Source organism: Ranitomeya imitator, chromosome 1 (assembly GCF_032444005.1).
Source record: "Ranitomeya imitator isolate aRanImi1 chromosome 1, aRanImi1.pri, whole genome shotgun sequence".
Lineage (NCBI taxonomy): Eukaryota > Metazoa > Chordata > Amphibia > Anura > Dendrobatidae > Ranitomeya > Ranitomeya imitator.
This window is the reverse complement of record NC_091282.1, coordinates 674,850,763-674,922,851: the sequence shown is the minus strand read 5'-3', so window position 1 is coordinate 674,922,851 and position 72,089 is coordinate 674,850,763.

Sequence of the window (72,089 nt, the reverse complement as noted above, 5' to 3'; positions counted from 1 at the left end):
TCTTTTATGTGCACTAATATGCCAAGCAGCCAACCCCTCCATTAGTTTGGTAGGTTGTGAGTGGTTGCCTCATCGGTAATCCTGATAAAGGGTGTTGTTACGTAAACTAAGACAGGCGGAGAAGAATGGACAGATAACGGACGTACACGAGGGAGTGTCGTGTTATACTGTGTACTGACCTTGAAGTTTGGACGGATAACACGATTTTGTTTAAGACCTGATGAACGATACATCTAGAGTCAGTGTACCTTAGTTTAACGTTTAGTTTTCCTAGGGTGCTAAGTAGCTGCGAGGGTTGTATGTTTCTCTTTTGAATTGTGGAAAACTGGTAGGGGTGTCTGTATAGGAAACAGAGGCAATTGACTAGGATCAAACTATAAGAAAATTGCATTCATTTTGTGGGGTTCAGGAGAATTGAGGCATTAGCTAACTACTGGGCAGCTCAAGAAAGGTTAACAGGGGGAGGTCACCCTGAAGTAAAAGTATAAAGAATGAGTGAGTTTAGGGGGAATGGGAAGCATCAAATAAGGATGTTCATTAACTGCACTGGGAGATCTCCCAGAGCGTATTGTTTCTTTTGTCCCATTTTAGGTATCTATGTAGAATAGCACCTATCACTCCAGAGAAGAAGTCTTGACATTTGCCCAGATGCCCCTGAGAGACTCCAGAACACCCCTCTTACATTTGGTGCCGAGCTGAAACATCTCCTCTCAGATTTCAGCCATGAGGAGGAGACTGTAATAAAACCCAAGGCCACTTCGTCTTGTCATTTTCCTCCTGGTCATTATTTTATATATATTGGACTGTTTATGATCTGCAGGAGGACCAAAAGACTGGGCACCCAACTGCACGGAAGTCAGGCTGAGCACCATTAACTCAGCCGGTGAAAGGGGTTAAGGACATAAGAAAAATCCAGTCCTTTACCTCGAATCCAATATATATATATACTGTATATATATTGTATATACTAATGATGATGTTATATTTATTGTCTTGTTACTGTGTAGTAATTTCATATGTGTGCATATAGACACTTTAGGTGTAAGTCCAGGACAACCTGTACATTGACATACTCAGTAAGTGTGTTCATGTGAAGGTGTTCATGCATTTACAGCCAGTAGATTACTCCAACTGTACGCAGATCAATGATCTTCATGTGCATTATGGATCAGTGATAAAGTTAGCGTGCACTCGGTCAGGGATGCGAGGTGCTGGTGTAATGGATCAAATATTGAGATATATAGCGGATAGTGTAGAAATCCCACAGTGCCCAGATAAGGCTACAAGGAATAGCATCATGATTAATATATATGCCAAACTCTCTATGTCAAGGAGGAAAAGAGTGATAGGGTAATAATATACCTATGGCTGTAGCGCTGCTCATATATTGTATGTAGGTGGTAGCCCAGCAGTTATATGGTAGCCTGTGAAGAGATGGAGACCCTTATGGAGATGTATGTATAGGAGTTTTATATGGCATTACTAGAGGGGTGGCGCTAATGGTGCCCAGATCGGTGTGTTGGCGTCAGTTACCTGGTATGGTTGTTAGGATAAGCGGTGCTCCCGCGCCTTGCTCAGTCAGCGGCGTGCCTGCTGCTTCTATGCCACTGTATTATATGTGACCAGGAGTGCCGTGTAACTGGAAGTTCTGGACCGGAAGTGATGTGGCACTGTGTGCCTGGATCGAACTGCGCAGATGTGGAATGCTTGTGTGTACCCAGTAGTCAAGGCAATGATAGTGATACAGTGGCACTGTAATAAAGATATGTTGTGGCCACCATGTGCACGTATATGCAATAAAATAAAGGTGACATGACGTCTATGGGTCCCAAAAGGATGGAACAGGGTGGCAATCATATATATGGGCAGATAGCAAAGGACTAGTACACATATGTATAAAGGTGGCACTCAGTACATCTCATGAATAAGACTTAGTAGAAGTGTAGCAATTATGGCGGTGGCAAAGCACTAGCCCACATATATATATAAAGGTGGCACTCATTACATCTCATGAATAGGACATATTGGCAATGTGGGTATATGGGTATTCAGTGTCAATACAAAGGGATAGGCAAAGAGCCAGGGATAGTAGGGAGACAGAGGCCAGAGGGTGGGAGGGGGAAGGTAAAGAGGGTTTTTAACTCACCTAAGATGGCAATTGTTTAGCAGGTCTGTAAAGGCAATGGGTTAGAGGTTATACATAATTCATAGAAGCCAATCTATTTCTCTATTTAGCCCTTTTGGGGCCAAGGTATCTAATTTGTGTATCCAATATGTCTCTCTCATTTTAAGGAGTCTTACATGATCACCACCCCTTCTGGGGCAGGGGACGTGTTCTATTACCTGGAAGTGGAGTTGTGCTACAGAGTGTCCGGAGTTAGAAAAATGTTCTGTTAGAGGGAGCCAATTCTTTTTGGCCTGCACTTGGTCTGCTGTCTCTGCACTTGTGGACAGCATCCTGCTCACTATGCCAAATTGAAGCAGGTTGCGGGATGCAGTGACACAAGAGAGGCAGAGCAAGGGTTAACAGTTTCAATTTAATAGGGAATACTCCACACAAGGAGATAAACAGTTAAATGAGGTTTAAACAGTTCAGGGATAGGCAATCGGTAGAGTTAATGAGCAATAAACAAGATAATGTCAGTTTATTAAATCACTTATCATGTCAAAGGCTTCCCAATCTTCTGCTGAAGCTTGGAGCGTGGTGGCAGCGACAACGTCTGGCGCGGTGCTGTTCAAGTGGGGTCCTGCAAATAATGGTCCATCTTCTGGCGGTACCTTCCACTGAGCTGCTAGTCCATAAGTTGCTGTGGGATGGGAAGGGCTGTGGCATTTGCTGGTCCAACGTGAGGTGATCATCAGCAATGGGCCAGGTAGGCTGTAGAAGTTCGTATGCTACCCGGCTCTTTCTAGGCGGACTGTGCACTGTACTATCAGCCACAGGGCACATGGTACCTCTCAGACACGCAGAGGCAGAGCACCCAACACCTCAGTCTCTAACAGTCACTCGGGTGGTGGCGGGAGCTGGCGGGTGCGGGTGCCCGGGGAACGGAGAACACCCCTCAGCCTGCTGCACGCTGCTTGTCTGCAACAAAACTAACTGCTGCAATGTGTGGTTTTGCTTGAGTATGGCTCCTGTTTCCAGGTCAGGGGTTCTGTCCGGGACCTTATGTCTTCCTCCGGACAACAGGGAATGCAGCCTCAGCAGTTCTGGACCCAGCTTAGTACAATTGCCCGTGGTCCGGTGCCTCTCCTTACAGAACTTATTATTATTCAAAGATCTATTGATTAAAATGTTGATTAAAATTTAGTTGGAAAACCCCTTTAAAGCAATGCGGATGTCACTATAAAGGGGTTTAACCTAGTTTAAAGTTAGTGTGTATTTACCTATCCAGGCTCCGGCCAGTCTCTTGGTCCCTTTTTTGAAGTGTCAGTTCCTTTTGTGAAAGTCCACACTGGGATACAGTTGCTAGAGATTGACAGTAGATTTTAAGTGGTTAACACAACAAAATGAAGTACCGTATTTTTCGGATTATAAGACGCACTTTTTCCCCCCAGACTTGGCATCTTAGGGGTGCATCTTATAAAGCAGATCTACCTTACCTCCCATGATGGAGCAGGGTCCCAGCGTCGCTGCTGGAGGAGGCAAGAGTGGAGCGCTGCTGCAGGCCGCAGGCTGGGATGAGGGAGTGTTCGGATTTGCTCCACTGCCAGTGTCGGTGGTGCGGGGGCTCTGCTAATGTTTTGTGAAAGCCCAGAGCCCGCACACATGGTTTACTACGTGGTGGACTCCAGAAAAATGGCTGCTGGGGGGCGTCGCATGGGCAGATGGAGATCTCGGCACCAAAATCTGGGGCAATGAGTTCTCAGTGCTGAGACTGCAGCATTTGGTCTTTTCACGCCAGATTCTCCAGCGCTGTCAAAATAGACTGAGCTTGGGCAGGATGGGGACATAGGAGCGGGAGAGGCACAGCTCATTCAATTTATGACAAGCTGTGGCTCCCTTATGCCAAAAATCTAAGTCCAATCTGGGACTGAAAAAAAAGAACCACTCAAAATAAATAATTTCAGGATCCTAGAAACTACCAAAAAACCAAACACAATAAGGATCCCTAAAATATAACTTTTAATAATTAAAGCTGAAAACTGTTTGTTCCAATATAAACAAAAGAAAATGCCTACGTATGGAAATAAACTCGTATCTAAAAATAATTAATGGTAGAGACCAATGAAAAACCAAAACCATATAATAACAAACAACTGTAGTATAATAAAATACCTTTATTATAGATATATGTATATATACTGGGCAAACAATGGCAACGACAGAATTGTGCCTGTAACTGGAGGGAAAGGTATACAAAGCAAAATATACAGCAAAATAGCAATAATAAAACCGGACGCAAAAAGGAGGCAAGGTACGTGTGAGAAATAGCTAGTACGAAATACAAATATATATAAATATATAAGAGACAATTGCCGTATAATGACTAGAAAAAAGAATCCGTAGAAAATGATTATAAAAGTACTAAGTTATGCTGCAAAAAATGTGTAAAAAATACATATAAGTATAGAAAACAGAAAATAAATAAAAAATAATTTTATTTTTTATATATAAAAAATATATACCAAAAAAAAGTGTTGTGTGTAAACAGAAAACACTCAAAAATAGGCAGCTGGGTAGCCAGTGATAGTAATGGCAACCGTGTATAACCAAGTGTAATAAACTATAAAAGAAAGGCTCGTAGATATAGAGTGAGCTGTACAGCAAATACATATATTAGTGCAAACAAAGTTCAATGCGCAGCAAAAACTGCAGTACCTAAATACAGGAGAGCATGTGTGAAAAACCTATACAAAGGAGTAGCTCATAAGTATAGAATGGACTATACGACAATTGCGTATCTTTGCGCAAAAAGATACGTACAATGCGTAACAAAGTATACAGCGCCTAAATATAAAAAAGCGTGACTATGTAGGTAATTCACAAGCAGGAAGTGCAAAGTGCAGATGCTCAAGACCGAATATAGATGATGCAGCATAAACTGAAAAGTAAAGTTTCACACAGAAAGCAATAATATTACCTCTTCCTAAGTGCCGTCCAGACCACCAGGTACAGAGCACTTGGAGAGTAGGTCCCTTGGGACTTTCAGATGTAGACATTGTTCATCTTGTAAGCATGTACTACCGTCTAAGACTTTTAATAGCTCCGCTACTGGAAGATCATTTCAGATGAGACACTTTGCAAACTGCAGGACAGTGGGAGTGGTTTATGTGTGTACTTGCTCATGCAAAAGACTATGTGGGTAAGACCAAGAGGGAACTCCATGTACGTGTGGGGGAACATCTGGAGGATATCAGACACAAGAGGGATACCCCGGTGGCATTATATGTGAATGATACACATGGGGGGGATCCCGCTTCCCTTGTTTTTAGGGTAATTGAGGTGATTTCCCCCTCAGTTAGATTGGGAGACTGGGATAGGAGAACCTTACAACGGGAAACGAGATGGATCTATCTGTTGAGGTCAGTCAGCCCTCTGGGCCTCAACGAACAGATGTCCTTTGCGAGCTTCATCTAAAACCGTCTGGGGTCCTTACTTATATTTAACCTGCCGGGTAGATTTGTACCCTTATAATGAATAGAAATATTATTTTCTTTTGTATGTGCATTAGTTTGTTCTTTTTTGTTTGTTCATTCTATTATGTTTCTTTTTTGGAGTGTCTTTCTATGCCGTTGTGGTTGGTATCTTATGGGTGCCTGTCTAATATGCCCCTATATATGTCTCTAGCGGGGGATATTCCCATGAGGTACTTGGGTATGTGATACATAAACGAGTTCTATAGGTGTCGGTTATCGTATGCAGGCTCCTGTGTTGGTGCTGGATTATCCACCGATGCAACTGCATTGCTGTGTACTATGTATGCCTCTATGTAGAGAGTGAGGGGGCATGTGCACAGTTTCATGATTGACGCTATGGAGATCCTGCTCCTTTTACACCGCCCTCCTATTCAGCGTTCCCTGGACGTGTGTTATGCTGCTATTGGAGCCTACGCATGCGCAGTATGATCAAGTTGTGAATATGCAGCTCCCGTAGTGTGCGCGCAGCCCCGGACTTGTGCTGGGCGGGCGTCGTATCTGGACGCATGTGCCGTGTGTTCTAATTGCTGAGGGGGATTCCCTCAATATGTGCACCGCTTTACTTCGAACATCATGTTAGGCGTCTGGAATGCTGATGCGCTCCAGTGACGCACTTCCGGGTGCGCGGCTGGGGGGCGTGGCCTGTCTCCACGTGGAGGAGACAGACCGGTATATAACATGGCAACGGTATGGATGATGCTCCTGCACCTTTATATTTCTGTGGCATTGTTCCATGTCCACTGATGAACCCCCAGGATTCCCACGGGGAGGAAAAGCGTTGGGCAGAATAGGGAGGATACCCCGGCAGGAGACCAACAGAGCTGTATGATTGTATAACCACCCACAACGCCTCTGGGATGCAGATGAGTAGAAGCGTTTACCACAATATTGAACTATGGGATGGTTCCTGTATGGTTGTTTAACCTGCTCTTTGTTGGGATGTCTCTGTGCTGATGTGGGCCGCTGTCCTATTGAGAACATCGTACATCTGGGAGTCATTTGAGGATTTACAGAACTATATGTTTATCTTAAAGTATAAATATGGGATGGAGTGGCCCGCTGATATTTTTATATCTTGGATAAACGAGACATTGGTATTATAGTTTTTCCCATTGGGTTGTGATTTTTCTACTATTCCAATCAGGGACTGACAAGAGCCATGCAACTCCTCTGATGTTCCTGATTCATTACGAGGTGTGCACTTCTTAATGCATTAAGAGCGTCTGACTCCAACATGTCCAACTCCTCTCATCAAGACCCTCGCCGGTCTTGATAAGGAAGAAAATTGCTGATCTTGTTGAATTGGGGCCTATATGATTTTAGTTTGCCTTTATGATTTCCTTACAGAAGGCTCAGAATATATTAATATCTCTTAAAATTGCCCTGCAGTGGGGTCCCATAGAAGCAACTGAATCTAAGACTTTCATTGTAAGGTTTTCAGATAATTTTTGAGCAGACACAAGGAATACTCCTGCGAGTGTACGGCCGGTTATATGTGCTCCCTCCAGGCAGTTTTTTATTTGATAAATGAGCCATTTTCTGCATTGCATTTAATATTGTTACTCCAGAAGCTTTCCCCTTACAGCATTTTATTTTTGTCTCGTAACATCTGACCTTTTCAGATCGCTAGATTTGTTATTTAAAGTCACGTCTTAAACGGCTCTTGTTTTCTGTAAAGAACTTGCTGTGTTCCCTGCCTCGTGTCCTCTACCTCGGGCAAAGTTGTTCTTTTCTTGTTTATAGCTTATAATAGAAAAAACTGAATGATGCCAATCTTTAAAGGTCTGCAGACTTTAAAAGAAAGACGTGGGTCCCCAGAATTAGGGCTCTCTCTTGTTTCCATCTCATGTAAGCACATGTGTTTTTCCTTATAGGAGAGCTGCATACTGTGCTTTTTTATCATTATAAAAAATATATACTTTTCAAAAGTAATAATAGCTGTGATAAATTTGACCAAAACAGTTTACTGCTGTTCCAAGTGAAACCTTTTGAATACATTTTTTTTGCATTTCAGATAGTAGAGTGAACGGTCTTTCATATATCCACACTTTAGAAAGTAAATTAGCAGAAACACTACTACTTTTTATTACATCACTATATGAATACACTTTAACCCCTTCGCGCCATGCGCCGTACTAGTACTGCGCTGCCGGCACTGCATTAGTGCCAGCCGCAGTACTAGTACGGCGCCGCCATTTTCCGGTCACCGCGCGGCACCGCGCGGTGATCGGGTTCCGGTGTCTGCTGTCCCTGACAGCAGACCATCCGTGCACGCAGCCCCGAGTGCCTGCACCGCCCCCCCGCATCAGCGATCGCTGTGATTGGCTGGTCAATTCTGACCAGCCAATCACAGCGATTTGACAATAAAGTTTAAAAAAAAAAAAAAAAAAGCATGTGACAGGCTGTGATTGATGCTGTGTGACGTCGCACCAATCACAGCCGTCACAGTAGGTGGGGTGATCACCACGTCACCTCACCTGATTAACCCCTATGGCGCTGATTAGCTGAACAATAGCTTCTAGCCAATCAGCGCCAAAGGGGTTAATTTAAAATACCGATCACCGCCCTGCACGCCATCTTTACCTCAGATTTGGCGTGCAGAGCGGTGGTCTAAGCCCCTCTGTCACCTTAGTCAAATAATCCATTGGTGGCCAGTGCGATCGTCCCTGCGATCTCCTGCTTCCAGCTTGTGCTCCAGCTTGTGCTCCAGTGCTGTGTGCTCTCTGCTGCCATCTGCCTGCTGTGTGACTCCTGTGATCACAGCAGCAGCAGCACCTCCCCCACCCCTTTCCCATCCCCCCATCCCTGTTCCAGTACCACCTCCCTCCCCCACCCTCCTATTGAAATTTTTGCGCACTTTTTTGCGCTTTTTTTCCTGTGCGCGGCGTCCCGCGCAGAGCATTTGTGCTCTTCCTGTGTCCGCAGCGCTCTGATCAGTATCGCTGCTGATCAGAGACTGCGCCACAGGACTTTTTTTTTTTAGTTAGTTAGTGTAGCGGACATTGCAGTCTAAGCGACGTCCGTTTTTTTTTTTTTTAGAAAAAAAATTGTAGTTAGTACAGTGTAGTTTTAGACATAACAAGGTAGCGTAGCCGGCGTCAGTGTTTGGTGACGTCCCTCCATCCCTGTTCAAGTACCCCCCTCCAATTCAATTTTTGCGCACTTTTTTGCGCTTTTTTTCCTGTGCGCGGCGTCCCGCGCAGAGCATTCGTGCTCTTCCTGTGTCCGCAGCGCTCTGATCAGTATCGCTGCTGATCAGAGACTGCGCCACAGGACTTTTTTTTTTAGTTAGTGTAGCGGACATTGCAGTCTAAGCAACGTCCGATTTTTTTTTTTTTTTTTTTAGAAAAAAAATTGTAGTTAGTACAGTGTAGTTTTAGACGTAACAAGGTAGCGTAGCCGGCGTCAGTGTTTGGTGACGTCCCTCCATCCCTGTTCAAGTACCCCCCTCCAATTCAATTTTGTGCGCACTTTTTTGCGCTTTTTTCCTGTGCGCGGCGTCCCGCGCAGAGCATTCGTGCTCTTCCTGTGTCCGCAGCGCTCTGATCAGTATCGCTGCTGATCAGAGACTGCGCCACAGGACTTTTATTTTTTAGCTAGTTAGTGTAACGGACTTCGCAGTCTAAGCGACGTCCGATTTTTTTTTTTTTTTTTTTTTTTTTTCCTTTACAAAAATATAATAGTAGTTAGTACAGTGTAGTCTTAGACGTAGATTAGCTGGTGTCACAGCGTTCGTGACGACCGGTCTTTTTTTTTTTTTTTAGAGAAAAAAAAAAATTGTACAGAGTAGTTTAGTGGTAGCGTGTTAGTGTAGCCGGCGTCACAGCGTTAGTGACGACCGATCATCTTTTAGAAAAAAAAAATCGTACTGAGTTTTATAGGTAGGGAGGTAGCGTCTTGTGCATAAAAAAAATCTGCTATCGCCGGATTATCTCTAGTGCATTAGGGGAGCGTACGTCACAGTGTTAGTGGCGTTCGCTTTTCTTTTGTAAAAAGAATAATTAGTTGCGTCGTCTAATTTTTAGTGCGTTTGGGAAAAAAAAAATGGCCCATTCGTCAACAAGGCGCTATTCACCAGAGGAGGCTTACGCCATCCTTGCGTCCGACACAGATTCAGCCAGTGAGGAAGATCCCACGTTCCTCTATTCCTCCTCCTCCTCCTCCTCCTCCTCCACCTCATCCTCCTCCTCATCTGGTGAGGAAAGACCCCTAATAAGGCGCCGTAGGACCCAGGCAACTCCTGCAGCAATCGATCCCGTATGGATTGCACCCCCGGAAAATTTTCAGCCCGTCATTCCGGATTTCAGCAGCAGCTCAAGAATCCAGTTTGACACGACTGGCCTCACTGAAATTGATTTCTTCAAATTCTTTTTCAGTGATGAAATAATAAATATTATGGTGGCCCAGACGAACCTGTATGCCCAACAATTTTTCACCCAAAATCCCACGTCATTTTATGCCAGATGGACCCCCGTAAATGCAGCAGAGATGATGACATTTTGGGGAATTGTGCTGCATATGGGCCTAATCAAAAAGCCAAAGCTTCGGCAATACTGGAGTACTGACATTCTCTACAGTACACCGGTATTCCGCATGGCCATGAAAAGGACACGATTTGAAGCGATCCAAAAATTTTTGCATTTCAGTGATAATGCGCAGTGTCCTCCCCGAGACGATCCAAACTTTGATCGTCTATATAAAATTCGTCCAGTGGTTGAACACTTCAGCAGAAAATTTGCTGAGGCGTACACACCCCAGAGGGACATCGCTATTGATGAATCTCTCGTTCATTTCAAAGGGAGGCTAAAATTCCGACAGTACCTGCCCAGTAAGAGGTCCAGGTACGGAATAAAGTTGTACAAACTGTGCGAGAGTACCTCAGGGTACACCCACAGATTTAGGGTCTACGAGGGTAAGGACACCCAGATTAACCCCCCCTGAATGCCCCCCCATCCTGGGGGTGAATGGGAAAATTGTGTGGGAATTGCTGCACCCACTGCTGGATAAGGGTTATCACCTCTACATTGACAACTTTTACACCAGCATCCCACTCTTCAAGGCCCTCTCTGCCAGAGGTACAGCTGCATGTGGCACCGTGCGAAAAAATCAGCGAGGCCTCCCTAAGCCGCTAATTGGGCAAACGCTAAGAAAAGGGGAAAGCAGAGCCAAATGCAGCGACAACATGCTGGTGGTCAAGTATAAGGACAAAAGGGATGTCCTTATCCTGACCACCATACACCGTGACAACAGCACCCTTGTCACTGTTCGTGGGACCACAACACAAGTCCCAAAGCCAGATTGTATCCTGGATTACAATCGGTACATGGGTGGTGTGGATCTCTCAGATCAGGTTCTCCAACCATACAGTGCCATGCGAAAAGCTTACGTATGGTACAAAAAATTGGCCGTGCACATTGTACAGATGGCACTGTACAATGCTTTTGTGCTGTCCCGATCTGCAGGCAATACGGGGACCTTCCTTCAGTTTCAGGAGGTAGTCATCAAGGCCCTAATGTTTGGCACTCAGGGAGGTGAGGGTCCCAGTACTTCTGAATCTGATAGTGCCCGTATTGTCCTAGGTCAACATTTCCCAGGACAGGTTCCCCAAACAGCGAGGACAGGACGATCACAAAAACGGTGCAGAGTATGTTCCAAGAGGGGAATCCGAAAGGACACAATTTACCATTGTGAAACCTGCCCTGAGAAACCTGGCCTTTGCATTAAGGATTGCTTCAAAGCATACCACACGTCCACAAATTAATAAAAATTAGTTTATACCCTGTTGACACAACACACTGTGTAGTTTCCAACATGGGGTCACTTGTGGAGTGAGGCACTTGCAGGTTTACGGTGCTCACCACATATCTAAATAAATTCCTTGGGAGGTCCAGTTTTAAAAATAGGGTCACTTGTGGAGTGAGGCACTTGGAGGTTTACGGTGCTCACCACATATCTAAATAAATTCCTTGGGAGGTCCAGTTTTAAAAATAGGGTCACTTGTGGAGTGAGGCACTTGGAGGTTTACGGTGCTCACCACATATCTAAATAAATTCCTTGGGAGGTCCAGTTTTAAAAATAGGGTCACTTGTGGAGTGAGGCACTTGGAGATTTACGGTGCTCACCACATATCTAAATAAATTCCTTGGGAGGTCCAGTTTTCAAAATGGTGTCACTTGTGGAGTGAGGCACTTGGAGGTTTACGGTGCTCACCACATATCTAAATAAATTCCTTGGGAGGTCCAGTTTTCAAAATGGGGTCACTTGTGGAGTGAGGCACTTGGAGGTTTACGGTGCTCACCACATATCTAAATAAATTCCTTGGGAGGTCCAGTTTTCAAAATGGGGTCACTTGTGGAGTGAGGCACTTGGAGGTTTACGGTGCTCACCACATATCTAAATAAATTCCTTGGGAGGTCCAGTTTTCAAAATGGGGCCACTTGTGGCGGTTTTCCACTGTTTAGGCACATCAGGGGCTCTGCAAATGCAACGTGACGCCTGCAGACCAATCCATCTAAGTCTGCATTCCAAATGGTGCTCCTTCCCTTCCGAGCTCTGCCATGCGCACAAACAGTGGTTTTTCCCCACATATGGGGTATCAGTGTATTCAGGATAAATTGGTCAACAACTTTAGTGGTCCATTTTCTCCTTTTACACTTGTGAAGATAAAAAAATTGTTGTTAAAAGATCATTTTTGGGAAAAAAATGTGAATTTTTATTTTTACGCCTCTACGTTCTAAACTTTTGTGAAGCACCTGGGGGTTCAATGTGCTCACCACATAGCTAGATAAGTTCCTTGAAGGGTCTAGTTTCCAAAATGGGGTCACTTGTGGTGGTTTTCCACTGTTTAGGCACATCAGGGGCTCTCCAAACGGGACATGGTGTCCGATCTCAATTCCAGCCAATTTTGGTTTGTAAAAGTCAAATGGCGCTCCTTCCCTCCCGAGCCCTGCCGTGTGCCCAAGCAGTGGTTTTCCCCCACATATGGGGTGTCAGTGTATTCAGGATAAATTGGTCAACAACGTTAGTGGTCCATTTTCTCCTTTTACACTTGTGAAGATAAAAAAAATTGTTGCTAAAAGATCATTTTTGGGGAAAAAATGTAATTTTTTATTTTCACGCCTCTACGTTCTAAATTTATGTGAAGCACCTGGGGGTTCAATGTGCTCACCACATAGCTAGATAAGTTCCTTGAAGGGTCTAGTTTCCAAAATGGGGTCACTTGTGGCGGTTTTCCACTGTTTAGGTACATCAGGGGCTCTCCAAACGGGACATGGTGTCCGATCTCAATTCCAGCCAATTTTGGTTTGAAATAGTCAAAAGGCGCTCCTTCCCTTCCGAGCCCTGCCGTGCACCCAGACAGTGGTTTTCTCCCACATATGGGGTATCAGTGTATTCAGAAGGAATTGCACAACAACTTTCGTGGTCCATTTTCTTCTTTTACCCTTGTGAAAATAAAAAAAATGTTGCTAAAAGATCATTATGTGGAAAAAAAAGTTAAATGTTATTTTTTTCCTTCCACATTCCGTTAATTCCTGTGAAGCATCTGAAGGGTTAATAAACTTCTTGAATGTGGTTTTGAGTACCTCGGGGGGTGTAGTTTTTAGAATGGTGTCACTTTTGGGTATTTTAAATCCTATAAGCCTCTCAAAGTGACTTCAAATATGATGTGGTCCCTACAAAAAATGGTTTTATAAAAGTTGATGAAAAAATGAGAAATCGCTGTTTAACTTTTAACCCTTATAACTCCCTAACGAAAAAAAAATTGGTTCCAAAATGTTGCTGATGTAAAGTAGACATGTGGGAAATGTTATTTATTAACTAATTTGTGCGATATGAGTCTCTAATGCAAGGGTATAAAAATTCAAAGTTTAAAAATTGCAAAATTTTCAAAATTTTTGCCAAATTTCCATTTTTTTCACAAATAAACAAAGGTAATATCAAATAAATTTTACCACTATCATGAAGTACAATATGTCACGAGAAAACAATGTCAGAATCGCCAGGATCCATTGAAGCGTTTCAGAGTTATAACCTCATAAAGGGACAGTGGTCAGAATTGTTAAAATTGGCCCTGTCACTTAGGTGAAAACAGGCTTCGGGGTGAAGGGGTTAAAGGTGTTGTTTCCAAAATGGATTCACTCTTTGGGGTTTCCATTGTATTGGTAGTGTGGAAGCTTTGAAAAAAGCAACATAAGGACCAAAAGCCAAACTGGCACAAACCAAAATTCCTTTTGTTTGAAGCCATCAGAGTTCATAAACAGCAGTTTAATTACCATTGTGGAAAAAATGCTGCAAAGTAACAGTTTATTTTTAACACTTTACAAAATGCAAAGTGCATGAACAAATGTAAATCCCATCAATATATAACTACCTTTTCAAAAAATCACAAAATTTTGGCATAAATATTCTCCAGTCCCTTCTCCCTACCCATCCTAAAGTGATTCTACATACAACAGATATTTTGGCTCAAATTTTCTTACATTTCAGCTGAACCTGTGAGTTTTTTGCAACAAAAGTTTGCAAAGCTGATTAAAGATAAAAATAAAGATTTTTTTGCATTTAATCCACATGTGCCATTTCAAACAACTCGGTGCAAAAACATCAACAAATACCACCCAGAAAAGAAAGAAAAAAGACTTAAAAAAAGCTCAGCAAATTGTGAATTGGGCAATTGTTTCTTAAACCTGTTGCACTAAGTTTCCTTGGCTGACCACTGCATGTATTAGCATTGGCCTTATTTTCCTCCAAAAAGCTTCAACTGCACATCTTAAACAACCAGTCTACCTTGAAATCTTTTCCTGGGAGAGACCTTATTTATGCAGTATAACTACCTTGTGTCTTGTTCAAATTTCTTCAAATTTATTCTGCAGCAGAGCATTGAATCAAACTTTGCCGCAGTTTTTCTACACCTGCCTAAAAGTTTCCCACTTCTCCTTTCCAATATATTGGGTGTACTTTTCAGTATCTGCTCTTATTGTCGATATATTAGAGGCATGGTCTTTTTATGGGGTGTGGTCATAAATAAGGGATGAAGCAAAAATGGCTTAATTTTTTCAAAATATTCACAAAAATTCTTTTTTTTTTCCAAATATGAACCCAAAACACAGTAACCCAAATTGATTAAAAGCTTAAAATGCAAAACTTATTCTAAAATAGAAATCAATGGTATAGGTAGAAACAGATTTGAAAAATGGGGTGCTGTTTGACAGTTCAAAACTGACAGGAATGGATTAAAGACAGACTTTTTTTTACATTGGTCCCCAATTGATACAATTGAACATGTATATGGTCTATTTAAATCAATTTGGTTTATATTCATTTAATTGGCATATAGAAGAATTTCTAGGACTCACTAATAATATATTATTTGACACTGAGGCTTCAATCTCTGTCACTTTTGATTGATGTCGAATCAATGGAAGGTATTAGTAAGAGGATAAATAATTCCCTTGTAGGTGTAATGTTATTTCTCTTATGGGTTTTATGTATTTTCACTTTCTTTAACCAGGTAAGAAGTACAGAGTCCTTGCTTTTATCAGCGTTTCAGAATGATTGACTGACTGGGTGAGTGAAAAAAAACTTTCTGATTTCACAGAATGTAACCAATGTAATTTAATTATAATAATTATTGCGGAATTGTGGAGCTTGGACTAATAATACCTCTTCCTACACCTCAGTGATCACATTTAACAAATTACATTTATCTAGACCGATGTGTAGAAGATCTGAAGAAGATGTTTATGCCCTTGTTGCCCAAGATCACTGGGGACCTACACGTGAAAGGCTTATTCCCAGAATGGAAATGTTTTTCATAAAGCACAGTAAAAGCTTACTTCCTGTTAAAATACAGACTAAGCCGAATATATCACTTATTTTGTGTAGTTTTGTGTATTTTTCATATCTATCTGCTTCTCAGTGCATTTAGCTTCACACCTCCTTTCGTGATCATACTACATTTCCCAAGAGCAGTTGCTTCTTCTCAATGCTGCAGACCCCTTCCTGAGTGCTCCTAACCTGCACCACCTCTCTGTGTTATCATCTAGCAAATCTATGCATGTAGAATTCACCTTATACTTCTGTGCACTCTCTGATTCTGTGTTGTACACTGCCTGACCTATTTATCCTTTTGCAATCTACATAACAGTAGCTAACGGTGTGTTTTTACATAAACGATATTTGGTGTAAGTTTACATCGTGGAATTTTGCCTAAAAATTATGTAAATTTAAGTCATGGCAATCATGCGAGCACAGGAGCTGAGCCCGCTCAATCATCACCAAGAGTTCATCTGAATCACATCATTTGGAGATTTATATGGAAACTCTGATATAACTGCACAGCGTAGAGCACAGGATAAACATGATCCAAAATGTTATGTAAAAGGTTCCCGATAAACATTTCAACTCTAAAAGCAAGTCCTCCCTCAGGTCCATCAATTGTGAATGGAAATATATGGTGATTCCACATCACTGGTAGCACAAAGGCTCTGGAAAAGCTCTATGGCTCCTCACTTCCAAAAATAAATCCAGCAAATTCTGAGCTTCCAAATTCAAACTCCTCTCTAACTTCTGAGTCCCACAGAGTTCTTAAACCACATTTAGAGCCAACATGTTTTTTATTTCTGTGGCATTGAGAGCCCACTTAATTTATGAGTGTATCCTTGTAGAGTTGGGCATTATGTACTGGGCACTACAAGGTACTGGAAACTACAAACTACGGGCACTACAATGGCACATTTGCAATTTTTCACTCACCAACATCCATTGCTACTTGTTTCTGAAAAACACCATTGGAGTAAAAATCAGCACTACATCTGTAGATAAATTCCTACGGGGTATAATTTCCAAAATGTGGTTACTTTAAGAGAGTCTGCTCTTCTGTCACTTAAGGGCTCTATATATGGAGTCCACAAACTAATCTACAATAAGTTGTTCTCCATGAGTCAAATAATGCTCCTTCCCACCTGAGTGTCGTTATGTGGCAAAGGAGTACAGCTAGACATAAATTGCTGCCACGTTCAGCAGAAATTTCATGATAAATTTTGTTGCCATTTTTACCCATGTATGAAAATGTAAAATTTGAAGCTAAAACAACATTTTTGTGGTAAAAATTTAATATTCTTTTCTTCACTGCCCAATGGCAAACAATTCTGTAAACCACCTGTAGTGTCTATATGATCACTGCACCTCTACATTAATTCTTGGAGATGTACAGTTTGTTAAATGCGGTCACTTATGGGGTCACTGCTTTTCTCTTACATTAGGGCCTCTTCTAGTGGGTCATGGCACCGGAAAACAATAACAACTTTCCAATGTGCCTGAAAGTATATCTTGATTACATGTAGGGTATTGGCACACTCAAGAGAAATTGCACATCAAATTGTGAAGTCTATTTTTTCCTTTTAGCCCTTGTAAAAATTAAAAACTTGGAACTAAAGCAACATTTTGGTCATAAAAATGTAATTATTCATTCTTCACTGTCCATTGGTATAAAATTCTGTGAAGCACATGTAATGAATTCATTGAAGGGCCTAGTTTGTAAAATGGGGTCATTTATGGAGGGGTTCTGCTGTTGTAGCATCTCAAGGCTCTGGAAATATGACATGGCACCCTCAAACTATTCTAGAAAAATCTGAACTTCAATATGGCACTTGTTTACATTTGAGTTTTGTACTGTGTCTCAAAAAAAGTTTTTGACTATATATAGGGAATTGGCGTACTCAGGAGAAATTGCTCAAGTGTGCAATAAATTTTTCTCCTATTATCCCTTTTAAAAATTAAAAACTTGGGACTAAAGACCAAAGCAACATTTAAGTGGAAAAAATGGTAATTTTCCATTTTCCTCAGCGTAATGTTATACAATGCTGAAAATCGTTTGAAGGTTAAAAATGTTCATTACAACTCTAGATGAATTCATAGAAAGTAACAAATTGTATGGTCAATTTTCTCCTGTTACCCTTGTGAAAATGAAAAATTTAGGGCAAAACCAACATTTTTGTGTGAAAATGTATTTTCTCATTTTCACATCTCAATGTCATAAAATTCCGTGAAGCTCCTATTGGTTCAAGGTAGTCACCACACTTCTAGATAAGTTATTTGAGGGGTGTGGTTTCCAAAATGGGGTGATTTGTGGTGGGGTTTTACTGTTTAGGCACATTAGGTTTCTCTGTAAACATGACATAGAATCCGTTATCTATTCCAGCAAATGTTAAACTCCAAAAACTCCAAATGTTAAACTCCAAATGATCTTCCTTGCTAGCACTGCTATGTGCTCAAACAATAGTTTTCCACAACATAGTGGGTATCGGTGTATTCATGTGAAATTACTAACAAATTGTTTGGTTCATTTTCTCCTGTTATACTTGTGAAAGTGCATCATTTTGGGGGTATTTGAGGGGTGCATCATTTTGCCTGTTCTCCAGCTCCCCCTCTCCCTTACACCACTTCCGGTTCCGGTCTCCGAATTGATTACACGTTCACCCACGCACATTTTAAGGTATTTAAACTTTGATTGTTCGCTATTTGGTTCACTTTCCCCTGATGAAGCAGTCCTTGTAATGGCGACACGCGCAGGGTCCTTCCCCACGCTGATCCTGGCCGCTCTCTCCCTGGAGACCTCCCCGATGCCTCTTTGATTCCATGCTCGGCCCTGAAGATTCGGCACCAGCGGCCATTTGTTTTCTCACTGAGACCTTTGTGGTTACCGCTACTTCCAGTCGACTTACCCTTTTTCTGCCTTCTGGATTCTTCACTATCATATATCCAGTTTGGTTGGTCTTCTGGTCCGCTCATCTTCAGCTGGCATACAGGTATAGTTTTCTCTTAGAAAACAGAGGGTAGGTTATTAGGCTCTGACATATGGGCTTATACTCACCTCCATTTACAGCTCACCTCTGGGGTAGGTTTTAAGATTGAGATCACCATATTAGATTACGATTTATATGTCATCTCTGTTTGGGAGTTATGCTATGTTTACTGTTATCATACAGTCATTGGCTTCATGTATGTCCGGCAGGATCTTTGGGTTTTTGTGGGGATGTTTTTAGATGTTTTTAACATTGTGTATCAATAAAGTTTACCCTTTATATATTGTTACCTATTGTGGTGTGCGGTTCTTTGTAGAGTGGCTCTTTTCCTTCTCTTTGGTACTTGTTGTTTGCCACTTCTCCGCACCCCTTGTGTATATAGAATGATTGTATTGTAGTGCGCCGACATTTGCTCTTTACATATTGGCTTTTTGGCACTGGGTGCCTATTCTGTTGGCAGCACACAGCTTATTATAGCTTTTGTAGATTATTGTTAGTTATTGTGCAATTTATATTTTTTTGGGGTTTGTAGGATAGTCAGTCCGTGGAAGGAACATGGATTGGGATACGCGGGAGGCAGCATGGAGGGCCTCTTCGTCACAAGTTTTCTCAGAAACCAGAGCTGTTCAGGGCGATCCAGATTTTTCAGGCTTAACCACAGAATTGATTACATCACAAAAGCATGGAATCAGGCTTCTTTGGAATATTCGGTGTATGGAGGAGTATTTAAAGCTTAACATCGTACCCAGGGGACTCAGGATTTCTATTTTTCCAGCATGGGAGCCGTCCCCCACATTTCGCACTATATGGGAGCAAGGTCTTATTCGCTGTTCCAGTATTTTGATGAACTTACTCATCACACATGATAGGGAACTTCTAATTAAGGTGAAAACAGAGATCAAAAATTTAGAGGCCAAGCTCACCAAATTTGATGAAGCGACACAGGTCCAACCATTTAGGGTAAAACTTAAAGATTTATTGGATAAATACGATAAAGAGATCATGACAAAAAAACGTTCTAAGTTTCTGAGAGACAAGACTGACTTCGATGAAAATACAGTATTTTTTTGGACACACTAGGGGAACAGGCGTCGTGGTCCTGGTCCATTTGTGAAGACCTTTGGGACGGGAAGACAAGTACCATCTGTTGAATCACACACCTCGAGTGATTTTTTATCTTCAGCAGACAGCGAAAACGACCCAGGACCAGGCGAGGACACAGGAAGCGGAGGTCCGTATGTCACCAGGAATCACAATTACAGGCCGCCGCGCCGCAACCCACGGAGACAGTTCCGCAAATGATTTCTCCAAATTTGGATACCAGTGAGTATGGCCATGAAAATACTTTTCAAATCATTAATCTCTCTAACCATGTCCTTTCACCACAGGAGACATCTGTTCTCTCCAAGGGCCTTACGTTTTCTCCAGTCCAGCAGATGGATAAATTCATCCTGATAAAAGACCTGTTCTTATTCTGTAGGAAAATCATCTTACAAGTTATGCATAATAGATCACAATTAGTGTTGAGCGATACCTTCCGATATCGGAAAGTATCGGTATCGGTTTGGATCGGCCGATATTCAAAAAATATCGGATATCGCCGATACCGATACCCGATCCCAATGCAAGTCAATGGGACCAAAATATCGGAATTAAAATAAACCCTTTCTTTCCTTGTAGGTTCATTCTACATGAAGGAAAACAACTAAGAATAATGCCGGATGTATTTGGGGAGGTGGCGGAGACATTAAAGTCATAGAGGTTTATCCCAATCAAATAGAATAGCATGTTTTTTGTTTTTTTTTAAGACGTTCGGAGTGACAAAGATATTGACTATGTAAATTTTTTTTTTATTTTGTCAGATATTGATGTTTCACTATTCCACGCCCTTCCCCTTCTTTTTTTTCTTTTTTTTTTTCTTTTCCCACACTTTCATCTTCATCATCATCAGCATCTTTGACATCAACTTCTTCACCTTATTCATCTTCTTCTTCATCTTCTACCTATTTTTTTTTTTTTATTACATTCTTCATATTCATTTTATTCAACTATTATTATTCTTCTTATTCTACATATTCTTTTTATTCCACTGTTATTATTCTTCCTATTCTACTTCTTCATCATATTCTCATTTGTGACAGGCATTCCCGTAGTTGTTATCTATAAAAGTTTGAAGATTACACCTTCCGTTCTGCCAGTCACAAAAGTTACATTTGTCCGCGTTCAGTTTGGCCTGCAGCATCAGGCTTTATCCAGGGGCACCACGAGGAGGAACGGACTCACCCCCATACACTGCTTAGTCTTCTTCTGCATATAATTTAGATAATATCTTTTGCTCTGATATTAAGTCTTATGCTTAATGTTCTTCTGCTCTTTGTTCTGCAGCCTCTTGTTCTTCTGCTTCTCGGTCTTCCATGTTGTCGTCTCCAGGGTCGTCGTCTCCAGTGTCGTCATCTCCGCCGTCGTCGTCGTCGTCATCGGGGTGGTCTTCCGTGTCGTCGTCATCGTGGTGGTCTTCCGGGTCGTCGACGTTAGGGTCTTCAACTTGGAAATGTAGCAGAAGGTACAAGAAGGCTGAGAAAATGCCAAGAACCAGCTGATGGAACTGGAACTCGGATGGCTACCCGAAGGTTCAAGAGCCTATGGAACTACCGAGGACCAGCTGACGTTACTGGAACCCGGTTACTAAGCAGGAGGTACCCGTGCTAAAAAGCACTACCAAGGACCGCCTGACGTTGACGGAACTCGGATACCCAGAAGGAGGCACCTAAGCCAAAGGCTCTGCCCGGAACCAGCTGACGGTACTGGAACCAGGATGGGGAGCAGAAGGTACAAGAGCAAAAGACACTGCCGAGAACCAGCTGACGGTGCTGGAACCAGGTGGTGGACCCGAAGGCCCACAGGAGAGGAGAGAACAGCTAGGCCGCGAGGCAGCCGCAGTTACCGAACCCCAACAGTCCTACAGGGGGAGCTGGGCCTACTGGCACTACAGAACCAGCCTTGACTACCAGTTCACGCAGCCCACATAGGAAGCTCCTAAACTGGAGGCACCCTGGAGTTGGCTAACCCGACCGCACCACGACGAGGCAAGCATAGGTGTCTCAGTGAGCTTGACACAACCCGGAAACAGCTGACGGTGCTGAAACCAGGCTTGGCACGAGGGAGTACCTGTGACAAAAACACTGCCGAGAACCAGCTGGCGGTGCTGGAACCCGGATGCGTTGCCCCAGTGTGCAAGAGCCAATGGCACGACCGAGGACCAGCTGACGGTGCTGGAACCCGGTTACCAAGCTGTAGGTGCCCGCGCTTAAAAGCACTACCAAGGACCGCCTGGCGTTGGCGGAACTCGGATACCCAGGAGGAGGCACCTAAGCCAAAGGCTCGGCCCGGAACCAGCTGACGGTGCTGGAACCAGGTGGTGGACCCGAAGGTCCACAGGAGAGGAGAGAACAGCTAGGCCGCGAGGCAGCCGCAGTTACCGAACCCCAACAGTCCTACAGGGGGAGCTGGGCCTACTGGCACTACAGAACCAGCCTTGACTACCAGTTCACGCAGCCCACATAGGAAGCTCCTAAACTGGAGGCACCCTGGAGTTGGCTAACCCGACCGCACCACGACGAGGCAAGCATAGGTGTCTCAGTGAGCTTGACACAACCCGGAAACAGCTGACGGTGCTGAAACCAGGCTTGGCACGAGGGAGTACCTGTGACAAAAACACTGCCGAGAACCAGCTGGCGGTGCTGGAACCCGGATGCGTTGCCCCAGTGTGCAAGAGCCAATGGCACGACCGAGGACCAGCTGACGGTGCTGGAACCCGGTTACCAAGCTGTAGGTGCCCGCGCTTAAAAGCACTACCAAGGACCGCCTGGCGTTGGCGGAACTCGGATACCCAGGAGGAGGCACCTAAGCCAAAGGCTCGGCCCGGAACCAGCTGACGGTGCTGGAACCAGGTGGTGGACCCCAAGGCCCACAGGAGAGGAGAGAACAGCTAGGCCGCGAGGCAGCCGCAGTTACCGAACCCCAACAGTCCTACAGGGGGAGCTGGGCCTACTGGCACTACAGAACCAGCCTTGACTACCAGTTCACGCAGCCCACATAGGAAGCTCCTAAACTGGAGGCACCCTGGAGTTGGCTAACCCGACCGCACCACGACGAGGCAAGCATAGGTGTCTCAGTGAGCTTGACACAACCCGGAAACAGCTGACGGTGCTGAAACCAGGCTTGGCACGAGGGAGTACCTGTGACAAAAACACTGCCGAGAACCAGCTGGCGGTGCTGGAACCCGGATGCGTTGCCCCAGTGTGCAAGAGCCAATGGCACGACCGAGGACCAGCTGACGGTGCTGGAACCCGGTTACCAAGCTGTAGGTGCCCGCGCTTAAAAGCACTACCAAGGACCGCCTGGCGTTGGCGGAACTCGGATACCCAGGAGGAGGCACCTAAGCCAAAGGCTCGGCCCGGAACCAGCTGACGGTGCTGGAACCAGGTGGTGGACCCGAAGGCCCACAGGAGAGGAGAGAACAGCTAGGCCGCGAGGCAGCCGCAGTTACCGAACCCCAACAGTCCTACAGGGGGAGCTGGGCCTACTGGCACTACAGAACCAGCCTTGACTACCAGTTCACGCAGCCCACATAGGAAGCTCCTAAACTGGAGGCACCCTGGAGTTGGCTAACCCGACCGCACCACGACGAGGCAAGCATAGGTGTCTCAGTGAGCTTGACACAACCCGGAAACAGCTGACGGTGCTGAAACCAGGCTTGGCACGAGGGAGTACCTGTGACAAGAACACTGCCGAGAACCAGCTGGCGGTGCTGGAACCCGGATGCGTTGCCCCAGTGTGCAAGAGCCAATGGCACGACCGAGGACCAGCTGACGGTGCTGGAACCCGGTTACCAAGCTGTAGGTGCCCGCGCTTAAAAGCACTACCAAGGACCGCCTGGCGTTGGCGGAACTCGGATACCCAGGAGGAGGCACCTAAGCCAAAGGCTCGGCCCGGAACCAGCTGACGGTGCTGGAACCAGGTGGTGGACCCAAAGGTCCACAGGAGAGGAGAGAACAGCTAGGCCGCGAGGCAGCCGCAGTTACCGAACCCCAACAGTCCTACAGGGGGAGCTGGGCCTACTGGCACTACAGAACCAGCCTTGACTACCAGTTCACGCAGCCCACATAGGAAGCTCCTAAACTGGAGGCACCCTGGAGTTGGCTAACCCGACCGCACCACGACGAGGCAAGCATAGGTGTCTCAGTGAGCTTGACACAACCCGGAAACAGCTGACGGTGCTGAAACCAGGCTTGGCACGAGGGAGTACCTGTGACAAGAACACTGCCGAGAACCAGCTGGCGGTGCTGGAACCCGGATGCGTTGCCCCAGTGTGCAAGAGCCAATGGCACGACCGAGGACCAGCTGACGGTGCTGGAACCCGGTTACCAAGCTGTAGGTGCCCGCGCTTAAAAGCACTACCAAGGACCGCCTGGCGTTGGCGGAACTCGGATACCCAGGAGGAGGCACCTAAGCCAAAGGCTCGGCCCGGAACCAGCTGACGGTGCTGGAACCAGGTGGTGGACCCGAAGGTCCACAGGAGAGGAGAGAACAGCTAGGCCGCGAGGCAGCCGCAGTTACCGAACCCCAACAGTCCTACAGGGGGAGCTGGGCCTACTGGCACTACAGAACCAGCCTTGACTACCAGTTCACGCAGCCCACATAGGAAGCTCCTAAACTGGAGGCACCCTGGAGTTGGCTAACCCGACCGCACCACGACGAGGCAAGCATAGGTGTCTCAGTGAGCTTGACACAACCCGGAAACAGCTGACGGTGCTGAAACCAGGCTTGGCACGAGGGAGTACCTGTGACAAGAACACTGCCGAGAACCAGCTGGCGGTGCTGGAACCCGGATGCGTTGCCCCAGTGTGCAAGAGCCAATGGCACGACCGAGGACCAGCTGACGGTGCTGGAACCCGGTTACCAAGCTGTAGGTGCCCGCGCTTAAAAGCACTACCAAGGACCGCCTGGCGTTGGCGGAACTCGGATACCCAGGAGGAGGCACCTAAGCCAAAGGCTCGGCCCGGAACCAGCTGACGGTGCTGGAACCAGGTGGTGGACCCGAAGGTCCACAGGAGAGGAGAGAACAGCTAGGCCGCGAGGCAGCCGCAGTTACCGAACCCCAACAGTCCTACAGGGGGAGCTGGGCCTACTGGCACTACAGAACCAGCCTTGACTACCAGTTCACGCAGCCCACATAGGAAGCTCCTAAACTGGAGGCACCCTGGAGTTGGCTAACCCGACCGCACCACGACGAGGCAAGCATAGGTGTCTCAGTGAGCTTGACACAACCCGGAAACAGCTGACGGTGCTGAAACCAGGCTTGGCACGAGGGAGTACCTGTGACAAAAACACTGCCGAGAACCAGCTGGCGGTGCTGGAACCCGGATGCGTTGCCCCAGTGTGCAAGAGCCAATGGCACGACCGAGGACCAGCTGACGGTGCTGGAACCCGGTTACCAAGCTGTAGGTGCCCGCGCTTAAAAGCACTACCAAGGACCGCCTGGCGTTGGCGGAACTCGGATACCCAGGAGGAGGCACCTAAGCCAAAGGCTCGGCCCGGAACCAGCTGACGGTGCTGGAACCAGGTGGTGGACCCCAAGGCCCACAGGAGAGGAGAGAACAGCTAGGCCGCGAGGCAGCCGCAGTTACCGAACCCCAACAGTCCTACAGGGGGAGCTGGGCCTACTGGCACTACAGAACCAGCCTTGACTACCAGTTCACGCAGCCCACATAGGAAGCTCCTAAACTGGAGGCACCCTGGAGTTGGCTAACCCGACCGCACCACGACGAGGCAAGCATAGGTGTCTCAGTGAGCTTGACACAACCCGGAAACAGCTGACGGTGCTGAAACCAGGCTTGGCACGAGGGAGTACCTGTGACAAGAACACTGCCGAGAACCAGCTGGCGGTGCTGGAACCCGGATGCGTTGCCCCAGTGTGCAAGAGCCAATGGCACGACCGAGGACCAGCTGACGGTGCTGGAACCCGGTTACCAAGCTGTAGGTGCCCGCGCTTAAAAGCACTACCAAGGACCGCCTGGCGTTGGCGGAACTCGGATACCCAGGAGGAGGCACCTAAGCCAAAGGCTCGGCCCGGAACCAGCTGACGGTGCTGGAACCAGGTGGTGGACCCCAAGGCCCACAGGAGAGGAGAGAACAGCTAGGCCGCGAGGCAGCCGCAGTTACCGAACCCCAACAGTCCTACAGGGGGAGCTGGGCCTACTGGCACTACAGAACCAGCCTTGACTACCAGTTCACGCAGCCCACATAGGAAGCTCCTAAACTGGAGGCACCCTGGAGTTGGCTAACCCGACCGCACCACGACGAGGCAAGCATAGGTGTCTCAGTGAGCTTGACACAACCCGGAAACAGCTGACGGTGCTGAAACCAGGCTTGGCACGAGGGAGTACCTGTGACAAGAACACTGCCGAGAACCAGCTGGCGGTGCTGGAACCCGGATGCGTTGCCTTGCCTATTAAAGATTGTCTTCCTAGAGCCCCAACTAGCGGTGTTGGAGCAAAGGGTAAGCAGGGGGAGATGAGTGTAGGCCGAAGCCTGCACTGGAGGCAGCTTTGTGTCTGCGTTGCGTTTGCAGGACACTTTGCCGGCTACACACTGGGGGAACAGCTGGCGTTGCTGAACCCCACTAACACAATGGCGTGTGTTTTTCTCTGTGCAGCTAGCACTTGCGGGCAAAAACTAGCGATGTTAGAGCCCGTGTTGAAGCAGGAGGAGGAGGAGAGGAGCAGAGTGTAGGCCGAAGCTTAGTTGAACCAATTTCAAAGGAAACCTTTAACCCCCCCCTCAGGTGTTACAAAGTACAAGAGACACACCTTGTGCAGTATTAATGCTGCACAAGTGAAAGGTTGCTCTATTAATTTGTCTACTTGCACACGCTGAATGAAAGACATACACAATTTACCCCATTCTACAGTCAAACTGTAGTGGATGCGTGACTTGGTTTTTTGATGAGACGCAGCACAGGTGTCCAAAATAACGCCTTGGTGCTTGGAGCAGCTTCCTGAGCGTTGTTATTTGCTGTACAGGAGTCTGCGCTCTTGTGTTATCCCTTGGCAATGCCCTGTTAGCGCTGCCCATCTTATGACATCATTTCATGTTGGCCGGTGCGGTTAACGATGGCCATAAATCCCAGACCCACAGTGTCTTTTCATAAAGCCACACTGCGGTGCTGGGATTCGTGGCCTTGAGCAGTAAATATTTTGGCCGCTCACACACGTCCTTACACCTGCTTCAGACTGGGCGGCCTCTGCTGATCCCTTCTCGCATGCCGCGGCCATGAGGCTGCACAGTCTGAAGAAGGCTGAAGGAGATGAGTTAAGACAGGCGAAGATATGCACTGCTCGTGCCCATCAATCACACCCTCGCAGTCAAAATAATTAAGACAACGAGGAGCATTTTATTCAGGCAGGGCGGACGAACAGGCGCAAGTAGCCAACCAATGATGTCAGAACACGGGAAGCGCTACCAAGGGGGGTGCTGCGTATCATTAGAAAGGAAAGTCACACCTCAGGGACAGTGGAATGGTCTCAAAGAGACACATTTTGTACGTGTTGAGTTCCACGTGGGCAAGGAGAAAACATCAGCCACCTTGTACAAATGCAGCAGTACTGCTGTACAAGGTGGCTGTTATACATAGAAACACCTGGGGGTGGGGGCCAGGCTCCCTTCAATTTCAGTTCATGTGCCTGCGTGGCGTTTGCAGGTCACGTTGCAAGCTGCACAGCAGGGGAACAGCTGGCGGTGCTGAACCCCACTAACACATTGGCTGGTGTTTTTCTCTGTGCAGCTAGCATTTCCGGGCAAAAACTAGCGGTGTTTGAGCCCAGGGTCAGCAGGAGGAGGAGGAGAGGAGCAAAGTGTAGGCCGAAGCCTGCACTGGTGGCAGCTTTTGGTCGGTTGTGCCAGCGTGGCTTGTGCTGGACACGATGCCGGCTACACAGCGGGGGAACAGCTGGCGTTGCTGAACCCCACTAACACATTGGCTGGTGTTTTTCTCTGTGCAGCTAGCATTTCCGGGCAAAAACTAGCGTTGTTAGAGCCCAGGGTCAGCAGGAGGAGGAGAGGAGCAGAGTGTAGGCCGAAGCCTAGTTGAACCAATTTCAAAGGTTACCTTTAACCCCCCCTCAGGTGTTACAAAGAACAAGAGCCACTCCTTCTGCAGCATTAATGCTGCACAAGTAAAAGGTTGCTCTATTAATTTGTCTACTTGCACAAGCTGAATGCAACACGTAGACTATTTAGCCCATTATACTGTTTAACAGTAGTGGAGGCGTGACTTGTCTTTTTAAAGAAAAGCAGCACAGGTGTCGAAAACAACACCTTTTTGCATGGGCGCAGCTTCCTGAGCGTTGTTAGTTGCTGTACAGGAGTCTGCGCTCTTGTGATCCTTTGGCCATGCGCTGTGAGCGCTTCCTGTCTTATGACCTCATTTCATGTTGGCCGTTGCGGTTAGCGATGGACATGAATCCCAGACCCACAGTGTGTTTTTAAAAAATCACACTGCGGTGCTGGGATTCGTGCCCTGGTGCAGTAAATATGTTTGCCGCTCACACATGTCCTTACACCTGCTTCAGACTGGACGGCCTCATCTGATCCCTTATCGCCTGCCGAGGCCATGAGGACACCCAGTCTGAAGAAGGCGGAAGGAGATGAGTGAACACAGGCAAACATATGCACTGCACATGCCCATCAATCACACCCTCGCTGTCCAAAAAAATAAGACACCGAGGGCCGTTGTTTCGAGCAGGGGAGATGCACAGGCGCAGCCAGCTAACCAATGATGTCAAAAGACGGGCAGCGCTAACAAGGGTGGTGCTGCGTGTCATTACAAAGGAAAGTCACACCTCAGGGACATTGTAATGGTCTCTAATGAGACACATTTTGTACGTGTTGAGTTCCACGTGGGCAAGGAGAAAAAGTCAGCCACCTCGTACAAATGCAGCAGTACTGCTGTACAAGGTGGCTGTTATACATAGAAACACCTGTGGGTGGGGGGCAGGCTCCCTTCAATTTCAGTTCATGTGCCTGCGTGGCGTTTGCAGGTCACGTTGCAAGCTACACAGCAGGGGAACAGCTGGCGTTGCTGAACCCCACTGACACATTGACTGGTGTTTTTCTCTGTGCAGATTGCATGTCCGGGCAAAAACTAGCGGTGTTAGAGCCCAGGGTCAGCAGGAGGAGGAGGAGAGGAGCAAAGTGTAGGCCGAAGCCTGCACTGGTGGCAGCTTTTGGTCGGTTGTGCCAGCGTGGCTTGTGCTGGACACGATGCCGGCTACACAGCGGGGGAACAGCTGGCGGTGCTGAACCCCACTAACACATTGGCTGGTGTTTTTCTCTGTGCAGCTAGCATTTCCGGGCAAAAACTAGCGGTGTTTGAGCCCAGGGTCAGCAGGAGGAGTAGAGGAGCAGAGTGTAGGCCGAAGCCTAGTTGAACCAATTTCAAAGGTTACCTTTAACCCCCCCCTCAGGTGTTGCAAGGTACAAGAGCCACACCTTGAACAGCATTAATGATGCACAAGTCAAAGGTTGCTCTATTTAATTTTGCTCCTTGCACACGCTGAATTAAACACGTACACTATTTAGCCCATTATACTGTCAAACAGTTGTGGAGGCGTGACTTGTCTTTTTAACGAGACGCAGCACAGGTGTCAAAATTTGCACCTAGGTACTGGGCGCAGATTCCTGAGCGTTGTTATTTGCTGTACAGGAGTCTGCGCTCTTGTGTTATCCCTTGGCAATACCCTGTTAGTGCAGGCCGTCTCATGACCTCATTTCATGTTGGCCGGTGCGGTTAACGATGGCCATAAATCCCAGACCCACAGTGGCTTTTCCTAAAGTCACACTGCGGTGCTGGGATTCGTGGCCTTGTGCAGTAAATATGTTCGCCGCTCACACATGTCCTTACACCTGCTTCAGACTGGGCGGCCTCAGCTGATCCCTTATCGCATGCCGCGGCCATGAGGCCGCACAGTCAGAAGAAGGCGGAAGGAGGGGAGTGAAAACAGGGGAACATATGCACTGCTCGTGCCCATCAATCACACCCTCGCAGTCAAAATATATGAGACAACGGGGGGCGTTGTGTCGGGCAGGGGGGACGCACAGGCACAGCCAGCCAACCAATGATGTCAGGAGACGGGCAGCGCTAACAATGGGGGTGCTGCGTGTCATTACAAAGGAAAGTCACACCTCAGGGACATTGTAATGGTCTCTAATGAGACACATTTTGTACGTGTTGAGTTCCACGTGGGCAAGGAGAAAAAGTCAGCCACCTCGTACAAATGCAGCAGTACTGCTGTACAAGGTGGCTGATATACATAGAAACACCTGTGGGTGGGGGGCAGGCTCCCTTCAATTTCAGTTCATGTGCCTGCGTGGCGTTTGCAGGTCACGTTGCAAGCTACACAGCAGGGGAACAGCTGGCGTTGCTGAACCCCACTAACACATTGGCTGGTGTTTTTCTCTGTGCAGCTAGCATGTCCGGGCAGAAACTGGCGTTGTTTGAGCCCAGGGTCAGCAGGAGGAGGAGAGGAGCAAAGTGTAGGCCGAAGCCTGCACTGGTGGCAGCTTTTGGTCGGTTGTGCCAGCGTGGCTTGTGCTGGACACGTTGCCGACTACACAGCAGGGGAACAGCTGGCGGTGCTGAACCCCACTAACACATTGGCTGGTGTTTTTCTCTGTGCAGCTAGCATTTCCGGGCAAAAACTAGCGGTGTTTGAGCCCAGGGTCAGCAGGAGGAGTAGAGGAGCAGAGTGTAGGCCGAAGCCTAGTTGAACCAATTTCAAAGGTTACCTTTAACCCCCCCCTCAGGTGTTGCAAGGTACAAGAGCCACACCTTGTGCAGCATTAATGCTGCACAAGTAAAAGGTTGCTCTATTTGTTTTGCTCCTTGCACACGCTGACTAAAACACGTACACTATTTAGCCCATTATACTGTCAAACAGTTGTGGAGGCGTGACTTGTCTTTTTAACGAGACGCAGCACAGGTGTCAAAATTTGCACCTAGGTACTGGGCGCAGATTCCTGAGCGTTGTTATTTGCTGTACAGGAGTCTGCGCTATTGTGATCCCTTGGCCATGCGCTGTGAGCGCTTCCTGTCTTCTGACCTCATTTCATGTCGGCCGTTGCGGTTAGCGATGGACATGAATCCCAGACCCACAGTGTGTTTTTAAAAAATCACACTGCGGTGCTGGGATTCGTGCCCTGGTGCACTAAATATGTTTGCCGCTCACACATGTCCTTACACCTGCTTCAGACTGGGCGGCCTCATCTGATCCCTTATCGCCTGCCGCGGCCATGAGGACACCCAGTCTGAAGAAGGCGGAAGGAGATGAGTGAACACAGGCAAACATGCACTGCACATGCCCATCAATCACACCCTCGCTGTCCAAAAAAATAAGACACCGAGGGCCGTTGTTTCGAGCAGGGGAGATGCACAGGCGCAGCCAGCTAACCAATGATGTCAAAAGACGGGCAGCGCTAACAAGGGTGGTGCTGCGTGTCATTACAAAGGAAAGTCACACCTCAGGGACATTGTAATGGTCTCTAATGAGACACATTTTGTACGTGTTGAGTTCCACGTGGGCAAGGAGAAACAGTCAGCCACCTCGTACAAATGCAGCAGTACTGCTGTACAAGGTGGCTGATATACATAGAAACACCTGTGGGTGGGGGGCAGGCTCCCTTCAATTTCAGTTCATGTGCCTGCGTGGCGTTTGCAGGTCACGTTGCAAGCTACACAGCAGGGGAACAGCTGGCGTTGCTGAACCCCACTGACACATTGACTGGTGTTTTTCTCTGTGCAGATTGCATGTCCGGGCAAAAACTAGCGGTGTTAGAGCCCAGGGTCAGCAGGAGGAGGAGGAGAGGAGCAAAGTGTAGGCCGAAGCCTGCACTGGTGGCAGCTTTTGGTCGGTTGTGCCAGCGTGGCTTGTGCTGGACACGATGCCGGCTACACAGCGGGGGAACAGCAGGCGGTGCTGAACCCCACTAACACATTGGCTGGTGTTTTTCTCTGTGCAGCTAGCATGTCCGGGCAGAAACTGGCGTTGTTTGAGCCCAGGGTCAGCAGGAGGAGGAGAGGAGCAAAGTGTAGGCCGAAGCCTGCACTGGTGGCAGCTTTTGGTCGGTTGTGCCAGCGTGGCTTGTGCTGGACACGTTGCCGACTACACAGCAGGGGAACAGCTGGCGGTGCTGAACCCCACTAACACATTGGCTGGTGTTTTTCTCTGTGCAGCTAGCATTTCCGGGCAAAAACTAGCGGTGTTTGAGCCCAGGGTCAGCAGGAGGAGTAGAGGAGCAGAGTGTAGGCCGAAGCCTAGTTGAACCAATTTCAAAGGTTACCTTTAACCCCCCCCTCAGGTGTTGCAAGGTACAAGAGCCACACCTTGTGCAGCATTAATGCTGCACAAGTAAAAGGTTGCTCTATTTGTTTTGCTCCTTGCACACGCTGACTAAAACACGTACACTATTTAGCCCATTATACTGTCAAACAGTTGTGGAGGCGTGACTTGTCTTTTTAACGAGACGCAGCACAGGTGTCAAAATTTGCACCTAGGTACTGGGCGCAGATTCCTGAGCGTTGTTATTTGCTGTACAGGAGTCTGCGCTATTGTGATCCCTTGGCCATGCGCTGTGAGCGCTTCCTGTCTTCTGACCTCATTTCATGTCGGCCGTTGCGGTTAGCGATGGACATGAATCCCAGACCCACAGTGTGTTTTCAAAAAATCACACTGCGTGGCTGGGATTCGTGGCCTTGTGCAGTAAATAGGTTGGCCGCTTACACATGTCCTTACACCTGCTCCAGACTGGGCGGCCTCAGCTGATCCCTTATCGCCTACCACGGCCAGGAGGCCGCACAGTCTGAAGAAGGCGGAAGGAGATGAGTTAAGACAGGCGAACATATGCACTGCTCGTGCCCATAAACCACACCCTCGCTGACAAAATAAATATGACAACGAGGGGCGTTGTTTCTAGCAGGGCGGATGCACAGGCGCAGCCAGCTAACCATGATGACAAAAGACGGGAAACGCTACCAAGGGGGGTGCTGCGTATCATTACAAAGGAAAGTCACACCTCAGGGACAGTGGAATGGTCTCAATGAGACACATTTTGTACGTGTTGAGTTCCACGTGGGCAAGGAGAAAAAGTCAGCCACCTTGTACAAATGCAGCAGTACTGCTGTACTAGGTGGCTGTTATACATAGAAACACCTGGGGGGGTGGGGCCAGGTTCCCTTTTAATTTCAGTTCCTGTGCCTGCATGGCGTTTGCAGGTCACGTTGCCGGCTACACAGCAGGGGAACAGCTGGCGTTGCTGAACCCCACTAACACATTGGCTGGTGTTTTTCTCTGTGCAGCTAGCACTTCCGGGCAAAAACTAGCGGTGTTTGAGCCCAGGGTCAGCAGGAGGAGGAGAGGAGCAGAGTGTAGGCCGAAGCCTGCACTGGTGGCAGCTTTTGTTCTGTTGTGCCAGCGTGGCTTGTGCTGGACACGTTGCCGACTACACAGCAGGGGAACAGCTGGCGGTGCTGAACCCCACTGACACATCACCTAGTGTTTTTTTCTGTGTAGACAACACTTCCAGGTGGCAACTGACAGTGTTGAAACCCAGGGAATCAAAGAGGAGCAGAGTGTAGGCCGAAGCCTGCAGTGGAGCAAGTTGAAAGGGAACCTTTAACCCCCCCCCCCAGGCATTTGTTGCTGAAAGAGCCATCTTGTACAGCAGTAATACTGCACATGGAAAATGGTGGCTCCGAAAATTATGCTCCTTGCAAACGCTGAAGTACACACTCATATAATGTGTCCCCTCACACCGTCAAACCATCCCGGAAGTGGGACTTTCCTTTGTAATGTGACACAGCACAGCCGTCATTCCAACCCCCTTGGTGCCGGGCACCACCTCCTCAACGTTGTTTGGTTCTGTCACGGAGCCCGCACTGTAATGTTATCCCTTGGCCATGCACAGTTAGCGGTGCCCGTCTTCTGACATCATGTAGGTGTCAGGCTGGCAGTGCCTGTGCGTCCAAGCTGCCCGAGATCCAACCTTGCAGTGTCATCTAATGTAGTCCCACTGCGGGCCAGGGATCCATGGGCATGCGCAGTGCATATCATCGCCTCTCACTCACCTCCTTCCTGCTTCTTCAGACTGTGCGGCGTCACGGCCGTGGCATGCTATTAGGGATCAGCTGACGCCGCCTAGTCTGAAGAAGCGTGAAGAAGGGGAGTGAGAGGCTAGTATATGCACTGCGCATGGCCATGGATACCAGGCCCACTGTGGGATCACATTAGACGACACTGCGAGGTGTGATTTCGGGCAGCGTGGACGCACAGGCGCAGCCAGGACGACAACAAATGATGTCAGAGGACGGGCAGCGCAAACTGTGCATGGCCAAGGGATAACATAACAGCGCAGGGTCCATGACGGAATCAAACAACGCTAAGGAGGCAGCGCACGGTGCCAAGGGGGTAGCAATGACGGCTGTGCTGTGTCACATTACAAAGGAAAGTCCCACCTCCGGGACGGTTGGACGGTGTGAGGGGACACATTACATGAGTGTGTAGTTCAGCGTTTGCAAGGAGCATAATTTCAAGAGCGACCTTTCCCTTGTGCAGTATTAGTGCTGCACATGGTGGCTCTTTCAGTAACAAACGCCTAGGGGGGGGGGGGGACAGGTCCCCTTACATTTTAGTTGTGCCAGCGTGGCGGTCGCATGACACGTTGCCGGATACACAGCTGGGGATCAGCTGACGTTACTGAACCCCAATAACAGAGGAGCGACTGTTGACTGTGCACACAGCACTTCCAGGCACCAACTGGCGGTGTTAGAGCCCAGGGACAGCAGGAGGAGCAGATTGGAGGTATTGCCGCACACACAGCTGGGGATCAGCTGACGTTACTGAACCCCAATAACAGAGGAGCGACTGTTGACTGTGCACACAGCACTTCCAGGCACCAACTGGCGGTGTTAGAGCCCAGGGACAGCAGGAGGAGCAGAGGAACAGAGTGTAGGCCGAAGCCTGATTGGAGCAAGTTGAAAGGAAACCTTTAACCCCCCCCCCCCAAGACGTTTGTAGCTGAAAGAGCCATGTTGTGCAGCACTAAGGATGCAAAAGGAAAAGGTTGCTCTTTTAATTATGCTCCTTGCAAACACCGAAGTAAACACTAAAAATGTGTCCCTTTATACCGTTAAACCGTTCCGGAGGTGCGAATTTCCTTCGTAATGGGACACAGCACAGCTGTCATTCCTATCCCCTTGATGCCGTGCGCTGCCTCCTCAGCGTTGTTTTAAGCTGCCACGGAGCCTGCGCTGTTCTGTTAGCCCTTGGCCATGCCCAATTAGCGCTGCCTGTCTTCTGACATAATTTGGTGTCAGGCTGTCAGTGCCTGTGCGTCCACGCTGCTCCAGATCCCACCTCGCAGTCTCATCTAACGTAATCCCACTGCGGGCCTTGGAACCATGGGCATGCACAGTGCATAACCTCGACTCTCACTCCCCTCCTTCCCTCTTCTTCAGACTGTGCGGTGTCACGGCCGTGGCATGCTAGGGATCAGCTGACGGCGCACAGTCTAAAGAAGGCGGAGGGAAATGAGCGAGAGCCCGAGGGGAAGATATGCACTGCGCATGCCCATGGATCCCAGGCCCGCAGTGTGACTCAATCAGAAGACACTGCGAGGCGGGATCTCGGGCAGCGCGGCCGCACAGGCGCAGCCAGCCTGACACCAAATTATGTCAGAAGACAGGCAGCGCAAATAGGGCATGCCCAAGGGATAACAGAACAGCGCAGGCTCCGTGACAGCTTAAAACAACGCTGAGGAGGCAGCGCATGGCACCAAGGGGGTAGGAATGACGGCTGTGCTGCGTCACATTACGAAGGAAAGTCCCAGCTCCGGGACGGTATAACGGTATCAGTGAACACATTTTATAAGTGTTAAGTTCTGCGTGTGCAAAGAGCTAAAAAAAAAGAGCTACCTTTTCCTTGTGCAGCATTACTGCTGCACAAGATGGCTCTTTCAGTAACAAACGACGGGGGGGGGGGGGGACAGGTTCCCTTACATTTAGGTTGTTGTGCCAGCGTGGCGGTCGCAGGACACATTGCCGGCTACACAGCTGGGGATCAGCTGACGTTACTGAAACCCAATAACACTGGGTCGTATGTTTTTACTGTGCAGCCTGCACTTCTGAGCCGCAACTGGCGGTGTTGGAGCCCAGGAATAGCAGTTCAGGTGGTAGAAAGATGAACACAGCAGGAGACCTGGATGACACCCAATTACTTAATCAGGCAGAGGAGTGGCAAATTCCTGCGAGATCCAGGCCTGGTTCATTTTCAGGAAAGTAAGCCGGTCAACGTTATCGGAGGATAGTCGCATGCGACGGTCTGTTAGTACACCACCTGCGGCACTAAAGACACGTTCCGATAAGACACTAGCCGCAGGGCAAGCCAGCACCTCCAATGCATACTGGCTTAGCTCTGGCCATGTATCCAGCTTAGAGACCCAAAACTTGAACGGGGAAGAGCCGTCTGGGAGTACAGTAAGAGGGCAAGCCATGTAGTCTGTCACCATCTGACGGAACCGTTGCCTCCTGCTGACTGGAGCCGCCGGTGATGGTGTAGACATTTGGGGCGGGCACACAAAAGTGTGCCAGAGTTGTGCCATACTGGGCTTGCCTTGGGCAGAGGCACTGCTTCTGCTCCCTCTTTGGGCAGAGCCTCCCCCACTGCCTCGACGCACTGAGCTGCTTTGTAAAGCACTAGCAGCACTCCTCTCAGTTGGACAGGAGAAGATGATGGAATTCACCAGTGTGTCGTGGTACTCCCGCAATTTACGCTCCCGGGTCAACGCAGGGATGAGGTTTTGGACGTTGTCCCGGTAGCGAGGATCGAGGAGGGTGAACACCCAATAATCAGGCATGTTGAGAATGTGGTCGATGCGGCGGTCGTTTCTCAGGCACTGCAGCATGAAATCCACCATGTGCTGCAGAGTGCCAACCGGCCCAGAAACGCTGTCCCCTGCTTGAGACATGATCTCTGCCCGCTCGTCATCACCCCACCCTCGCTGTACACACTGACCACTGGACAATTGTGTCGCTCCCTCCTCTGGACGGAGCTCTTCCTCCTCCATTGACTCCTCCTCATCCTCCTCACAAATTGGCCCCTGCGTACCCCTTTGTGAGGAACCACGTGGCGCTGACTCTCCAGAAGCTGATGGAAAAGGTGACTCCTCATCCTCCACCTCTTCCACCACATCATCCCTTAACCCTTGCAAAGTTTGCTGAAGCAGGCAGATAAGGGGGACAGTCATGCTGACTAGTGCATCATCTGCACTTGCCATCCGCGTGGAATAATCAAAAGGACGCAAAACCTGGCAGACGTCCTTCATAGTGGCCCACTCTGTGGTTGTGAAGTCTGATCGGCGCTGACTGCGACTTCTTTGCGCCTGATGCAGCTGGTACTCCATAACTGCTTGCTGCTGCTCACACAACCGCTCCAACATATGTAACGTGGAATTCCACCGGGTAGGTAGGTCACATATGATGCGGTGTTCCGGAAGGCGGAATCGGCGCTGCAGAGCAGCAATGCGGGATCTGGCCAAGCTGGAACGCCGCAAGTGAGCACACTCTAGGCGGACCTTGTGCAGCAGGGCATCAAGATCCGGATAGTCCCTCAGAAAACTCTGCACAACCAAATTGAGCACATGTGCCAGACATGGGATGTGAGTGAGGTTGCCAAGGGCCAAAGCTGCCACCAGATTTCGGCCATTGTCACACACTACCATGCCTGGCTGGAGATTCGCTGGCAGTAACCACACATCGCTCTCCTGCTTTATGGCATTCCAGAGCTCCTGCGCTGTGTGGCTTCGATGCCCCAATGAAACTAGTTTCAAGACGGCCTGCTGACGTTTGGCCACGGCTGTGCTCATGTCGGTCATAGGTAAACGTTCACGGGTCCATGTGGGGGTGGACTGTGACGGATCCTGCAGAGAGGAATCAGAGGAACTGGTGTAAGAGGAGGAGTCGATGCGTACAGACTGGATTCCTGCAATCCTTGGAGTGGGCAGGACACGTCCTGCGCCACTCGCACGATCTGTACCTGGCTCAACAACATTAACCCAATGGGCAGTGAGGGAAACATATCGCCCCTGTCCATGCTGACTGGTCCACGCATCGGTGGTGAGGTGGACCTTGCTACTGACGGCGTTCAGTAGCGCATGTTTTATGTTTGCCTCAACATGCCTGTGCAGGGCAGGGACAGCCTGCCTGCTGAAGTAAAAGCGGCTGGGCACCTTGTACTGTGGGACTGCCAATGCCATCAAGTCACGGAAGCTGTCAGTCTCCACCAGCCTGAACGAGAGCATTTCCAGGGACAACAGTTTGGCAATGCCTGCATTCAGAGCCTGTGCTCGGGGGTGGTTGGCCGAGAATGCCCGCCTTTTCTCCCATGCCTGTACTACCGATGGCTGTAGAGTAGACTGGGAGTGTGAGGATGACTGGGAAGGTGGTGCTGTGGGTGGAATTACACAAGGTCTCTGGGAGGAAGCCAAACCAGCTGTGCGTGAGCTGGAGGAAGAGGCAACACGAGCTGAAGAGGTGGTAGCTGCCGCTGTTGGTTGGCCTACATCTTCAGTGTGTTTCTGTAACTCCACCGCGTGCCTGGTCCGCACATGTTTCCACATATTTGTGGTATTGAGGTTGCTGACATTTTTCCCTCTTTTTACTTTATGATGACACAGCTTGCATTTGACAAAACAAATGTCATCTGCAACTGTGTCAAAAAAGGACCAGGCACTGCAAGTCTTGGGAGCGCCCTTTTTGGCTTTGGAAAGAGACAGGCTCCTAACGGGTGCCAAAGTGGAGGCTACAGGCTCCGCAGTCTTCCCCCTCCCTCTCCCTCTTTGGCCCGTAAGAGGAAGCTCTTCCTCTGAGCTGCTCCCACCACCTTCCTGTTCCTCACGCCACGATGGGTCAAGGACCTCATCATCTCCACTACCCTCTGCCACCAACTGCTCCTCCTGGGTAGTCTCAGCAGCACAGTACGCACGAGAAAGCGGCACCTGAGTTTCATCATCAGATGCGTACTGCGCTGTGGTCACCGGAGGCACTGGCCCACCTGCCTCTTCAGAGTCAGAGAGATAAAGCTTTTGGGCATCACTGCACACTGCCTCTTCTTCCATTTCTCCAATGCTGCTTGGCTGGCCCCCTGTTTCCAAGCCAAGAGATTCAGAGAACAGAAGTAGAGACGGCTCCTGTCCTGGGCTCTCTGACTGCCTGGCCAATTTGGCAGGTGGTGAAGAGACAGATGGCTGCTCTCCAGTGCTCTGTGCCTGAGAGGATGTGGCACTAACTGAAGTCGATGCCGAGGCGTTAGCTGCCATCCACCCGACAACGGCTTCAATTTGGTCTTCACGCAGCAGCGGTGCACGGCGCTCTCCGACAAAGCTGCGCATGAAGGACTGTTCCCTGCTGAAACTGAGTGACGACGAGTCACCGGCGCCCGCAGCAGGCACAGAATCACCACGTCCTCTCCCTGCTCCTCTCCCTGCTCCGCGCCCACGCCCACGTGCCTTACTCCCTGCCCTCTTCATCTTGGTTGACAGATAAAGATAAGCAGAAAAGTACTAAGGCCTTAGTGTGCTTATTCCTGTAATGCTCCTCCTAACAGGTGTAAGAAACACTAATGTTGTAAATTGTGGACTAAACTTTATTATTTTTCAAATGTGGCCTACACAAGTGTAAGTTGTGTTTGGTGAACTTAACCTTTTTTTTGGTGCAGATCGGGCTACAGAGCTAGTTTAAATCACACGGAGACCGTGCAGACAGCCGTAAACGGCGCTGCAAGGCCAAGAAACCCTCCTCTAGGTTATCCTATATAGTGTTTTTCCACTATTTAGCTGGATACGAGTGGAAAGACACTAATAGGAATTTTTTTTTTCAAATTTTAAACTGGCTGCACTATTTGAAAAAAAGGAAATTGTTTTTCAAGGTATGAGGCAGTAACGCACCCTGAGCTGAATCCAACCGGCTATGGCTGCACACAGACTACAGGGCGAGCTGGGCTCACACGGAGACCGTGCAGACAGCCGTAAACGGCGCTGCAAGGCCAAAAAACCCTCCTCTAGGTTATCCTATATAGTGTTTTTCCACTATTTAGCTGGATACAAGTGGAAAGACACTAATAGGAATTTTTTTTTTCAAATTTTAAACAGGCTGCACTATTTGAAAAAAAGGAAAATTTTTCTCAAGGTATGAGCCAGTAACGAACCCTGAGCTGAATCCAACCGGCTATGGCTGCACACAGACTACAGGGCGAGCTGGGCTCACACGGAGACCGTGCAGACAGCCGTAAACGGCGCTGCAAGGCCAAAAAACCCTCCTCTAGGTTATCCTATATAGTGTTTTTCCACTATTTAGCTGGATACGAGTGGAAAGACACTAATAGGAATTTTTTTTTTCAAATTTTAAACAGGCTGCACTATTTGAAAAAAAGGAAAATTTTTCTCAAGGTATGAGCCAGTAACGAACCCTGAGCTGAATCCAACCGGCTATGGCTGCACACAGACTACAGGGCGAGCTGGGCTCACACGGAGACCGTGCAGACAGCCGTAAACGGCGCTGCAAGGCCCAAAAACCCCCCTCTAGGTTATCCTATGTAGTGTTTTTCCACAATAGAGCTGGAGACTGGTGGAAAAACACTAATAGGAAATTTGAGAAAAAATGTGCAGCAGGCTGCACTAAGAGCAAAAAAGAACAACTGTGTGAGGCAGTGTGAACCCCCCCTGAGCTGAATACAACCGGGTATATGGCTGCACACAGACTACAGAGTGAGCTGCACACACACACACACAGAGACCTTGCAGAACGCTGTTAAAACAGCGCTGCAAGGCAAGAGCAAGGTGAACAGTGAAGAACACACAGCGTTTTGCTAAATTAGCCTTTGGAAAGGAAAATAAAGCAATTAGCTAGCTCAACTGGCCCTCAGTTAGAACACAGCGTCCTGTCCCTAACTGAAATCACAGCAGAGTGAGCGCAAAATGGCGGCAGCGCTTTTTTATAGTGCAGAGTGACATCATTTCAGCAGCCAATCCAAGCCTTGCCAGTACTTACATGCCCACCATGCTAAACAGGATGTGCCCACACTTTCATTCATTCCTCATTGGCTGCTGCGTTCAATTTGAATTCTGGGAACTTCCGATTCCGGTATCCGATACGCGGGAAGTATCGGAATTCAGTATCGGAATTCCGATACCGCAAATATCGGCCGATACCCGATACTTGCGGTATCGGAATGCTCAACACTAATCACAATTTATCTCCACTCCCGATCCAACTGAACAAATGGTCTTCCAAGATCTCATGGACTTACTACGAGAGGGAGAAGATACTGCAGGTAAGCCCAAATTTCCATACAGAAATTGATCTCGCATATCTCCGCCATTGTCTATTGTCCCTGCTGTTAAAGTTTTTTTGACATGGTCAAAAGGGATATAGAGGCATTGCCCTCTAGGATCCCGGCTGTGGTCAATCTTACATCTCTGGAAAAACATGCACTAGCTCAACTAAAATCGAATAACGAATTCATCATACGTGAAGCTGACAAAGGGGGCAATATTGTGCTTTGGCCCCATGATCTTTACCTAGAAGAGGCCCAGAAACAGCTCTACAACCCCCGTTTCTATCGTAGACTCCCATCAGATCCAACTGGAGTCTTTGCATCCAAATTAAGAACACTAATTGACAGAGCCCTGGATTTGGGTATTATCAGCAAGGGAGAATATGATTTCATCTGGGTCAGACAACCTGTAGTTTCGACCTTCTATGTGCTCCCAAAAGTACACAAAGACATCTGTAGACCGCCTGGATGACCTATTATTTCTAGTATAGGGAGTCTTTGCGAAAAGGCTGGCACATATATTGATTTTTTTCTACAACCCCGTGTACTAGAACTGCCCTCATATATCAGAGACTCATCACATTTCATCACGTCTCTACAGGGCATTTCCCTTTCACCAGGTGATATCATGGTGACATGTGACGTTGAGTCACTCTATTCTAACATTGATCATGATCATGGATTACAAGCGGTGCTGTACTTTTTGGACCTACTACAAGACTCTGATAGGATGCATGACTCCTTTATTGTTGACCTTTTGGATTTCGTATTAAAACACAACTTTTTTGTCTTCGATAGGACATTCTATCTTCAGGCTTCAGGTGTGGCCATGGGTGCACGTTGTGCCCCGGCCCTGGCGAATCTGTTTTTAGGGTGGTGGGAATCCACCATTGTCTACAATTCCGTCTGGTATAGATCCAAGGTACGTTGTTGGTATAGATATATCGACGACGTCTTTTTCATTTGGTCGGGGCTCCAGGAGGAGGTTGTTACCTTCATTAACTCTCTTAATGAGAATACGCTTAACATCTTTTTGACCCACACATGTTCTTCCTTTCTTCCTCTTCAGTATGCTTCTTAGATCTCAATGTCAAGTGTCAAGATGGTGTGTTATCTACTGGATTATACCGGAAACCCACAGCCACCAACAATGTACTGGAATACCATAGCTTCCATCCATTACACACGAAGAGAGGGGTCCCTGTGAGTCAATTTCTACGAACTAGGAGAAACTGCACATCTGATGATGATTTTCGCAAAGAAGCTCGAGATTTGACAGAGAGGTTCAAGAAGAGATCGTATCCAAATAGGTGTATCTCACAAGCATACCAGCGCGCCAATCTCCGGTCACAGGTATCTCTCTTGGAATCTAAACCAAAACCCTCTGACAAGTCTGTTCGTTTCATCACAGGCTTCAACACCCATTGGTCCCAGGTAAGACATGTCTTACAGAGGCATTGGAGTATTCTCACAGCGGATCTCTCAACATCACGAATTGTGAGTGAGAAACCACTTATGACCGCTAGGAGAGCGCCCAATTTGAGAGATATCTTAACCAGAAGTCACTACACCAGACCCACTATACGTTTAAATCGAGGTATCACACTAAAAGGCTCTTTTCCCTGCGGAGATTGCAGTATATGTTCATACATGCATCCCGTCAGGGAGAAATTTTGCAATCCGACTGACCACACTGAACATCTGCTTAAGTCATATATCAACTGTAAGTCTCAAAATGTCATTTACGCCATCATCTGCCCCTGTCCACTGGTTTATGTGGGACAGACGTCCCAAGAATTACGCAGACGTATTCAGAAACATTTCTCCACCATCAATACTGCGTCTGCAGATTCTAAAAAAGGTAAAGAACTTACTACGGTAGCATCACATTATCTGTCGCAACATGCTGGCAGGTGTTCCGGTACGAGGGTTGTTGGCCTTGAACAAGTCAAGGGTTCAGGTAGGGGTGGCTCCTTGGAGAATAAGCTTTTACAAACAGAGGCCCGTTGGATTTTTTTGCTACACTCAACCACTCCATGCGGTATTAATGAAGACCTTCTCTTTATAGGTTTTCTTGGCTAAAGTCATCACCTTGTAACATCCCTTATATATATTCTCTTTCAGGACACTTTAGGACTTATCTTTGCTCCATCACTGTTCCTCATTCGTTATATGAGTCTAACACAGACTCGATAATAAGCATGAACTATTGATGGACATTACGATCCGGTTGGATGGCTCTACGTTAGACTGAAGATGCCTCACGAACGAAATGCCATTGGAAGATTCTTGGTTTATGGACTTTTTGGAATTCTCCACCATCAATAATACTTGTGGTTATTTGGGAACTCCTATATGCTATAGGACTAGCTGCAAGTCTTATGTCAATCTATATCTTAATCTATTTCCCAGATTGATCATGGTCTATTGTGATATATTTTTATGCGTCCTGAACGTTGTGGCCCCACATCTGTTCGGTGGATACTTAACCTCTTGGACACTCATGTTTCGTCCATCGGCTACAGGCTGTCTGCTAAGATATATTTCTCATACAAATTTGTTAGGTTTGTATGTCCTGAACGTAGGGGCCTCTTGACGCACTGGGTATGTATACCCCTGTAGATATACTTGCCTCATTTATTCGTTATAGGTTACATCTGTATGCCAGTAGGCTCGCACTTATCGGGCTATTTTAAGCCCTTTCCTCTCTCTATTTTTCATAGTTCTGTACACGGTTTGTATATATATATATATATATATATATATATATATATATATATATATATATATATATATATATATATATATATATATATCTATATATCTTTTTTGGCCACTTTGTGTGCCCTTTGGATATGTCCCCCTGTGGTCTTTGGTATAAAAATGCTTTGATAGATGTTTTCTAAATTCATGTTATTTCCTATATCCATTACCTGATACAGGTTTCTCATCTTTTTCTGGATTCATCAACATCACCTTTTATGGATATTTTTATATTTCATAATAAATTCTTTTCATTATTTATTTTCCATTGTTTCTCTTTTTTTTTTTTTTTGGTTATCATTTTTGCATTTTTCATCTGTCACGTATTTTCATTTTTTATTATTTTTATATTATTGTTATGTATATTTCTTATTATTATTATTTTCTCTTATTCATTTCTTTTTTCTTTATTACTTGTTAATTATTTTTTATTTTATATTTTTCTCCTTTTTGTCACACTTTTTTTGTTATTTGTTATTTTTTATTTATTATTTTTCATTTTCTTTCATTTTTCATTCATTTATTTCTTGTTTTGTTTGTTTAATTCATATTTCCTTTCACAGGTCTCTATATTATATGCTTTCATCTCAGTAATCACTTGGTCCAAAACGATTCATACTATTTCCTTATTTATTCAATTTATTGGTCATTCCTGGCCCCTCTACTCGCGTTCATCTAACAGCGCTGTTCATTGTAATATGCGCCGCGCTGAATACTTTTTCGGCGCATGCGCACTATGTACTGTTGGCAGGGACGCCTGCCTGTTCTCCAGCTCCTCCTCTCCCTTACACCACTTCCGGTTCCGGTCTCCGAATTGATTACACGTTCACCCACGCACATTTTAAGGTATTTAAACTTTGATTGTTCGCTGTTTGGTTCACTTTCCCCTGATGAAGCCGTCCTTGTAACGGCGACACGCGTAGGGTCCTTCCCCACGCTGATCCTGGCCGCTCTCTCCCTGGAGACCTCCCCGATGCCTCTTTGATTCCATGCTCGGCTCTGAAGATTCGGCACCAGCGGCCATTTGTTTTCTCACTGAGACCTTTGTGGTTACCGCTACTTCCAGGCGACTTACCCTTTTTCTGCCTTCTGGATTCTTCACTATCATATATCCAGTTTGGTTGGTCTTCTGGTCCGCTCATCTTCAGCTGGCATACAGGTATAGTTTTCTCTTAGAAAACAGAGGGTAGGTTATTAGGCTCTGACATATGGGCTTATACTCACCTCCATTTACAGCTCACCTCTGGGATAGGTTTTAAGATTGAGATCACCATATTAGATTAAGATTTATATGTCATCTCTGTTTGGGAGTTACGCTATGTTTACTGTTATCATACAGTCAATGGCTTCATGTATGTCCGGCAGGATCTTTGGGTTTTTGTGGGGATGTTTTTAGATGTTTTTAACATTGTGCATCAATAAAGTTTACCCTTCATATATTGTTACCTATTGTGGTGTGCGGTTCTTTGTAGAGTGGCTCTTTTCCTTCTCTTTGGTTCATTTTGGGGGTAAACCAACATTTTTGAGAGAAAAAGTTAAATTTTTATTTTTCCTTCCAAATTGCATTAATTCCTCTAAAGCACCTGAAGGGTTAATAAACTTCTTCAGTGTGGTTTTGATCACTTTCAAGGGTGAAATTTTTAAATTGGTGTCACTTTTGGGTATTTTCTGTCATATTGGCCCCTCAAAATGACTTCAAATGTCATGTTGTGTTTAAAAAAATTGGTTTTGTAAATTTTGTAGGAAGATTGAGAAATTGCTGTTAAACTTAACTAATTTAGTAACAAAAAGAAATGCTTAAAAATTATGCTGATGTAAAGTAGACATGTGGTATTTTATTTATTAACTATTTTGGGTGATATAAACATCTGGTTTAAGGGTATAAAAATTAAAAGTTTGAAAATTGCAAAATTTTAAAAAATTTTCACCAAACATTTTCACAAGCAAAGGCAAAAAAAACATTGGCCTAAATTTATCAAAACATGAAGTACAATATTCCACGAAAAAAAAATGTCACTCATTGGGATACAAAGAAACATCCCAGAGTTATTACCTCATAAAGTGACACTGGTTAGAAATGGAAAATTTGGCCTGGTCAGGAAGGTGAAAACAGGATAAGGATGAATGGGCTTAATTGGTTATAGCAAAACTCAACACTCCTGCAATCTTCCACAATTGCAATTTTTTTTACTGTGCAGCATTTGTGGAGAAAGATGAATTTCACTGCCTCTAAATGACAAGGTGAAATATGGCATGCTGAATCATGTTAGCAGTTACAAAAATATTTTTTATTTCACTGTGCAACAGCTCTGCACACAGAACAATGTCACTGCCACTAAATGACAAGGTGGAATGTCGCGGGCTGAATCATGTTTAGCAACAGAAAAAATGTTGCTGTTTTTACTGTGCAACAGCTGTGCAGAAAGATGAATTTCATCACCACTAAATGACAGGGTGGGATATGGCAGGCTGTATCACTTTTAGCTACAGATTTTTTTTATTGTGCAACAGCTGTGCAGAAAGATGAATTTTACCTCCACTAAATGACATGATGGAATATGGCACGTTTTATCATGTTTAGCTTCAGAAAAAAAAGTACTGTTCAACTACTGTACAGAAAGATGAATTTCACAGCCACTAAATGACAGGGTGACGCATGGTGCACTATGGTGTGGTAGGCATGCTGAATCATGTTAGCAACAGACAAAATTTGTTTTTACTGTGCAACAAGTCAAATCACAGAACAATTTCACAGCCACTAAATGACAAGGTGGGATATAGCAGACTATATCACGTTTAGCTACAGAATTTTTTTTGTACTGTGCAACAGCTGTACAGAAAGATGAATTTCACCTCCACTAAATGACAGGGTGAGATATAACACGCTGAATCATGTTAGCAACTGCAAAAAGTATTTTTTTTTACTGTGCAACAACTCTGAACACAGAACAATTTTACCGCCAATAATTGACAAGGTGAGATATGGCAGGCTGATTAACGTTAGCAACAGCCTCCAAAATTTATTTTAACTGGCCCACAGCTCAAATCAAAGAACAGTGTCATGGCCACTAAATGACAAGGTGACATATGCCTTGCTGTATCACATTTAGCAGCCTTAAAAATAATATTTAAAAAGGTCTACTCATGCATGGAGCACAATAGAAGCAGTGCACAACATACTTCTATGAAATGTGCCCTGTTGTCTTTTTCTGTAGACCTCAGTAATGGCACACAAAAAAAAAATCAGCCGGAAGGTCAATTTCACAGCCACACAGGATACTAGCTATCTAAACTATCTGACTTAGAAAGAACTGCCTTGCTAACTAGGTAAAATCTATCAGCACCCAGGACCAGCGTTAGAGCAGTCTCTCTGCTCCGTTATATTGACAAAATGGCACTAAAACAAGATATCCGCTGTTTATATAGAGAAGGACATGTGATTGCAGTAGCCAATGACACAAGCTGTTATGTCTGGACATTGTTGATATTTTCCTGCGCCCTGATTGGCTAGCCACAATGTGCACACATAAAATTAGAAAAAAAAACATTTACAATCACGCAGCTCCTCTGGGCTCTGCCAACCCCCTACTCTCATCAAACATGTGCCCCACACTCATCATACACCACCACTACCCAAGCCAGAGTGCTGAAAATACTTTAGTGGCAAATCAAATATTTTCCTGCCCTTTATAACGAATGTTACCAATTTTTTTTTATTTTATAAAAATGTGTTCGTGTTTTCAATCACAAACTCGAATGTGCCATATTTGTGCAGAATTTATGTTTGGCAATCATTTTCCTAACATATTCGCTCATCTGTACATACTGTAGGAGCAGTATTATACTAATTATAGTCTTGTACATAGGGGTCAGTATTTTAGTAAAGAAGAATGAGTTTTCAGCATCAGGTTCCATAAAAAGACATAGTTTATTCAATACAAAATGAATTCCGAAAATGACAACTCTATCACCACATTCATAGTAAAAACATAAAATCAGAAACAAACGCGTTTCAGACGCGTGTCTTTGATACTCGCGCGTATAAAAAAGAAAAAGATGGCGTATTAAGTCACATCTTATTAGGACACATGTCTATGGAAAGCCAATCACACCAATCCGAAGACTACAGAGAATATAATAAAGAACAAATGGCTCCGTTCAACACCACGTTATCATTCATAGCGGTGAAATTAAATCCAGTCTAATGTTAATTCCTCTGGTCTGCATAATATACATTCACCATATTTACTTACGTTGTAACCATTTCTATGCCTGTCACTTGAAACGAAGTTGCACATTGCCTAGAACTGGGCCTCCCTGATTGTTTTACAGCCAACAAGCTCTATCTTCCTCTGTTCGACTTAAAACAATGACCATTCAAAGGAGATCGCAATGTATGAAATCATTTTTTTTCTGCTTTCACAATCTACACAAATTAAGAAGAACTGTTTTGTATTCAGATACTTCTGCCCAGGGCTGTAATATTGAATGACTGCTATGTTCCCATCTGAAGCTAGCCTCTTGATTGCACTGTTTGCTTTGTTTATTTCATTTCTACCAAGAAAGGATTCCTGCAGACAACCAGCGCTGATTCTCACTTTCCTGCCACTCGAGGGAAAAATTGAAATGGCGCACCTACTCACGGTGCAATATAAATCTTCAGTATATAAATGTAATTCCATCTTTGCTTTTGGGTTTTGGCTTTATGATATTCATCGTCAGATAATTGTGAGCAGTGAACATAATTCTCCAGATCGATGCGATTACAGTCGTACAGAAACTTTCTTATTGCCATACACTTTTATAAATTTTGATTGATCAGATTTTTACAAAGGCGGCAATAGCAAATATTGTTATTGTGATGATGAAGATATCTCACCACTTCCACCAATTTGTCAGGAACAGCACTCCACTGCCACCAAATTGTTAGGGACAGACAGTACCAATCCCACTGCTGCCATCAACTATCAAGACAATCACACAACTGACTGATGATTGATGAACGAGGCAATGGCTACTATTACTGCTAGGTAGGTTATTGGCACACTCATAGTGATCATTTAGTATATACACATTTGATTCCATCACATACAGGTCCTTCTCACAAAATTAGAATATCATCAAAAAGTATTTATATAAGTTCTTCAATACAAAGAGTAAAACTCATATATTATATAGAATCATTACAAACAGTGATCTATTTCAAGTGTTGTGACATGCGCCGTACTAGTACTGCTCTGCGGGTGGCGATCACGTGCGGGTGTCACCTATATGTTAGAGCAATGCCCATGAGCGGTGCTAGCACCGATCGTGGGCATTTAACCCCTCTGATGGCGCTGTCAGTAGGCATAGACAGCAGCATAGAGAAGAATTGCGCAGGGAGGGGGCTCCCTGCGTCCTTCCCTCAGAACAATGTGATGCGATCGCCTTGTTCTGAGGTTCTTCTTTCAGGCTCCAAGATGGCAGCGGGGTCCTTCCGGGTCCTGCAGGAAGGTGGCTTCTCAGCGCCTGCTAAGAGCAGAACCTAAGAAGCCTCCTTCACTGCCTGTTAGATTGCTGATCTGATACAGTGCAGTTCAAAGTGTCAGATCAATATAGTGATTTCCCATATTGGGACAAATATTAGCAAGTGCAAAAATATTTATTTTTAAATTTCTAAATAAATAAAATAAATAAGATAAATAAATATTTTCCCAATAAATATATTTATTTATATAAATGAAAAAAAAAAACACTGAAAGTACACATATTTGGTATTGGTGCGTCCGCAATAACCTGCTTTATAAAACTGTCAGTGAACACTGTAAAAAAAAAACAACTAGACAAAATACAATGCATTATCATCATACCGCCGAACAAAAAGTGCAATGTCACGCGATCAAATAGACAGATGTAAATACAAATGGTACCACTGAAAATGTAATCTTGTACCGCAAAAAACAAGCTACCACACAGCTCCATCAGCAGAAAAACAAATACAGTTATAGCTCTCAGAATAAAGCAATGCAAAAATAATTATTTTTTCTATAAAATAATTTTTATTGTGTAAAAGCACCAAAATGTAAAAAATGATATAAATGAGGCATCGCTGTAATCGTACTGACCAGAAGAATAGAGCTGCCTTTTTTACCACATGCGGAATGATATAAAAAACAAAACAAAAAGCAATTCCTGAATTGCTCGTTTTTGTTCATTCTGTCCCCCCAAAAATCGGAATAGAAAGCGATCACAAAATGTCATGTGCCCAAAAATGGTACCAATAGAAACGTCAGCTCGTCATGCAAAAAACAAGACCTCACATCACTCTGTCCACCGAAATGTGAAAAAATTATATCTCTCAAAATATGGTGATGCAAAAATGAGTTTTTGCAATAAAAAGCATCTTTTAGTGTGTGACAGCAGCCAAACATGAAAACTCAATATAAATCTGATATCACTGTAATCACACCGACCCCAAGAATAAAGTCGCCTAATCACTTATACTGCATGAGGAATGGTGTAAAAAATAAATAAAACCATTTGTTTCCATGCTGTTGATTTTTTCATTCTGCCTCCCAAAGATCGCAGTAAGGCTTGGTGCATATTTATCCTGCGCTCTGTGCTGAGCGCTTGTACCAGGGTTTCCATGAAAATCTCTGATGTACAATAACAAATTGTATTGTGGTACCGTGTTAGCCAGAAAAATCGATGTGAATACTTTTCTGCCCAATGATGACAGAAGTATTCTAGGAGTGATACTTTTATTGGCTAACCAGAAAATAATATATTTGCAAGCTTTCAGAGCACAGTGGCTCCTTCTTCAGGCTCGATTACAAATAGATTAATAAGAAAAAAGCACAACAATTAAAGAATAGTATGGCAGGACATTTGTTAGGGGGTGGGAAGTGTGATGAGTCCATAGATAAGCCAAGGTAATCAAATTAGGCATTTTCTTACAAATGGAGAGGCAGTGGGAATAATGTTCTTAGTTATCTGGAGTAGGTCAGGTGGAGGTGTGAATTGTATCCATGTAGTGACTCATAAATCCAGGTGTTAAATTGAGTCCTAGTGTCAACGAATTAAACATCTTCATTAGTTTGTATTCCCAAATTTTTCTTTCCCTGTGGTCCTTAAAATTACCTTTTAGTATTAAGACTTTTAAATCTGTCATACTGTGTCAAGGTCCAGAGAAATGTTTTCCCACCGGTGTGTCCATTTCATTCCTGATTGTGTGTCTGTGTAGACTCATCCTAGTTTATAGTCTTTGCATAGTTTCCCCTATATAAATACTTCCAGGGCACCTCGTACATTGTATCATGTACACCATGTTGTGTGTGGTGTAGCATACACCACATACACACACCAACCTGATGTACACTATACCACACCACAGACCAACCAGACACACTATGTCAGGTTGGTGTGTGTGGTTTAGTGTATGTCAGGTTGGTGTGTGGAATAGTGTACGTCAGGTTGGCGTGTAGTGTACACCACATACACACTAACCTGACGTACACTATACCACACCACACACCAACCTGATGTACACTACACCATACACACCAACCTGACATACTACGTCAGGTTGGTGCGTGTGGTGTAGTGTATGTCGGGTTGGTGTGTGTGTGTGTGTGGTGTTGTGTATGTCAGACTGGTGGGTGTTGGTGAGTTCTGTAGGGGAATGTCAGTATGTGTTTAGTCCACAGAAGTTTGAAGAATTCTGAAGCATCCATTCAAACACAGTCCAGGTTTGTCGGGACGTTTCACATTGGAAACGAGTTTCCCTTCTTATCCCCCTTTTATAGCATACCCAGAACATTTTTTTTGCTCTCCCCTCACAGGGAAAATGTTGCCCTAGTACCATACGGGAAGCATGAGTTCCAGGGGTGCTGGGGCCTGCTCCTTCCACACCTCCAAACATCAGGGCCTTTATCACTGCCTCCTGGAACTGAAGGAAGGTGTTGTTGGTTTGGCCTGCACATCGTGATAGCACGTATGCGTTATACAGTGCCATTTGTATGATGTGGACAGCCATTTTTTTGTACCATACCTTTGCCTTCCGCATGGCACTATAGGGCTGGAGGACTTGATCAGAAAGATCAACTCCTCCCATGTGTTTGTTGTACCCCAGGGCACAGTCCGGTTTGTGGACCTGTGCTGGGGTACCTCAAACTATGGTGGCCGTGGGGCCGGGACCATGAATTGTTGTCAAGAAAAAGATATCCCTTTTGTCTTTGAACTTGACCACGAGCATGTTGCTGCAACATTGGGTTCGGCTCTCACCTTTTGGGAGAGTCTGCTCAATTAGCGACAAAGGGAAACCCCTCTTTTTTCTATGCACAGTACCGCAAGCTGTGGTAGCTCTGGCAGAGAGGGTATTGAAAAAGATGCTTGTATAAAAGTTATCAACGTACAGATGGTAACCTTTATCAAGCAGTGGGTGGACCAAATCTCACACTATTCTCCCACTCACCCCCAGAGCAGGTGGACATTCTGGGGACTGGATACTGCTGTCCTTTCCTTGATAAACTCTAAAGCTGAGAGTGTACCCTGAGGTACTCTCACAGAGCTTATAGAGCTTAATCCCGTACCTCACCCTCTTGCTGGGCAGGTACTGACGGAATTGAGGCCTTCCTTTGAAGTGGATGAGGGATTCATCCACACAAATTTCCCTTTGGGGAATGTACACTTCAGCAAACTTGTTGCTGAATAGGGTTGAGCGAAACGGGTCGAACATTTTCAAAAGTCGCCGACTTTTGGCGAAGTCGAGTTTCATGAAACCCGATCCGACCCCTGTGCGTGGTCGGCCATGCGGTACGCGACTTTCGCGCCAAAGTCGCGTTTCAATGACGCGAAAAGCGCCATTTCTCAGCCAATGAAGGTAAACGCAGAGTGTGGGCAGCGTGATGACATAGGTCCTGGTCCCCACCATCTTAGAGAAGGGCATTGCAGTGATTGGCTTGCTGTCTGCGGCGTCACAGGGGCTATAAAGGGGAGTTCCCGCCGACCGCCATGTTACTGCTGCTGATCTGAGCTTAGGGAGAGGTTGCTGCCGCTTCGTCAGAAGCAGGGATAGCGTTAGGCAGGGTCCATTAACCACAAAACCGCTTGTGCTGTAGCGATTTCCACTGCCCAACACCACCTTCGGTGTGCAGGGACAGTGGAAGCTCCTTTTTTTTTTTTTTTCCTCAGCGCTGTAGCTCATTGGGCTGCCCTAGAAGGCTCCCTGATAGCTGCATTGCTGTGTGTACGCCGCTGTGCAAACCAACTGCTTTTTTCAAAGCACAAATCCTCTTGTTCCTTCCTTTCTGCACAGCTATCTTGTTTGTTTGTCCACACTTTTTATTTAATTTGTGCATCAGTCCACTCCTTATTGCTGCCTGCCATACCTGGCTGAGATTACTGCAGGGAGATAGTAATTGAAGGACAGTTCCTTTTTTTTTTTTTTTTTTTTTTTGTGGGAGATTAAGATTGACATTTCTGCTAGAGTGCCATCTCTGTCTGTGTCATCTCTCACTCAGTGGGCCATAGAAAGCCTATTTATTTTTTTGCTTGATTTGGGTTCCAAAATCTACCAGAAAAAATCACAACATCAATCAGTGGGAGAAAAATATTGGCCTCAGGGCTTGTGTGCCACTCCTTACTCCTGTGTGTGCCATCTCTCACTCAGTGGGCCATAGAAAGCCTATTAATTTTTTTGCTTGATTTGGGTTCTAAATTCTACCTGAAAAAATCAATAAATCAATCAGTGGGAGAAAAATATTGGCCTTTGGGCTTGTGTGCCAGTCCTAAGCGTGCCATCTCTCTCTCTCTCAGATAGTGGGCCATAGAAAGCCTATTTTTTTATTATTTTATTGGGTTTATAAATTTTCCCTGGAAAAAAAAAAAAAGTGGGAGATTAATATTGGCCTCTGGGCTTGTGTGCCAGTCCTGAGCGTGCCATCTCTCTCACAAACAGTGGGCCATAGAAAGCCTATTTATTTTTTTGGTTGATTTGGGTTCATAATTCTACCTGAAAAAATCAATCAATCAATCAGTGGGAGATTAATATTGGCCTTTGGGCTTGTGTGCCAGTCCTAAGCGTGCCATCTCTCTCTCTCAGATAGTGGGCCATAGAAAGCCTATTTATTATTATTTTTTTTATTGGGTTTATAAATTTTCCCTGGAAAAAAAAAAATGGGAGATTAATATTGGCCTCTGGGCTTGTGTGCCAGTCCTGAGCGTGCCATCTCTCTCACAAATAGTGGGCCATAGAAAGCCTATTAATTTTTTTGCTTGATTTGGGTTCCAAAATCTACCAAAAAAAATCACTAAATCAATCAGTGGGAGATTAATATTGGCCTCTGGGCTTGTGTGCCACTCCTGACTCCTGTGAGCGTCATCTGTCACTCAGTAGGCCCTAGAAAGCCTATTTTTTGTTTTATTTGTTTTCTAAATTCTCCCTGAAAAAATCATTTTATTTTCTTTGGTTTCTAAATTATTCCTGAAAAAAATCATTTTTTTTGTATTTTTTTTTCTCTAAAGTCTCCCTGAAAAAAAAAAAAAAATCTGTGGGAGATTCATATTGCCCCTTCTGCTTGTGTGCCAGTCTTGACTCCTGGGTGTGCCATCTCTCTCTCTCTCCCCAATTGTGGGCCATAGAAAGCCTATTAATTTTTTTGCTTGATTTGGGTTCCAAAATCTACCAAAAAAAATAACTAAATCAATCGGTGGGAGATTAATATTGGCCTCTGGGCTTGTGTGCCACTCCTGACTCCTGTGTGCGTCCTCTCTCACTCAGTGGGCCCTACAAAGCCTTTTTTTTTTTTTTTTTCCTAAATTCTCCCTGAAACAATCATTTCATTTTATTTGTTTTATAAATTCTTCTGTAAAAAATAATTTTTTTTTAATTTTTTTTTTTTCTGAAGTCTCCCTTTTAAAAAAAACAAACACAAATCAGTGGGAGATAAATATTTACATTTGCGCTTCAGTGACAGTCCTGCGTGTGTGCCATCTCATTTGTTGCCAACAACAACAGAGTGTGTAACATTGTGGCTGATTTTCGTTGTGGTCTCACCCACCTGTAAAGGGGTAGCTAAATCATACTGAAGTTATAGCTCACCGTGTAAGTTGTGTGACAGCAACAAATACCGTTCGTTTGGTAATGTTTTTAAAACAATGAGGAAGTCTGGTGGAAGAGGTCGTGGCCGGGGGCGTTCATTGTCAGCTGGTAATGAGGGTAGTGGTAGTGGTGGAGCATCAGGTGGTCGTGGGAAAAAAAATATTGCACCTAAGTCTGGAGCTGTGGAGCCAGGTTCGTCGTCTGGCTACACAAGGCCTCGAACCCTCCCTTTTCTGGGAGTAGGAAAACCGCTTTTAAAGCCGGAGCATCAAGAGCAAGTTTTGGCTTTTCTTGCTGACTCAGCCTCTAGCTCTTTTGCCTCCTCTCGTGAAACTGGTAAAAGTAAAAGCAGCGCGTCGTTAGTGGATGTTCACGGTCAGGGACAAGTCGCTTCCTTGTCCTCTTCAGCAAAAACAACAACAGAGAAGAATGCAGCAGGCGACACAACGGGTTACTCCATGGAGCTCTTTACACATACCGTCCCTGGCTTAGAAAGTGAAGCAGTTAACAGTCCATGCCCATTACAAGTTGAATCTGACATGGAGTGCACTGATGCACAGCCACAGCCAGACTACTATGCTGGTCCTTTGACTCAGACCACAACATTGCCCTCGCAGGGTGCTGATCAAGAATCAGACCCTGATGAGACTATGTTGCCCCATCACGAACGCTATACCACCGACCGACACGGTGACACAGACGAAGTTGCACACGAGCTACAAGAAGAGGTAATAGATGACCCAGTTCTTGACCCCGATTGGCAGCCATTGGGGGAACAGGGTGCAGGCGGCAGCAGTTCTGAAGCGGAGGAGGAGGGGCCGCAGCAGGCATCAACATCGCAACAGGTTCCATCTGCCGGGCCCGTATCTTGGCCAAAACGCGTGGCAAAGTCAAAACCTGTTGGAGGACAGCGTGGCCATCCGGTTAAAGCTCAGTCTGCAATGCCTGAAAAGGTATCCGATGCTAGAAAGAGTGCAGTCTGGCATTTTTTTAAACAACATCCAATTGATCAGCACAAAGTAATCTGTCAAAAATGTTCAACTACCTTAAGCAGAGGGCAGAATCTGAAAAGTCTCAATACAAGTTGCATGCATAGACATTTAACCACCATGCATTTGCAAGCTTGGACTAACTACCAAACGTCCCTTAAGGTTGTAGCACCCTCGGCCAATGAAGCTACTCATCAACGCAACATCCCTTCCGGCAGTGTAGGGCCACCATTTTCTGCACCACCTGCAGTATCTGTGCAGGTTTCTTTGCCAGGCCAAAGCAGTCAGGGTCAGGGAATCTCCAGTTTCGTAGTAGGAAACACTGCATCTAGGGCACCGGCGGCAACAATACCATCTCCCACCGTCTCTCAGTCTGCCATGTCCACCGGCACCCCCGCTAGTTCCACGATCTCCAGCTCTCCAGTCCAGCTCACCCTACATGAGACTCTGGTTAGAAAAAGGAAGTACTTAGCCTCGCATCCGCGTACACAGGGTTTGAACGCCCACATAGCTAGACTAATCTCGTTAGAGATGATGCCCTACCGGTTAGTTGAAAGCAAAGCTTTCAAAGACCTGATGGACTACGCTGTACCACGCTACGAGCTACCCAGTCGACACTTTTTTTCCAGAAAAGCCATCCCAGCCCTCCACCAGCATGTTAAAGAGCGCATCGTCCATGCACTCAGGCAATCTGTGAGCACAAAGGTGCACCTGACAACAGATGCATGGACCAGTAGGCATGGCCAGGGACGTTACGTGTCCATCACGGCACACTGGGTAAATGTGGTGGATTCAGGGTCCACAGGGGACAGCAAGTTTGGGACAGTTCTGCCTAGCCCACGGTCTAGGAAACAGTTGGCTGTAGCCGTTCGCACCCCCTCCTCCTCCTCCTCCTCCTCGTCCTCCTGCAGAAGCGAGAGCTCGTCCACAGACCGCAGTCGCACAACCACTCCATCCGCAGCTGCCACTGTTGCACACCAGGTCTCCCATTATGGGGCAGCTACTGGCAAACGTCAGCAGGCTGTATTGGCTATGAAGTGTTTGGGCGACAACAGACACACCGCGGAAGTTCTGTCCGAGTTCTTGCAGCAAGAAACGCAGTCGTGGCTGGGCACTGTAGATCTTGAGGCAGGCAAGGTAGTGAGTGATAACGGAAGGAATTTCATGGCTGCCATCTCCCTTTCCCAACTGAAACACATTTCTTGCCTGGCTCACACCTTAAACCTGGTGGTGCAGTGCTTCCTGAAAAGTTATCCGGGGTTATCCGACCTGCTCCTCAAAGTGCGTGGACTTTGCGCACGTAGCCGCCGTTCGCCTGTACACTCCAGCCGTATGCAGACCTATCAGCGTTCTTTGAACCTTCCCCAGTATCGCCTAATCATAGACGTTGTTACAAGGTGGAACTCAACACTGCACATGCTTCAGAGACTGTGCGAACAGAGGCGGGCTGTTATGTTTTTGTGGGAGGATACACATACACGGGCAGGCAGTAGGATGGCAGACATGGAGTTGTCAGGTGTGCAGTGGTCGAAGATTCAAGACATGTGTCAAGTCCTTCAGTGTTTTGAGGAATGCACACGGCTGGTTAGTGCAGACAACGCCATAATAAGCATGAGCATCCCCCTAATGTGTCTGCTGATGCAAAGTTTGACGCACATAAAGGATCAGGCGTCTGCACCAGAGGAAGGGGAAAGCCTTGATGACAGTCAGCCATTGTGTGGTCAGGGCAGTGTACAGGACGAGGTAGCGGGCGAAGAGGAGGTGGAGGATGAGGAGGATGATGGGGATGAGTATATTTTTAATGAGGAAGCTTTCCCGGGGTCATTGGAAATTGGTGGCGTGGCAAGGGCGGGTTCTGGTTTTTTGAGGGACACAAGTGACGTAGATTTGCCTGCAACTGCCCCTCAACCAAGCACAACCGCAGATTTGACAACTGGAACTTTGGCCCACATGGCGGATTATGCCTTGCATATCCTCAAAAGGGACACACGCATTACAAAAATGATGAACGATGACGATTACTGGTTGGCCTGCCTCCTTGATCCTCGCTATAAAGGCAAATTGCAAAATATTATGCCACATGAGAACTTGGAACTAATATTAGCAACAAAACAATCAACTCTTGTTGACCGTTTGCTTCTGGCATTCCCTGCACACAGCGCCCGTGATCGTTCTCACACGAGCTCCAGGGACCAGCAGACCAGAGGTGTTAGAGGGGCAGAAATCAGAAGTGGCGTTGGCCAGAGGGGTTTTCTGACCAGGTTGTGGAGTGATTTTGCTATGACCGCAGACAGGACAGGTACTGCAGCATCAATTCAAAGTGACAGGAGACAACATTTGTCCAGTATGGTTACAAACTATTTTTCATCCCTTATCGACGTTCTCCCTCAACCGTCATTCCCATTTGATTACTGGGCATCCAAATTAGACACCTGGCCAGAATTGGCAGAATATGCATTGCAGGAGCTTGCTTGCCTGGCAGCTAGTGTCCTATCAGAAAGAGTATTCGGTGCTGCAGGTTCAATACTAACTGAAAAAAGGACTCGTCTGGCTACCCAAAATGTAGATGATCTAACCTTCATTAAAATGAACCACAACTGGATTTCGAAATCTTTTGCCCCACCTTGCCCGGCTGACACCTAACTTTCCTATGAAAAGGTCTTGCCTGTGGACTCTTCTGAATGACTTTTCCAATCTCGTAATTTTCTGCACCTGATTGTCCAGCATACGACATGTATGGCCAAACTCCCCACACGGGGCCGTGGTATCGCCACTTTGCGCCAGCACCCGTGAGAGTGCTGTTTGTCTGAAGAGGTGGGTGTGCCCGCTTTTGGTCGACGGCACTGCCACTGGGTCCCTCATAGTACAATAAAGTTTCTCTGGCGGTGGTGGTGCGCACCCAACGTCAGACACACCATTGTAATATGAGGGGCCCTGGGCCTGTACCGCCGGCCACAAGACAGTTCCCCCCCCAGCTCAAACAGTGCTCTACCACTAGCAAAATTATCTCTCACAGCTTCACCAATGTTTAGTCTATGCGCTGACATCCTTCAATGCCTGGCACTGACAATACCATTGTTTTGACATTTTTGTTATGTTAGGCCTTCGAAGCCTGTCTGCGGTCCGTTCTTTCTACAACTACTACACTGACCAGGCCACTGCTGGCCGTGTTCCCCTGGAACCAATTTAAACTTGCCTACAGCCAGCCCAATTTTGTTATGTTAGGCCTTCTTAGCCTGTCTGCCGTCACTCCTTCCACTAGACTTCCACTGACCAGACCACTGTTGCCGTGTACCCCTGGAACCAATTTTAAATTGCCAACAGCCAAATGTTATTATGTTAGGCCTTTGATGCCTGTCTGCCGTCACTCCTTCCACTAGACTTCCACTGACCAGACCACTGTTGCCCGTGTACCCCTGGAACCAATTTTAAATTGCCAACAGCCCAATGTTATGATGTTAGGCCTTTGATGCCTGTCTGCCGTCACTCCTTCCACTAGGCCTCCACTGACCTGTCTACTGTTGCCCGTGTTCCCATGGAACCAATTGTAAATTGCCTACAGCCAGCCCATTTTATTACGTTAGGCCTTCGAAGCCTGTCTGCGGTCCCTCCTTCCACTAGGCCTCCACTTACCTGTCTACTGCTGCCCGTGTTCCCCTGGAACCAATTTTAAATTGCCTACAGGCAGCCCAATTTATTATGTTAGGCCTTCGAAGCCTGTCTGCGGTCCCTCCTTCCACTAGGCCTCCACTTACCTGTCTACTGCTGCCCGTGTTCCCCTGGAACCAATTTTAAATTGCCTACAGCCAGCCCATTTTATTATGTTAGGCCTTCGAAGCCTGTCTGCGGTCCCTCCTTCCACTAGGCCTCCACTTACCTGTCTACTGCTGCCCGTGTTCCCCTGGAACCAATTTTAAATTGCCTACAGGCAGCCCAATTTATTATGTTAGGGCTTCGAAGCCTGTCTGCGGTCCCTCCTTCCACTAGGCCTCCACTGACCTGTCTACTGCTGCCCGTGTTCCCCTGGAACCAATTTTAAACTGCCTACAGGCAGCCCAATTTATTATGTTAGGGCTTCGAAGCCTGTCTGCGGTCCCTCCTTCCACTAGGCCTCCACTGACCTGTCTACTGCTGCCCGTGTACCCCTTGAACCAACATCATAAAATAAAAAAAAAAGTATTTTGCTTATAAAAAAGAAAATACTGGTGAGATATCAAATGCAGACATTTTAACATTAAAAACAAACACACAACTAAAATCTGGTACAGTACTAAAAATGGCCACCAGCTACAATTACTTTATCCTGCAAGTATTTAACTGAAAGGTTTTTTAAATTGAAAACACAGATATGGCATCCACCGAGTGTTGTCCTGTCGCGTCTTCTTTATATTATTGCCGAGAAGATGCAAAACAATGAAAATAATAAAATCATTAATTACCAAAATAATAGAGAAAGTCAACACCACATTGCAAATAAACATTCATTCCAAATAAAGAAGCAGGGTGCGTCCGAGGGTGAGTATATACCTAATAAGAATATAATCACCCTCGGACGCGCAATGCTTATTTCCAACAGCCTTCCTTCCTAAGAATCAGCCCATCCGTGGTGTAGAGAGACGTTGTGTTACACTTCAAGGTGTTCCCCAGGTTGTCTTTCCTGAGCTTCGATCTTCCGGCTCTCGTTTAGTAGTTCTTGGAAACTACACTGCATTAGGCCTTCAAATTGGGTATGGGGTGTAGAGAGAGGGTGTGTTACACTCCAAGGTGTTCCCCAGGTTGCCTTTCCTGAGCTTCGATCTTCCGGCTCTCGTTTAGTAGTTGTTGGAAACTACGCTGCATTAGGCCTTCAAATTGGGTATGGGGTGTAGAGAGAGGGTGTGTTACACTCCAAGGTGTTCCCCAGGTTGCCTTTCCTGAGTGAGCTTCGATCTTCCGGCTCTCGTTTAGTAGTTGTTGGAAACTACGCTGCATTAGGCCTTCAAATTGGGTATGGGGTGTAGAGAGAGGGTGTGTTACACTCCAAGGTGTTCCCCAGGTTGCCTTTCCTGAGCTTCGATCTTCCGGCTTTCGTTTAGTAGTTCTTGGAAACTACACTGCATTAGGCCTTCAAATTGGGTATGGGGTGTAGAGAGAGGGTGTGTTACACTCCAAGGTGTTCCCCAGGTTGCCTTTCCTGAGCTTCGATCTTCATGCTCTCGTTTAGTAGTTGTCGGAAACTACGCTGCATTAGGCCTACAAATTGGGTATGGGGTGTAGAGAGAGGGTTTGTTACACTCCAAGGTGTTCCCCAGGTTGCCTTTCCTGAGCTTCGATCTTCCGGCTCTCGTTTAGTAGTTGTTGGAAACTACGCTGCATTAGGCCTTCAAATTGGGTATGGGGTGTAGAGAGAGGGTGTGTTATACTCCAAGGTGTTCCCCAGGTTGCCTTTCCTGAGCTTCGATCTTCCGGCTCTCGTTTAGTAGTTCTTGGAAACTACACTGCATTAGGCCTTCAAATTGGGTATGGGGTGTAGAGAGAGGGTGTGTTACACTCCAAGGTGTTCCCCAGGTTGCCTTTCCTGAGCTTCGATCTTCCGGCTCTCGTTTAGTAGTTCTTGGAAACTACACTGCATTAGGCCTACAAATTGGGTATGGGGTGGAGAGAGATGGTGTGTTACACTCCAAGGTGTTCCCCAGGTTTCCTTGCCATTGCTTCGGTCTTCCGACTCTCGTTTAGTAGTTGTAGAAAAGTACACTGCATTAGGCCTACAAAATGGGTATGGGGTGTAGAGAGAGGGTGTGTTACACTCCAAGGTGTTCCCCAGGTTGCCTTTCCTGAGCTTCGATCTTCCGGCTCTCGTTTAGTAGTTCTTGGAAACTACACTGCATTAGGTCTTCAAATTGGGTATGGGGTGTAGAGAGAGGGTGTGTTACACTCCAAGGTGTTCCCCAGGTTGCCTTACCTGAGCTTCGATCTTCCGGCTCTCGTTTAGTAGTTCTTGGAAACTACACTGCATTAGGCCTACAAATTGGGTATGGGGTGGAGAGAGATGGTGTGTTACACTCCAAGGTGTTCCCCAGGTTTCCTTGCCATTGGTTCGGTCTTCCGACTCTCGTTTAGTAGTTGTAGAAAAGTACACTGCATTAGGCCTACAAAATGGGTATGGGGTGGAGAGAGATGGTGTGTTACACTCCAAGGTGTTCCCCAGGTTGCCTTTCCTGAGCTTCTATCTTCAGGCTCTCATTAAATTGTGGTTAAATGGAACAACTGCATTTGGCGTACTAGTTGGTTTGGGGCCTACTATCGGTGTCTGCCACTCCTTGCTGTTCTCCTGGTTTCCTGTCCTGAAATTCCATTTTCAGGCTCTCGTTAAGTAGTTGTTAATGTTAGACTGCATTTGGCCTACTAGTTGGGTTGGGGCCTACTATCGGTGTCTGCCACTCCTTGCTGTTCTCCTCCACTGAACAAAGCTGTGCCGCCTGTTTACTACGGTTGCCAATTTTGAACTGCATTTCGACTACTTACTGATTTGGCCCTACTCTCTGTGTCAGCCTCTCATTCCAGTTGGCCTCCACTGCAATGCCCCCTGGTTATTCCTGTGTTACCAATTTTGAACTGCATTTAGCCCACTTTATTCTTTGGGCCTATATCCGTGTTTCCACTTCATCGTGCCCATTGCCCAGCCAGTGATAGATGAGTCTGCTGGTACATTGACCCATAACGCAACATTCCCCGTACATGCTACACAACAACATTGTGACCCTGCTGAAAGGTTGCTCTTCTCGCATACCATACCACCTTACACGGGGACAAAGAGGAAGGTGCAGATGAAAGTGCAGGTTCCTTCATCAGGTGGGGGGAGGAATACTAGTTGGCGACGTCACTGGCACAGGGCCTCTCATAGTACGCAAAAGTGTTGCTGCCGGTGGGAGGCGACCCCGCCGTGCAAACACACCGCTGTACTTTGAGGGGCCCTGTGCCAGTGCCAATGCCAACAAGTGGGCCCCCCCTGCTTGCTCAGGATCACAGCACTTGCAAAGTTGAAATACTTACCTCTCCCTGCTCCACTGCCGTGACGTGGTCCAGATTTCCTGGGCCCACTAATTACTTGAACCAGCCCTACCCCACACAACTTTAGCCAAATGACCCCCAATTTCAAATGCCTTCCAATTATTATAAGGTAAATTACGCTTGACAAGCTTCATTAGGAAGAATGGATGGTTTTGACATTAAAATGGGCACTCTAGGTGTTTTCCTGGCCCCCACTCACTGCCGACTATGCTGCCCCATTGACTTGCATTGGGTTTCGTGTTTCGGTCGATCCCGACTTTACGTCATAATCGGCCGATTTCACTCGACCCGACTTTTGCGAAACCCGGCTCGACTCTAAAAAGGTCAAGGTCGCTCAACTCTATTGCTGAAGTGTTCGATGACCGGCCGAGTTTTGAACAGTCTATCAAAATTCGAGTCATCGCGGGGAAGGATGACCGTATTGTCCCTAAAATGAAGAAACTTATGAATCGCCTCAAAATGCTTGCGAATCATAACCATGCCATATATTGGAATTTTATATAAAATATCAGTGCTCCAGTATTGGCGAATTTCTGGTTTCTTCACAATCCCCATGTGAAGGACCAGTCCCCAATATTTCATCATTTCTACAGAGTCAACGGGATTTTAACTAGTAAATTATGAACTTGGGTTTTCGGCAAAAAATTGCAGGGCATACAAGTTAGTTTGCTCCACCATAAGACTGACAATTGACTCAGAGAAAAAGACTTTGAAAAAGTCTATTTCCCTGAGGTTGGCAGTCTCGAACTGGATTCCTGATTGGGGAACGAAATCAGGAATCCATGGAGCAAAATATTCAGGGACGGGGGTCCAGGTGGGGACACTAGTGCTAGGTTGGGCGTGACTAGCACTAGGTTGGGGGTTACTCACACTTGGCTGTGGGTCTTCTCCCCTGGGCTCCGGCTCTTCTTCCCTGGGCTCCGGGTGATTTCTCATCCTGCGACTTCTTGGTGGTGGAAAGTCCTTGTCACTGGAGGAAGAATAGTGGGAGGAATGCAGAAAAGTGGGGTCCTCTCCCTCCCTATTAGCTTCGGAGGCAATAAAGGAATATGTCTCCTATGCTGAGTACAGCCTTTGTGACTGGGATGACTGGGATGAGCGGGACATTGTGTGTGTGGTGTGTGTAAAAAAACTAAACTTTATTATAGTGTGCGTGTGTGTGTGTATGTGCGAGTGTTTGGTGAAACTTTCTACTGCAGGAGAGGGCTGTCAGGTGTGGGGGGTTGTCAGGCGCAGGCAGGCAGGAGGGGGCTGTCAGGCACGGGCAGGCAGGAGGGGGCTGTCAAGCGCGGTGGGGCTGAGGCAATGCAGCAGCAGATGGAGCCAGCAGCAGCAGATGGAATCAGCAGCAGGGGGTCATCAGGGGGGCAGGAGGTGATCACGGGGGCAGGAGGTGATCACTGGGGTGGGGGGGTGATCACCGGGGGGGCAGGTGGGGCTGTCAGGCTCAGGGGGGCTGAGGCAATGCAGTAGCAGCAGATGAGTCTGCAGCAGGGGGATGATCAGGGGGGCAGGGGGTGTTCAGAGTTGCAAGGGGTGATCAGGGGGGCAGGGGGTGATCACTGGGGCAGGGGCAGGAGGGGGCTGTCAGGCACGGGGGGCAGAGGCAATGCAGCAGCAGATGGAATCAGCAGCAGCAGGGTGGTGATCAGGGAGGCAGGGGGTGATCATGGGGGTGGGGGGTGATCACCGGGGGGCAGGAGGGGGCTGTCAGGTGCGGGAGGCAGAGGCGATGCAGCAGCAGCAGAAGGAATCGGCAGCAGCAGGGGGGTGATCACCGGGGGCAAGAGGGGGCTGTCTGGCGCGGAGGGTAGAGGGATGCAGCAGCAGCAGATGGAATCGGCAGCAGCATGGGTTGATCAGGGGGGAAGGGGGTTATCAAGGGGGCAGGAGGTGACCAGGGGGCAGGAGGTGATCACTGGGGCGGGGGTTGATCACCAGGGGGCAGGAGGGGGCTGTCAGAATTTTGAATGTTCTTTTCTTAACAATACTTTCAAGGCTGTAGTTATCCCGGTTGCTTGTGCACCTTTTTCTACCACACTTTTTCCTTCCACTCAACTTTCCATTAATATGCTTAGATCCAGCACTCTGTGAACAGCCAGCTTCTTTAGCAATTACCTTTTGTGGCTTACCCTCCTTGTGCAGTGTGTCAATGACTGCCTTGTCAACATCTGTCAAATCAGAAGTCTTCCCCATGATTGTGGAGCCTACTGAAACAGACTAAGGGGCCTTTTTAAATGCTTAGGAAGCCTTTGCATGTTTTTTTTGTTAATTATTCTAATTTACTGAGATAATGACTTTTGGGTTTTCATTGGCTGTAGGCCATAATCACAAACATTAACAGAAATAAACACTTGAAATAGATCAATCTGTTTGTAATTACTCTATATAATATATGAGATTCACTTTTTGTATTAAAGAACTGAAATAAATTAACTTTCTGATGACATTGTAATTTATTGAGAAGCTCCTGTTTATCCTGCTTATCTTTTGGTATTTTTACCACCAAGCTCTGCAGTAATAAAAAAAAAAAAAACTAGCTGCCACCACCAATTGTTTATTACAAATCTGATTGCTTATACTATATACTGCCTTACTGCAGTATATACGACAAATTACACTCTCCTATTAAACTAAGCCTGTGACTGAGCTTCACATTATAGAATAATGGCAGCATAAGGAGCATTCAAATGCAAAGATTTAATGCTCTTAACATGAACACAAATGTAGAAATCCTTAACTTGGCAGACATCACAATTAACTATATATATATAACCATGAAGAAAGTTATTAGACAAGTTATGTATTGTTATTTACAGTGAGGAAAATAAGTATTTGATACACTGCCGATTTTCCAAGTTTTCCCACCTACAAAGAATGGAGAGGTCTGTGATATTTATCGTAGGAACACTTTACCTGTGGGAGACAGAAGCTTAAAATAAAAAGCAGAAACTCAGATTGTATGATTTTTAAATAACTAAATTGAAATCTATTGCATGAAATGAGTATTTGATCATCTACCAACCAACAAGGATTCTGGCTCTCACAGACCTGTTAGTTTTTCTGTAAGAAGCCTCCTACTCTGAACTCATTACCTGTTTTAATTGCACCTGCTTGAACTTGTTAAATGTGAATAAGACGCCTGGCCACACAATAAATCACATTCCAACCTCTCCAACGTGGCCAAGACCAAAAATCTGTCTAGGGTAACCGAGGACAAAATTGTAGACCTGCGCAAGGCTGAGATGGGCTTAAGGACAATATGCAAGCAACTTGGTGAGAAGACAACAACTGTTAGCACAATTTTCAGAAAATGGAAGAAACACAAGACGACTGTCAATCTTCCTCGGTCTGGGGCTTCATGCGAGATTATGCCTTGTGGGGTAAGGATGATTCTGAGAAAGTCCATGAATCAGCCTGAAACTACACCAGAGGATCTGGTCAATGACTTAAAGAGAGCTGGGACCACAGTCTCAAACATTACCATTAGTAACACTATACGCCGACATACATTACAATCCTGCGGGGCATGCAAGGTCCCCCTGCTCATGCCAGCACATGTCCAGGACCATTTACATTTCACCAATGACCATCTGGATGATCCAGCGGAGGCACAGGAGGTCATGTGGTCAGATGAATCCAAAATAGAACTTTTTGTTACCAACTTCACCAGTCATGTTGGGAGGAAGAAGGATCAGTACATTCCAAAGAAAACTGTCCCAACTGTGAAGCACCATATTAAAGGGAGGATTGATGGGGTCAATTATCACAAGATTTTGGCCAACAACCACATTCCATCAGTAAGGGCATTGAAGATGGGTTATGGCCGGGTCTTCCAGCATGACCATGACCTGAAACACACAGCCAGGGCAATTATGGAGTGGCTCCGTAAGAAGCATTTCAAGGATCTTGGAGTGGTCTAGCCAGTCTCCAGGCCTGCACACAATAGAAAATCTTTGGAGGAAAATGAAACTCAATGTTGCCCAGCAACAGCCCTGACACCTAAAAGATCTGGAGCAGACCTGTATGGAGGAGTGGGCCAAAATCCCTGATGCAGTGTGTGCAAACCTGGTCAAGAATTATAGGAAATGTCTGACCTCTGTAATTGCAAACAAAGGTTTTGGTACCAAATATTAAGTTCTGTTTTTCTATTGTATCACATACTTTTTTCATGCAATAAAATTCTAATTAATTACGCAAAAATTATACAATGGGATTTTCTTTGAGATTCTGTCTTTTACAGTAGAATTGTACCTATGATAATAACAGATTGTGCAGATTCTCACCAGTGATATCTGATTGTTGTCATTCATTTTCCCTTTTCCTTTGCATTCGGTCCAAACCACCATGATCCCTTATTCCATCCATAACTCGTTCCTGCAAAATATAACACAGACATCTTCACTTTATGGATTTTCCAAGACCCCCCTCACATTCTACCACCTCTACACAATCTACAACTTATGATACCTTATAATAGTTCCCCTGTGCCTCTTTTAATAATGCTCCCCCTTGACCTCTTATAATAATGATCCCGAACTTCCTTATAATAACACAAATATCTTCTGTGATTTCTTATATCAATAATAATAATGACTCCTTGCTTCCTCTAAACATTTCATGACCCCCATAGAGTATTCTGACTCCACATTGTATGATAACCTCACACAGTATGATTGTCCCAGAAAGCTTACACAAAGTATGATGCCCCAGAGCACCCCACACAGTAAGATAGTCACCCCAACCTTCCATACAGTATGATATCCACCACGGCCCCAAATATACAGTATGAGAGGCACCACAGCCCCAACATAGTATAATGTACCCCATAGACCTCCACACACCATAATCTCCACTCCAAAGCCACCCCACATACAATAGTATGATATCCACCACAACTGCCCTCTACAGTAAGATAGTTCTTTCACAGCCATCCTACACAGGATGATAGATCCCCCATACACTATAAACATCCTCCATAGCCCCAATACTGTATGGTGTACCTGCTACAGCCCCGTATATAGTATTATAGTCCACATCATAGCTTCCTATATAGTATGCTGGTCCACCTCACATCCCCATATAGTTTAATTGTCCCTCCAACAGCCCCCTATATAGTATGATGGTCCCAACACCCTCATATAGTATGATGGTCCACCCCACAGCTCCTTACATATTACGATGGTACACCTCACAGCCCCTATATAGTATAACGGTACCACCAACAGCCCCCCATATAGTATGATAGTTCACCTAATTGCCCTCTATATAGGATGCTGGTCCATCTCACAGTCCCCCATATAGTATTAAGGTCCCACCAACAGCCCCATATGTAGCATGATGGTCACTACAACAGTACACTTCATTTGTCTGGTGGTCCACCCCACAGCCACTTATATCCTATGATGGTCTAACTCACAGCACCCTATATAGTGTGATGGTACCCCAACCCCCCAAAAAAATCCTGTACTCACCTAATCCAGATTCCTTTGCCCTTTGCAGCGTCAGTCTCCTCTTCTATCAATTCTCACAGTGGATGCTCGCGGTGCAATGCAGTGACAACATTACACTGCTGATGTCCCCTGTTTGGTGCTGGCCTCCAGCAGACCGCAGACAGAAGGGACACCTGCAGCCTGTTGGGGTATGTGATGGAGCCAGCGATTTTATACTCTGTCACAACTGTTAACAGTATGGGCACCATGAGGACACCGATTCTATTAAGCAGACAAGGCAGCTGTAATGAATGGAAACGGAGGCACAGATGTAGAAGTTCACATTCGTATTTATTGAGGTTAAATGTAGAACCACTAGACCACAGTCTGGGGGTTCCAAAGGGGGCATTACTGCGTGAGCCCCAGACACCCGTAGTAAATCCCCTCGAACAGGGACAGAATGGAATGCCTGGAGGACACAGGTGCTACCTTCAGTTAGACCCCGTACTCATGGCGGTTGTCCCAGCGGAACAGACAGACCAGCAGGGTTAGCGGATGCTGCAGAGCTGACCGGAAGATACCGGATGTTCGTGTAGAAGCTGGAACCGGGAGTACTGGCGTAGTCCGGAAGAGTGGCAGGCAGACTGATGGGACTAGACGGGTCCAGCATAGATAGTGCGGATGCAGTCCAGAATATCCAGGTAACAGGTAGCAAAGGATCTGTGGAGACAGACATTGTAAGCAGAGTACTTGGCAGATACTTCAGAAACAAAAACGCATGTAAACAGGAACCGGAAGTTAGCAACAGTGGATACTTGTTGCTCCGGCGCCCTCCCTATGGTGGAGGGGCTAGAAATAGTAGCCAACCACATGCTATTGGTTAAAGGCAACTTTTGGAAAATGCACATTGCCTCTTTAAGAGACTGGGAGTGAGCGCGCGTGCGACCTAAGAACCCTGCCTGGGAACCTGCTGGCCGCACGCCAGGAAGCAGGAGAGGAAGGAGGGACAGAGGCTGCATCCGGACAGCATAGAGTCGGCACAGAGCGGGAGTCCTGACGGAGACCCTTTGGAGGTACAGGAAACGGACCGGATATAACAGTATCCCCCTCTTTACGCCCTCTCTTTTTCAAGCTTGCGTAGAATTTTTTCAGAAGAAGATGAGCTCGGATATTCTCTAGGCTCCCATGACCTCTCCTCAGGACCAAAACCCCTGCAATCCACCAAAAAATAGATCTTACCCCTTATCCTTTTAGTGGCCAAGATATTCTCTACCTTAAAAACATCCTCCTCACTGACGGGATATGGAGTGGAACCAGGGTCTTTAAAAAAAGAACTAAAAAATACAGGTTTGAGGAATGAAAGATGAAAAGAATTAGGGACACGTAAAGAAGCTGGCAGTTTCAATTTGTATGAGACTGTGTTAATCTGTTTCAGGACTTCAAATGGATTGATGAAGCGGGGACCCAGTTTATAAGAGGGCATCTTCAGATGGATATACTTGGAGGAGAGCCATATCTTTTCTGCTGGCCGAAAGGAGGGAGCATCCAGACGTCTTTTGTCCACATGCTTCTTTATACCTAGTGAAGCTTTCTCTAAGGAAACCTTGGTGTCGCTCCATACTTTTGAGAATTCTTCAGGTATCAGCTGCAGGAACACCAGAAGACCCTGAGATGGGAAGCGGAATACTGGGTTGCAGCCCAAACACAATCTGAAAGGGAGATTTACCAGAGGACTCACTTGATTATTGTATGAGAATTCTGCCCAAGGCAGCAACTTGATCCAGTCCTCATGATGCACGTTGACGAAGTGACGCAAGAATCACGTCAGAATTTGATTGAATTTGAATCCTCTCTACTTGCCCATTGGATTGAGGGACTTACAAAGTGCTCTCCAGAACTTGGAGGTGAACTGGACACCCCTGTCGGACACGATGTGAGGAAACTTGTGAAGATGGAAGATATGTTGTATGAAATGGTCAGCGAGCTCCAAAGCAGACGGGAGACCAGGTAATGGAACAAAATGAGCCATCTTTGAAAAATGATCCACCGCGACCCTGATGACCCAACAGCCGGAGGAGACGGGAAGAACAGTAATGAAGTCCATTGTGATGTGCTGCCAGGGTACTGAAAGAACAAACAGAGGTAATAACCGCCCAGAGGGCAAATGCTTATCAGTCTTGTTGCGAGCACACGAAGGACAGGCAGCAACATATTCCTGAACATCTTTTCTCATGGTAGGCCACCAGTAGTAACGGGAGATGAGTTGCAGAGTCTTCCTTTGTCTGGCATGATCGGCCAACTTAGAAGAATGACCCCACGGAAGAACTCGTTTCCGATCTGAAGTGGATACTAGGGTTTTTTCTGGAGGGAGTCGAGCAAGATTTACCGCGGCCACCGGCACCAATCTGAATGGTTCAATAATGTGGCGCGGTCTTTCCACAAAATCAGGAGGCAAAAACGCTCTAGAAAGTGCATTGGCTTTATTGTGCTTATCAGCTGGTCGGAAATGAAGAACAAACTTAAATTGAGCAAAAAACAAGGCCTACCGGGCTTGACGAGTATTCAGTCTTTGAGCAGATTGAAGATAAGCGAGATTCTTATGATCTGTGTAAATGACAACCTGATGTGCAGCTTCCTCAAGGAGATGATGCCACTCTTGCAGGGCTAACTTGATTGCCAATAATTCTCGATCTCCCACGGAGTAATTCCTCTCAGAAACAGAATAGACTTTCGCGAAGAATCCACAGATGACCATCCGACCGGACAATGACTTCTGGGTGAGAACTGCACGAGCACCTATGGAGGAAGCGTCTACCTCAAGCAATAAATGAAGAACGGGTGCGAAGAAGAAGGCATGCTTAAGGGAAGTAAAAGCCTCCTCTGCCTCAGGTGTCCACTCCCTGGGGTTAGCGCTTTTCCTGGTCAAGGCAGAAATGAGTGCTACTCGAGTGGAAAAATGTGGAATGAACAAACGGTAATAGTTAGCGAATCCCAGGAACCATTGTATTGCCTTCAGACCGCATGGGCGAGGCCACTTAAGAATGGTGAATACCTTCCCTGGATCCATCTTTAAACCTGTAGATGAGACAATATAACCAATGAAAGGCAGAGAGGATTGCTCAAAGAGACACTTTTCAAATTTGTCTGTTCTCCCTGAGTCTTTGTAAGACCAGACGCACTTGTCTCCGGTGAGAGGCTAAATCTGCAGAGAAGATCAGGATGTCATCCAGGTAAACTACAACACACAAGTAAAGCAGATCTCTGAAAATATAATTTACAAATTCCTGAAAAACTGTGGGTGCATTACTTAGCCCAAACGACATTACCAGGTATTCGTAGTGTCCGTCCCGGGTGTTAAAAGTGGTCTTCCATTTGTCTCCCTTACGAATGCGGATCAGATTGTAAGCCCCTCTGAGATCCAGTTTGGTGAAAATTTTAGACCCTCTAAGACGATCAAACAATTCTAAAATTAATGGCAATGGATACCTGTCTTTACCGTAATCTGGTTCAGCCCCCTGTAATCGATACAGGGTCATAGAGATCCATCTTTTATCTTCACGAAGAAGAATCCAGCTCCAGCAGGCGAGGAAGACTTCCGGATAAATCCATTGTCCAGGTTCTCCTGAATGTAATCAGACATGGACTGAGTCTCTGCTTGAGAAAGGGGATAAATCCGTCCTCGAGGAGGAGACACTCCGGGAAGCAGATCAATGGGGCAGTTATACGACCTGTGTGGAGGTAATTTTTCTGCCTCCTTTTTCGTGAAGACATCACCAAAGGACTAGTAAGACGAAGGCAAACCAGGCAGGGCTTTGGGTTGTACTGGAGGAAGAGCAGGACGAAGCGGAATGATACGTTGATCCAAGCAGTAATCTCCCCAGTGCAGGACC